We start from the raw sequence: 72,089 nt of genomic DNA, 5'->3' as shown, positions 1-72,089 counted from the left end.
AAAGAGCGATCGTTGGACAGCCCCTAAATACACAAACTTCTTCGATGGATCAACTGGGGGGAGTTTAACCCACCATTTACAGATAGCATGCATATTTGCCCTTCATCCCTTGCCTATAGAATGAGTTATAGGCACGACTTTTGCAACCATGTAAAGTGTTCTGGGAATCAGTCATTTGCATCTATAAACCGGGGCTGTTGGCTAAGTGGCTGCCAGATCATGCAGGTGTAACTGATCATTAGCCCCTGGGAGGGGCTCAGTCAATAATGCCCAGGGGTGATGAGACCTATTTTCCAGGTTTCCCCATAATTTGCATAAAGATCTGGCACCGTTCATCCCATCACTTTCCTCGGGGTGAATTAATGAGAAAACCGATCTGCCATGGAGACCCAGGACTCCTGGAGAGCATTGGACGTGGGCTGGATTTAATAATAACAGTAATAATGGAATTTGTTAAGCGCTTACATTGTTCCAGGCACTGTACTTAGCACTGAGCTGGATACAGGCAGATCGGGTTGGACAAAGTCCCTGTCCCAGGTGAGGCTCACAGTCTCAATCCCCATTTTACAGATAAGGGAACTGAGGCCCAGAGAAGTGAAGTGACTTGCCCAAGGTCACGCAGCAGACAAGTGGCAGAGCTGGGATTAGAACGCATGAACTTCTGACTCCCAGGCCCGTGCTCTATCCACTACTCCTTGCTGCCTCCCCTCTGCACCTAAATGACAAGATGGAAGGAACTCAGGAAGAACTAAGAACCCTTTGACTATAAATCATCTGAGCAGCGTGGAGACATTTAGTCCAGTCTCCATCAATGCAAGGATTCTGAAGAACCCCGGCTGACCCGAACGCTAACCAACCCAACCATCTCCACTAGGTCAATCCAGTCAGTTGTGTGTTGTCAGAACGTTCCCTGATTTCCCAATACCACTCTAAGCAAAACACACAGTGGCAACACAGGCATGGAAGAATTGGCTACGATGCTGGAATGCTTCAGATCAATCAATCCAGCAGTGGTATTTACTGAACTCTTACTAAGTGCAGGGCACTGTAGTAATTGCTTGGGAGAGTAGCACCCAATAGTTAACAGATACATTCCCTGCCCAAAAAGTGTTAAAGAATCTTTAATGTGTTCTTTATAGTCTGGGCTGAAACCGTTGGACCAACTCAACCGTATTTATTGAGCACTTACTGTCTGCAAAGCACTGTACTTAATGCATGGGAGAGTACAATGTAACAATAAACACATTCCCTGCCCGCTACGCGCTTACAGTCTAGAGGGGGAGACAGACATGAATATAAATAAATAAATTAGAGTTAGGTACGTAAGTGCTGTGGGGCTGGAGGCAAGGATGAATAAAAGGAGCAAGTCAGGATGATGCAAAAGGGAGTGGGAGAAGAGAAAAGGGGGGCTAAGTCGAGGTAGGAAAGGGAGTACAGTTCTGGCCTGCCCAGAACCTAGAGGAGACTGCCTCTTAATAAATGACTCACTGTGGGCAGGGAATGAGTCTGCTTATTGTTCTATTGTACTCTCCCAAGCGCTTAGTACAGTGCTCTGCACAGAGTAAGTGTTCAATAAATACGATTAAATGAAATCATTGCCAAACTGTCAAGTGACGTGACAGAGAAAAAGCAGCATTGCCTAGTGAGTTGAGTACGGGCCTAGGAATCAGAAGGAACTGGGTTCTAATCCTGGGTCCACCACTTATCTGATGAATGACCTCGGGCAAGTCACTTAACATCTCTGTGCCTCAGTCTCCTCCTCTGAAAAATGGAGATTCCTACCTATTCTTCTTTCCCCTTAGATTGTGAGCCCCTTGCGGGATGGACACTATGCCCAGCTTGACTATCTTGTATCTACCCCAGAACTGAGTACGGTGCTTGCAACATAGAAAGTGCTTAACAAGTACATGGCCTAGTGGAAAAAGCCTGGGCTTGGGAGTCACAGGTCCTGGAATCTAAACCCAGCTCTGCCTGCCGTGTGACCTTAGGCAAGACACTTAATGTTCCCAGTGACTCAGATCCCTCATCTCTAAAATGGGGATTAAGACTGTGCGCCCCCCCGTGGGACAGGGACTGTGTCCAAACTGATTACCTTGTATCTACCCCAGCGATTAGAACAGTGCTCGGCACATAGTAAGCGGTTAACAAGTGCCATAATTATGATTATAATTCAACCCAGCATTTGATTCGCCCACTGTGTAGGTTCACCCTTTCCAGGGGATTGCATGAAGCAAAACTGACAATTGAGGTTCACTATAGGTACTTTGAACACTTCCAAAGGCCTCAGACCAATTATGCTTCTCCACCAGTATAATGTCCTTACAGTGGTCCCTAAGGCTGCTTGATAGAACAATGCAGTCATGTTTGGGTTACTTCCATTCATAAGGTGATCAATCAGGGGTACTTACTGAGGATTTATTGTGTGCAGAACACTGTCCTAAGAGCATGGGAGAGTACAATATAATAGAGTTGGTAGATATGTTCCCTTGCCTCAAGGAGCTTACAGTGTATAGTATTTGTTAAGCACTTACTATGTGCCAGGCACTGGGATAGGTACAAGATAATCGGGTTGGACATAATCCCTGTCCCACATAGGGCTCAGTCTTAAACCCCGTTTTATAGACCAGGAAACTGAGGCACCAAGAGGTTACGTGACTTGTCCAAGGTCACAAAGAAGACAAATGGTGGAGCTGGGATTAGAAAAGAGGTCCTTCTGATTCCCAGGCCCAGGCTCTATCCCCTAGACTACACTGCTTCTCTGTGTAGAAGGTGGGGTATTCAAATGTCTCCCAGTTTTCCCTCCTTCCCTCATCAACTTACCCTAAATCTTTTTTTGGACCTATAGAGGTTTTCTGCAAGGGTCACTGGGCCCTTTCTGGGATTTTATTGCACGTTTCATGGTTCTTGAATTATATAACAAATCACATATTGATTTCCTTTGTATTTCCATTCTGTGCTCTTAGAGCACTCAAGGATAACCTCCTCCAGTTGGCTTTCCTTACGGTGGCTGTCACTAAATATGACTCCAGCATAAGAAGCCATAATGTCAGTATTGAATTATGACAAAACAAAGACCAAAGGAATCCTCCCATTATGGACTGGGGTCTCAATCCAGTTTCTGTTAGCCACACCCTGAGTTTCCAAGAAATCCTTCCCTCTCCATTTCCCAGCCATCTGGCTTGTCCTTTTTCAAGGAGAAGGAGGGCTGAATGACCACAGACTCTAGTGCCAAAAAGCAGAGATGAGATTTCCCAACACGATGAAGAGATCTTCTTTTCCCCTACAGTGCACCTGCATTTGAAAAGTACCCAGTGATTCATGGTTGTCAGCTGTCAAGTGGGATATCTGTATTTCACTTGGTATAATCTGCCTGAAAAATCTGGGAACAAATCAGCCTTGAAAGAAAACCAAAAGATCTTGTGCTCTTCCTTACGAAACAGTTGTCATCTCTCAGACTGTGATTTTTCACCTCAGTCAATCAGTGAGTGCTGACTGTGTTGCAGAATGATAGTGAGGGTTTTTGTTAAGCGCTTTCTATGTGCCAAGCACTGTTCTAAACACTGGGTAGATAAAAGCTGATTAGGTCGGACATAGTCCCTGTCCCACATAGTCTTCATTCCCATTTTACAGGTGAGGTAGCTGAGGAAAAGCGAAGTTAAGTGCCGTGCCCAAGGATGCATAGCAGACAAAGGGACAAAGCTGGGATTAGAATCCAGGTCCTTCTGACTCCCAGGTCGATGCTCTATCCTCTAGGCCATGCTCCATCCCCAAGGACACAAACGAGTCTCTAAGCGCTTGAGAGAGTACGATACAACAGAGTTGGTAGGCATGTTCCTTGCCCACAACATGCCTACAGTCTAGAGGAGAGACAGACGTTATTATAAATCAATAATTTACAGGTATATCCATTAGTGCTGTGGGGCTGAGGTTTGTGTGACTACCAAAAGCCCAAAGGTTAAATCACGTCACAGTTAATGACTGTCAAGGGGGATCTTCCCTTCCTTTAGTTAATTCGATAGCCCCTTTCATGGTGGTCACTTGGCCTCACCTGGCAGAGGAATGGAATTCAGGAAAATGGACATGAGATTTGCAGGGTCATCATCGTTATAATTAGCTAAAGAGCACCTATTTTAAGCAATAGGCCCTTGGTATAATACATGGTATGTCCCAATGATGCTGCCTTGGAAGTAGATTGGGTTCTCTATTGAGGCCACTCTCTCCTTACCCAGAGTAAGCTTCCTAATAATAATAGCAGTAATGATAACCATAGTATTTGTTAAACTCTATCTGTTAAAGCACTACGGGAGATTCAAGATCGTCACATCTGACTCAGTCCCTGACCCACATGGCGACCACAGTCTAAGGGAAAGGGAGAAGCATTGGGACTGAGTTTTAACAATCCGTTTCATTTATAGAACAATTACTATCCATTCATTTATTATGTATTTATTGAGCACTGTACAAAGATCCTGGGAGAGTACAATGAAACAGAGTTGGTTGATACATTCTCTGCCCACAACTTTAGTGAAGCAATATGGCATAATGGAAAGAGCATGGGACTGGGAGTCAGAGGGTCTGTGTTCTAATCCTAGCTTTGCCATGTGGCTACTGTGTGACATTAGGCAGGTCACTTAACTTCTCTGTGCCTCAATTAACTCACCTGTAAAGTGGTGATTAATTACTACTCCCTCGTATTTAGACGGTGAGCCTTGTGTGGGACAGGGGCTGTGTCCAACCTGATTAACCTCTATCTGCCCCAGCCCTTAGAAAGATGCTTGGCCCATAATAAGCACTTATCAAATATACTATTAGCATTGTTATTATTATTATTTTATTAAGGTCAATTAGTGGCATTTATTGAGCACTCACTATATGCAAATCACTGTAGTAAGTGCTTGAGAGGGTACAATACAACTTGATAGACACATTCCCTGACCACCAGGAGTTGATACTCTGGAGGACTGTAAGAGCCACAATATTGTATAGTCAAACAGTCAATCTTATTTCCTTGACACTCCACCACCATTGCGCTTCCCCATCCAGAGGCCGATGGGAGCTGAATCTGATTTCTTTAAATTGTCACTGTTGACAGTGAGAACACAAATGGCTTTTATTTCTGTGGAGCTGGCATCCTGAGGTTGTTGGAAAGATAACTGTCTGTATTTTAAAGTAAGGCCTATTGGCTACGGGAGTCATGGGAGAGAATAAATATGAGAAACCCTACAATAGCATTTACAGTAACTTTTCTGAACTCAACCACACTGTCTTGTCTGTGTGTGCAATTTATTTTTTGGACAAAACCCTTAAATCATTATTGCCAGAAACTCATCAGGGCAGGTCTTATCCCTCCTTTCCCACTGTAAACCGGAAGACGCAGAGAACCGCACATTGCACACTGAGGTGACCAAATTATGACACATCGACCACAAAGGGAGAGTTTAGATTTTCCTTCTGTGTCCACCCTATTCCTCTTCTCACTAGTGGAGTGTATTAGTTGTGATCTGAAAAAAAATCCATTTATTTGATACAGTATTTACTGGAAAATTTGGGTTGTTACTCTTGCAACAAATTTTTTCTAGCAGTACAGAAGTCTGCTCTTTCGTTTCCCCTTTTTTTTTTCTCCACCACTAGATAGTTCATCCCTTTGTCTAGCTCCTGTGAAAGGACAGTGAAATATGAGACACACTGCATTAAAGCCACCCTGGGTCCTGGATGTTTCTTTCTGGGCAGAGTTTTATTGGCTTACATGCTCAACAGTCGAAAAAAGAGTATCACAAATTTAGGTAAAATGTAAGTGGATTACAATTTTAGTTTTAATGGTACACAACAGAGGTCACATAAATATAAAGGTTTTTTGTTTTTGTTTAATTGAAGGAAAATGGAGAAAGGCAAAGCCTCCTAGGTTGTCTATAGAGTATACATCAAGACTGTAGCCTGTAAGCTTGTTGTGGGCAGAGAACATCTCTACCAGCTCTGTAATATTGTGCTCTCCCAAGTGCTTAATACAGAGTTGTGCACACAGTAAGCGCTCATTCAATATGATTGATAATGGCTCTCATAATATCCCTACTGGATGATTGTGTCAGCCTCCTCTCTGATCTCCCATCCTCCTGTCTCTCCCCACTCCAGTCTATTCTTCATTCCGCTGCCTGGATCATCTTTCTACAGAAACGCTGTGGGCATGTCACTCCCCTCCTCAAAAGCCTCCAGTGGTTGCCTATCAACCTTCGCATGAAACAAAAACTCCTCACTCTTGGCTTCAAAGCTTGCCCCTTGCCTTGCCCCCTCCTACCTCACCTCCCTTCTCTCCTTCTGTAGCCACCCCCTCTTACACTCTGCTCCTCTGCCGCTAACCTCCTCATGGTCCCTCATTCGCGACTGTCCCGCCGTGGACCCTTGGCCCATGTCCTACTGCTGACCTGGAATGTCCTCCATCCCCACATCCGCCAAACTATCTCTCTTCCCCTCTTCAAAGCCCTACTGAGAGCTCACCTCCTTCAGGAGGCCTTTCCAAAGTGAGCCCTCCCTTTCCCTCTGCTCCTCTTCCCCTCCCCATTCTCCCTTCTCCTGCCCTCTGCTCTTCCCCCTTTCCATCCCCACAGCACTCGTGCATATTTGTATGTATTATTTCTCTATTTTGTTGATGATGTCTATACATCTATGATTATCTTGAGGATACTGACACTAACCTACTTGATTCTATTTATCTTGAGGATACTGACACTAGCCTACTTGTTTTGTTTTGTTCCGTTTTATTTGGCTGTCTGTTTCCCCCGTTTAGACTGTGAGTCGGTTGTTGGGCAGGGATTGTCTCTGTTGCCAAATTGCACATTCCAAGTGCTTAGTACGGTGTTCTGCACGTAGTAAGCGCTCAATAAATATGATTGAATGAATGAATGATCGATTGATCAAGGTGAAAATAGAAAGTCTTAGAACTGAAACATCCCAAATCAGATAGCCTGGTTCTTCAAACCTTGGTCTTTCAATTAATGGTATTTATTGAGTTTTTTTTATGGTATTTGTTAAGCAAGTACTATGTGCCAAGCTCTGGGATAGATAGACGATAAGCAGAACCAACACAGTCCCTGTCCCACGTGGAGCTTGCAGTCTTATAGGGAGGGAGAATGGGGATTTAATCCATATTATGCAGATGAGGAAACGGGGGCACAAAGAAGTGATTCACTTTATCCAAAGTCTGTGCCTTAGGTACCCCCATCTGTAAAATGGGGTACAATATGTATTGTCCCTCTTGCTTAGACTGCGAGCCCCACCTGAGATTTCTAATCTGCTTATATTACATCTAACACTTGTTTTGATGTGTATATATAATTCTTATTTATTTATATTAATGCCTGTTTACTTGTGTTGATGTCTGTCTCCCCTTCTACACTGTAAGCCCAGTGTGAGATTGTCTCTATTGCTGAATTGTACTTTCCAAGTGCTTCGTACAGTGCTCTGCACACAGTAGGCGCTCAAAAAATACGATTGAATGAATGCTTGATACACAAAGTGCTCAACAAATACTACTATTATCATTATTAGGGCAAACAGAAGGTAACACCCTTTAGGGATACATACCAGACCCAAATCAATCAATGAATGATATTTATCGAATGCTTACTCTATGCAGACCACTGTACTGAAGCACTTGGGGAAGTATAATACAACAAAGTTGGTAGACAGGTTCCCTGCCCACAAGGACTTAATAGTCTAGAGGGAGTTTACAGTCACTAATCCAGGAATGCAAGAAACTCTGATTTGATCTCCTTGCCCCATGACAAGGTATTTTTCTTTATTCATTCATTCATTCATTCAATAGTATTTATTGAGCGCTTACTATGTGCAGAGCACTGTACTAAGCGCTTGGGATGAACAGGTCGGCAACAGATAGAGACAGTCCCTGCCGTTTGACGGGCTTACGGTCTGATCGGGGGAGACGGACAGACGAGAACAATGGCGATAAATAGAGTCGAGGGGAAGAACATCTCGTAAAAACCGATGGCAACTAAATAGAATCGAGGCGATGTACAATTCATTAACAAAATAAATAGGGTAATGAAAATATATACAGTTGAGCGGACGAGTACAGTGCTGTGGGGATGGGAAGGGAGAGGTGGAGGAGCAGAGGGAAAAGGGGAAAAAGAGGGTTAAGCTGCGGAGAGGTAAAGGGGGGATGGCAGAGGGAGTAGAGGGAGAAGAGGAGCTCAGTCTGGGAACGCCTCTTGGAGGAGGTGAGTTTTAAGTAGGGTTTTGAAGAGGGAAAGAGAATCAGTTTGGCGGAGGTGAGGAGGGAGGGCGTTCCGGGACCGCGGGAGGACGTGACCCGGGGGTCGACGGCGGGACGGGCGAGACCGAGGGACGGCGAGGAGGTGGGCGGCGGAGGAGCGGAGCGTGCGGGGTGGGTGGTAGAAAGAGAGAAGGGAGGAGAGGTAGGAAGGGCCAAGGTGATGGAGAGCCTCGAAGCCTAGAGTGAGGAGTTTTTGTTTGGAGCGGAGGTCGATAGGCAACCACTGGAGTTGTTTAAGAAGGGGAGTGACATGCCCAGATCGTTTCTGCGGGCAGATGAGCCGGGCAGCGGAGTGAAGAATAGACCGGAGCGGGGTGAGAGAGGAGGAAGGGAGGTCAGAGAGAAGGCTGACACAGTAGTCTAGCCGGGAAGTTCTAGGAGATGTTGAGTTCTAAGTCTGACGTATAAGGCTGGGGAACGTCAGTACACTGCTCCCAGAGATTGGAGCTGAGAGATGGAGGGGAAGGGAGTAGATGAATTAGGAGAGAGACGATGAACACTAACTAGCAGTTGAGGCCCCCCAGCTTCAAAGCCTTATTAAAGGCACATTTCCTCCAAGAGGGCTTCCCAGACAAAGTCCCATTTTTCCTCATCTCCCACTTCCTTCTGTGTTGCCCTGGCTTGTCCCTTTGCCCTTCCCCCCTCCCAGCCCCCAAACATGTCTATAATTTTTTTGACTTGTACTGATTTCTGTCTCCCCTCTAGATTGTGAGCTCATTGTGAGCAGAGAATGTCACTATTGATGAATTGTACTTTCCCAAGTGCTTAGTACAGTGCTCTGCACATAGTAAGCACTCAATAAGACTGAATGAATGGACAAACTAGCAGTTGAGTGGTGACCAGGGCACTGTGGCCCTGTAAAAATCCTCCTCTCACAACCTATCTTTTCCCACACCCCTCCACTTGACATTTATTGAGCACCTGTTGAGTGGGAATCACCTGTCTAGAGCAGAGGCGTCAAGTTTTCCTTTAGACCCTAGCAGTGAAATTGGGAGCTGAACTCTGGATGGGGAGGGGCTTTGGGGTGAGACTTCATTGGAGTTGGGGAGGAAATAGCAGAAGACCCAGGAGAGCCACCCCTTTCTCCACTGCCAACCCTCTGGAATCACTGGGGATTGGAGTGGGTTGCAAGAGACCCTCTTTGCCTCTGCCCCAGAACAGCCTGCTTGCTAACCTCACCCCCGCCTGCTCGCACACTCCAGGGAACCACAAAAATCCTGTTGTCATGGTAGCCACAGTTCCAGAATGAATAATAATAATTACGGTATTTGTTAAACACTATGTGCCAAGCGCTGAGGTAAGCTCAAGAGAATCAGGTCAGAAACAGTCCCTTTCTCACAAGGGGCTCTCAGTCTAACTAGGAGGGAGAACAAACAGGGATTGTCTCCTTCTGTGTATGGGGAAACTGAGGTACAGTAATTCAACGTGCCCAAGATCACATGACGGGGCGATAGCAGAGGAGTCAGATTAGGAGTCAGGTGGTCTGATTCCCAGACCACCGGTGCTCTTTCCTCTTGGCCTCGCTGCATCTTTAGAGTTCTGCTAATGACCCCTCATGCCCTGAGGGTCCTCGACCCATGCTCAGTGCAAAGATGCCAGCCTGGGCCCAGCCCATCCCCATCTTTCAGTTAGGTACCGGAGACCCCTCATCTAGTTTACACTGGGAGGAACCTAGTCTGAGCAGCACGGTAATGGTTCCAATCTGAGCCCCTCAGAGGCCCGCCCCAACCCTCGCCAAAGGGACCCCCACTCTCATTTACAGTGTAAACCTCCATTCCACATAGCACCCAGGAGGGAACCACATAGCCAAGAGGTTAGGATAAGAGCCTAGAAGTCATAAAAAGCTGGGGTTTAATCCCAGCTCTGCCTCTTCTCGGCTATGTCACCTTCGGGAAGTCATTTCACTTATCTGGGCCTCAGTCACCTCATCTGCTACAATGGGGATTAAGACTGTGAGCCTCGTGTGGGACATGGACTGTGTCCAACCTGATACAGTGCTTGGCACATAGTGAGCGCTAAACAAATACCATCATTATTACTAGCTTGTATCTACTCCAGAACTTAATACAGTACCTGACACTAGTAAGCGTTTAACAGATGTCACTGGAAAAAAAAAAAGGATTCCATCCCCAGCTGACAGGGGAAAGACATGGTGGAGTGGGCTAGTTATCCTACCCTTTCTGCAGGAAAACTGTGAAGGCATCGTTCATGATATCATCCCCACAGCGCTAAACCAACGATTTCCACTGTTATGTGTCTATGTTCCTAAGCCCAGTTTTAAGATCCCTACAGGCAGAAAGGTGTGATCAATAAGGATCTCAAACCTAAGAACCTCTAATCTTATCAAGTAGCAAGATCGCAGGTGTGTTGTATGTTCGCTTGGAGAAGAATCAAATGAGAAGCAGTGTGGCCTAATGGAAAAATCACTGACCTGGGCGGCCGAAGACTAATCCCAGCGCCACCACTTGTCTCCTGTGTGACCTTGGGAAATCCCTTCTCTTCTCTCTGCCTGTTAGGTCATTAGTAAAAAGGAGATTCCTCTCAGGGTCACACCTGCAGAGTTTCCAGTACTCTACCAGTCTCTTCTGGGAGGGACAGTCAGGCAGAGGCCTACCCATTCCATTCCTAGCTTGGGCAGTGGCAAGTGAGTGGAAGGCCATCTGCTACAAGTCAAAACTCACCTGTGCTGGGCAGCAGCAGCATGGGAGAAAGTCGACAGCAGAGACTCGTTTACTGCGAGGAAGGAGACAGTGGTAAACCACTCGTGTATTTTTACCAAGAAAACTCTATGGATACACTACCAGAACGATTGCAGATGGAAATGGGGCATTCCGGGAGAGATGAGTCTATGGCAACCCTATGGGTCGGACACAACTTGACAGCATAAGACAACAACAGCAACAAAAATGGAGATTAAGACTGTGAGCCCTATGTGGGCAGGAACTGTGCCCAACATGATTAGCTTGTATCTACCCCAGCACTTAGTATAATGCCTGGCACAGAAGGAAACACTTAACAAATACTATTGGAAAAAAAAGAAGACGACCTGAAACAGCTTCCGAGGGCAAATTGAAATAGGCGTTTTCAAACTGTTGCTTCTTTTTTGCATCATTAATTCACATTTCCATGGAGGTTGCTGTCAAACACCCAACAATTACCTTCACTTCCTCTTTGGTTCAGGAAAGAAGACCCAGAAAATGGACCTGGTTCTCAGGGAGATGAATCAGAACATCTGCCCAGCAGAATTCCCATTCCAAATTCTTAAAATCTTTTCCAAGACCTTGGAAATAGCCAACCCCATTTTTCCAAGATCTTTTTATCGATTAGCATTCAGAAAGATGGGAGAGGCCGATAACCGATCGGAAATTGGCTAATCGGCTGACATCAGGGGCTCTGCAAATAAACGGGCAGGCTTCCAAAATAGAATTAGAAGCTGCAAACGATGAGCATATTGGAAGTGAATTTTAAGCAAGAATATATTTTCTGAGTCTGAGGCACTTTAGCCCCCTGGAACCACGGTCTAGAGACGTCTTTCTTAGCTTTCCTCCTTCAATCGATTCCATTAAGGCCCTAAAAAAAAAAAAAAGATCCTGCTCATGGAGTTATAAAATATCAATTACATACATTTTCATTAGCTGAATGTAGTGATTAGGAGCTGATTCATTGGTTGTTTGTTTCTCATTGAGATAGTGCTGGCATCCTACCAGCTATAGGAATTTCACTGGGAAGAGCAGTCCAGCCCCGTGCAAAAGGGTAGAAGACTGAGGGAAGCAGTGGACAACGTGAAATGAGGGAACAGCCGTCCATTAGGAGCCTCTAACTGCATCAGCACTGCAATGAATTCACTGTGTAGCCTCGCAGGACACTGCTCTGCCCTCTGCCCACTCCTGTCCCAGAAAAATCCCACGCCAGGTATTTGTTTCCCCGGGGCCTATTCTGACGGGAAGGACAATTAATGACCTGGATTGGGAGGGCTCCCTAGGCCTGTCAAAGTTGAATTTTTTTTCTTCTGGTAGTGATGAGCCAAGGCAGTAGGCAGGCCTCAGCCCAAGCCTTGAGATAATTCAATCAATCTGTGGTATTTACTGAGCACTTAGTGGGTGTGGAGCTCGGTACTAAACACCTGGGAGCTCAACCCCCTCTTTTAGTGATTTCAATATTATTCATTTAGCTATCAAAACTCACCTGTGCTGGGCAGCAGTGGCATGGAATAGAGTTGAGGGTGGAGACTCAGGTTTACTGCATGAAAGAAGGCAATGGCAAACCACTTGCGTATTTTTACGAAGAAAACTTAACGAATATACTACCGGCATGATGGAAGATGGAGGTGGGCCTTCCTCCAAAGGCCTTCACTCATCCCGATCCGTCATTCACAGTTGGGCCTATTAAAATTCACTAAAAGAGGGGGTTGAGCCACCGGGGAAGTTCCATAAAAACAGAAACAGTAGTCAAATTTAAGTTGGGCAAGTGGTCTGTGATCATATTTGGGCTACTCCACATGTCACGACACTCTCGTTGAAGTGCGCAGTGGGCACAGTGGATAGACCAAGGGCCTGGGAGTCAGAAGGTCATGGGTTCTAATCCCAGCTCTGCCACTTGTCTGCTGTGTGAACTTGGGCAAGTCATTTCACTTCTCTGGGCCTCGATTACCTCATCTGTAAAATGGGGATTGAGATTATGAACCCCATGTGGGACAGGGACTGTGTCCAACCTGATATGCTTGGGTCCACCCCAATACTTAATACAGTGCCTGTTACATAATAAGCACTTAAATACCATAATTAATCAATTAATTGTCAAAGATCAGAGGATGGAGAGATCAGGGTTAGTTGTGGAAGCTGAGGAGAAGGAAAACCAGAGATACCCAATGGAAAGAGGTGCGGCAGAGAGAATCTCACATAATTTTGAATGATGCTAAGTGGCCAGTAAGAGTGATCAGGATCCCGTTTCAAGTCTTTGTTATGCTGAGCTTCCCTGTCCGCTGTGATGATGGAAACTCTACATAAAAATAAAGAGATTCTCAATATAAGCAGTAAGGCCTCATGGAAAGAGCACAGGCCTGGGAGTCAAAGGGCCTGTGTTCTAATCCTGACTCAGACCACGTACCTTCTGTGTGACCTTGGCAAGTCACTTAACTTCTTCGTACCTCAGTTTCCTCATCTGCAAAATGGTGATTCAATACCCGTTCTCCCTTCTACATAGACTGTGAGCATTGAGTGGGATCTGCTTATCCTGTATCTTCCGCAGTACTTACTACAGTGCTTAGCAAACAATAAGTGCTTAACAAATACTACAATTATTATTATAATACCACAGTTCTTCTTTTTCAGGCCAGGTGGGCTTCCGTCTTCATAAATGTAAATGGCACGGTCCTGGGAAGAAAAGCATATGGTTTGGTATTTTGGTATTACTATGACTTGGAAGGTAAAGGACCACCAGAAAAGGTGGTCTAATGACCTCTGAGTACATACTACGTAAGTTACCATTGATTTTCTCCCTTTGGAAAAAAAAAATACTGTCATTCTTCTCAACCTCGACTGCCGTTGATTGAAAAGGGAGAAAGGTACTTTAAAATTTAACTACATCTTTTTAGCAGAGTGGTTCACAGAGTGTTTTTATAGGTCACATGTTTTCATTAAAAGAAGAGGGAGTTAGCAGGGTTCTAGACCCAGCTCTGCCATTGCTCTGCTATGTGACACTGGGCAAGTCACTTATTCTCTCAGTCTTCAGTTTCTCTGTCTGTAAAATAGGGATAAGCTACCTGCTTGTCCTCCTTCAGACTGTGAGCCTTGTGTGAGGCAAGTACTGTGTCTCAACTGATTATCTCATCTATCTCATTGCTTTGGGCACATAGTAAGCACTTCATATAGTAATACCCAAATGATTGCTAATCCTATCAATTGTGCTAAAATCACACCCTAATAGTTAACTCTCAGTTGGGCGTTTGACAACCCGTTTGACAATAGATTGACACTTGATTGCCTGTATTGGGCCAAAAAATGTGTGGGGTGGTTGCTATTGCAAATGATAATAACTGGGACGTTTGCTAAGCACTTCCAATGTATCAAACACTGATCTAAGCACTGGGGTAAATACAAATTAATGAAGCCAGACACAGACCCTGTCCCCCATAAGGCTCACAGTCTATACTCCTGCATCTATTGATAGGAAAATATCCTATGAGCCGATATTAGAAACCAGGTACTCTGACTCCCAGGCCCAAGCATTTTCCCCTAGGCCATGTTGCTTCTAGCGCTTGGTTCCAAAGTACACTGGAACTGAGCCATGATGAGAGATCAACACTCTCTGGTTAACAAAGTCGAAGTCTGGTGTCTTATCCACTTAGCCAACAGCGACACTTTTGGCTCTGCTTCTTAAGGGCATATGCAGAGAAGATAAACAGGATCGTGGAGCCTGGGGTCAAACAATTCATTAGGAATAGCAATTACTGAGCACTCACTGGTTGGGATGCTATGTATTAAGAGCTTGGAAGGTTCAAAACAAATCAGTGACACATTGCCTGCCCACGACAAACTTGGATAAGTAATGGTTTGTCAAACAGGCATGATTCCATGTGAGATTCTTGAACTGAGAATTCATAGCACCAGTCCAGAAGGTGGGCCTTTGGATGCCTGTCATATGACCAGGAGATTTTTTAATTTGCCAAAATGAAAGTGCTTATGCCGTTGGCTGAAGTTTTTTAATTATATACTACTTTCTCATTCACATTCTTGTAAAAGACAACATTAAGGAAAACATTCATTCAGTCATATTTACTGAGTGTTTACTGTGTGCAGAGCACCATACTAAGCACTTGGGAGAATACAACTACAAGCAGACACATTTTCTGCTGTAGTGCATACACCACTGGAGCTACATATGCACAAGTACACGAATGTACTAACCGATTAATTAATCAATCAATGGTATTTATTGAGGACTTACTGTGTGTAGAGCTCTGTACGTAGAAGAGTACAGTGCAAAAGAGTTGGTAAATACATCTCTAGACTGCAAGCTCTGTGAGAAGAGGGAATGTGTCTGTCAACTATGTTGCACTACGCTCTTCCAAATGTTTAGTACAGCGCAAAGTACACTGTAAGCACTCGTAATACCATTGATGATGATTTCCTGCCCATAACAAGCTTACGGTCTAGAGGGGGAGACAGACATTAACATAAATAACTTACAGTATATATTTGTAGATATGTGTATAAGTGCATCATGCTGGATTCAAATAGGTTTATTTTGTTGGATGAACTTTTCCTAATTCCCTAACAGTGTTCGAGACCATAATGCAAATGTACGTTCTGGCAGAACTGTCCACAAGTGCATCATGCTGGATCCAAATAGATTTGTATTGTTGGGCAAACCTTCCCTAATTCACTAACAACGTTTGAGACCTTAGAGAAAACGTACGTTCCAGCAGAACTGAGTGGATCTTATCTAACTCTATTCTTTGTCAGTGTGTTCGTCTATCATGGTGGGGTTGGGTGTCGGGGAGAGAGGAAAGGAGGGGGATTAAGTTTCTGGTAAGGTCTAGCCAATTATCCATTCCATTCATTCATTCAATAGTATTTATTGAGCGCTTACTATGTGCAGAGCACTGTACTAAGCGCTTGGAATGTACAAATGGGTAACAGAGACAGTCCCTGCCCTTTGACGGGCTTACAGTCTAATCGGGGGAGACAGACAAGAACACTGGCAAAGCTAGGCTGCATGGACTAGTGGAAAGAGCATGGCGCAGGGAGTCAGAAGGACCTGGGTTCTAATTCCGGCTCCATCACTTGTCTGCTGTGTGACCGTGGGCAAGTCACTTCACTTCTCTGGACCTCGGTTACCTCATCTGTAAAATGGGAATGAAGACTGTGAGCCCTATGTGGGACGGGGACTGTGTCCGACCTAATAAGCAGGTATCTAACCAGCACATAGAACAGTGCTTGACGCATAGTAAGCCTTTAATAAATACCATCATTATTATCTCAGAATATCCGCTATAACTGATCTGGGAAGAGCAGACTTGGAGGAGGTGAGAGGTGGGCTGGAAAGGAAAGAAGGTGCTCCAGGAGTGACTTGTGATAGAGTAGAAGGCAATGGCCCTGGAGTAATCCGGCCAAACCTTTACAGGACTACCAATCAGTCACTCAACTGTACATACTGAGCACTTAGTGGGTGCAGAGCACTGTACTAAGCACTTGGGAGAGCACAATACAGCAGAATTAGCAGACAAGTTCCCTGCCCATAACGAGCTTTACAGTCTAGAGTTCTAGCATTCTGCATATTTCTGGGACAGTTGTGTCTAGACACGGGGGATGTAATAATAATAATGTTGGTATTTATTAAGCGCTTACTATGTGCAGAACACTGTTCTAAGCGCTGGGATATACAGGGTAATCAGGTTGTCCCACATGAGGCTCACAGTCTTAATCCCCATTTTACAGATGAGGTAACTGAGGCACAGAGAAGTGAAGTGACTTGCCCAAAGTCACACAGCTGACAAGTGGCAGAGCCGGGAACCGAACTCATGACCTCTGACTCCCAAGCCCGGGCTCTTTCCACTGAGCCACGCTGCTTCTCTGTGAGACTTGAACTGTACTTGCAACATGATCCTGGAGCCCTAGAACCAGCAATAAAATACTAACTACAAGAAGGGATAATAATAATAATAATAATAATAATAACGGTATTTGTTAAGCTCTTACTATGTGCCAAACACTGAACTAAGCTCTAAGGATAGAGACAAGGTCATCAGTTTGTCCCACGTGGGGACTACAGCCTTAATCCCCATTTTACAGATGAGATAACTGAGGCACAGAGAAATTAAGTGACTTACCCAAAGTCACACAGCTGACAAGTGGCAGAGCTGGGATTAGAACTCACGACCTCAGACTCCCAAGCTTGTGCTGTTTCCACTAAGCCTCGCTGGCTCTGAATTCCTTCTGTACATTCACCACTGTCAAGGTAGAGGAAAAGTATGGCCTACTGGAAAGAGCACAGGCCTGGAAGAGGACCTGGTCTGGCTCAGTGGAAAGAGCACGGGCTTTGGAGTCAGAGGTCATGACTTCAAATCCCAGCTCTGCCACTTGTCAGCTGTGTGACTGTGGGCAAGTCACTTCACTTCTCTGGGCCTCAGTTACCTCATCTGTAAAACGGGGATTAAGACTGTGAGCCCCACGTGGGACAACCCCATTCCCCTGTGTCTACCCCAGCGCTTAGAACGGTGCTCTGCACATAGTAAGCGCTTAACAAATACCAACATTATTAATCTCAGCTCTACCACTTCCCTGTTGTGTGACCTTGGGCAAGTCGCATCTCTTCTTTAATTATTCACTTCATTTACTTTTTTTTCCAGGCTCCTTCCCAGTCTGAAAGGTCCATGCGGGGTAGTTGTATTTATCCAAGTACCTTGTGCAGTGCTCTGCACATACTAAGTGCTCAATAAATATCACCGTTGGATTGATCGACTGGCCAAATTCAAAGTTCACGTGTCATCTTAAGGCTTCCACTACCAAACGGGGCCAGTCCATACTTCTCTCTGCTTCCTGGATCATTTGTCAACAAAACCAATCAGTCCACGCTTCCCCAATCCTCAAGAACATCCGATGGTCACCCGTCCACCTCCACAGCAAACAGAAAATCCTCCCCATCAGCTTTGAAGCACAGAATCACCTTGCCCCACAACCCACCTTACCGCCCTGATTGCCTACCACACCCCAGCCCGCACACGGCGCTCCTCTACCACCAACCTACTCCCTGTACCACCATCTCATCCGTCTCACCACCGACCTCTCTCCCACATTCTGCCTCTGGCCTGGAACTCCCTCCCTCCTCACATCAGACAATTACTTTCCACCCCTTCAAAGCCTTATTATAAGCAAATCTCCTCCAAGAGGCCTTTCCGACCTAAGCCCTCATTTCCTCTACTCCCACTCCTTTCTGCATCGCCCCTGCCCTTGGATTTGCATCCTTCATTCACCCATCTCTCAGCCTCACGGCACTTATTTATCCACCCATAATGTATTTATTTATATCAACATCCATCTCCTCCTCTAGACTGGTTCATCGTTGCCAGGAAACGTGTCTATCTACTCTGTCGCACTCTCCCAACCTCTTAGTACAGGGTTCTGCATACAGTAACTGCTCAACAAATACCACTGGCTGACAGGCTTTCCGAAGGGGAAGGATTTTAAGGAAATGGTGTCTGGGAGGGAACAGGCTGCCAATCAGTCGGTAGTATCTACTGGGCATTTACTATGTGTGCAGAGTCCCGGAAGCCACCAGTTGAGGTATTTTTCAGTCCCGATTGGGAAATTCGAAGATCTTGAAAGAGATCTCGAATGAGCCCATATTACTCTTCTATGGGAGTGGCCAGGAATGGCTACCTCCCTGTCTAGACTGTAAGCTCATTATGGGCAGCGATCCTGTCTGCTAATTCTGTTGTACTGTACTCTTCTGCACTTAGTAAGTGCTCAATAAATACCATGGTTGCCCACATACATATTTGAACAACATACTGATGGAAGTTCCAGATGACTATATAGAGCAAAATTATCTTCCCAGCCACAGGGAAGATCTGTGCCAGATTTTAACAGAATGACAATCATCTGGTGACCCTCGAGTTGGGGAACATTGCCAAAAGAGTGATGCAGCTGCGGACCTTGAGATTAGACAGCTTCCAAAGGATTTGGGCTAGGCAAAATTCCTGCCTTGTGTAGGCAGTAGGTGGGCTGACCCCAATCCCTGCCCTGAAGGAGCTACAGTTTAGCTTACAGATAAAAATGAATTAGAAATAGGGGAAGCAGGAAGTAAGGCAAGATATGTCCCTGCCTGGAGCGAGCCATCCGATTCTACTGGGTCCATTTTCAGGATTGACTTCTGTGGGTCTTAAGCCACCCAAGGCCTTCAGGAGCACTAAGCCTATCTCGAAGAGAAGCCATGTGGCCTGATGGAAAGAGCACGGGCCTGGGAGTCGGGGACCTGAGTTCTAATCCTGACCCTGCCACCTGTCTGCCATGTGACCTTGGGCAAGTCACTTCACTTCTCGAAGTCTCAGTTACCATATCTGTAAAATTGAAGATTAAGACTGTGAGCCCTATGTGGGACAGTGACAAAGTCGTTGTCCATCCCGGTTACCTTGTATCTATCCCAGAGTTTAGCACTGTCCTTGGCACATAGTAAGCACTTAAAAATTCTATTAAAAAAATGAAATGAAGACTGGGGAGCCGGGGTGCTAGACAGAGTTGCGTTTTCTCAGGATCTCAGTGGCTTGAGAGAACTGCTTCGAAAGATGAGATCGGCCAGAAGGAGGCTGACAATCTGCACTCTTCATCCATCAATCAATCAATAGCATTTGAGCACTTACTGTGTGACGAGCACTATACTAAGCTCAATATAACAGACACATTCCCTGCCCACAACACGCTTACAGTCTAGAGGGGGAGACAGACATTAATATAAATGAATACATTACTGATATCTACATAAGTAATGTGCCGCTGAATGTGGGTCAGTAAAGGGAGCAAATCAGAGTGACGCAAAAGGGAGTGGGAGAAAAGGAAATGAGGGCTCAATCAGGGAAGGCCTCTTGGAGAAGACGTACCTTCAATAAGGCTTTGAAGGTAGGGAGAGTACTTGTCTGGTGGATATGAAGAGAGAGGATGCTTCATGCTTCGTTCCTACTCTTCTTTTCCATTTCTAAACTTCTCACTGTTTGTACCTGTGGTCTTGTTCAGCCCAGACCTCAGCGGGCCTCTGCCCATTAATGTCAGCGGAAGCTCGTTCAGTGGATACCATATCCTTCCTGAATACACCCAGTATGAGAACACTGAAACCACATCACCTACTCTCTCGAAAATACTTAACACAGAAATGGGGTCAGCTCGGGGAAATGAGGCCCAAGCCAAAATCGACTCCAGAGAGGACACGCTCCTGAACAACAGCAGAAAAGAAGCAGGCGTTCCTCTCCCATTCCTTCCTCTGCCCTGACAGGTGGTCAGATTTACCCGTCCAACGTTCTACTCAATCCAACTCTGCATATCATCAGTCAGAGGGCTTAACCAATCACAAGAGTCAAAGCTATGGGTTTTGCCTTTTACTAAATGGCAAAACAAGGAAGGTTATTTTCCTCTTTACTCAGTCACTACTGAAAATTTCATAGAATTATACTCGATTCATTAGAGATACTTAAGCATGGATCACCAGGGGAAGGAAGAGCTGAAGCCCTAATTCTAAAATTTTCCAACTTCCCTGCCCTGAAAGGAAGCCCTTTCCATTTCATTCCATACTGATCAATAAAACCATTAGAATTTTCCTCTTCCCTTAATGTGTGGATCAGGAGGCAAGAGAAGGCTCCTCTCTTCTTTATTTCTCTCTGCTTTCTCTAATGTGCATCTTGATGGGAGAGAAGTCCAAGGAGACTCATTTCTGATTGTTTTGAGGGGGCTGTCCTGCAGCTCAGAGAAACTATTTTTTATGATAATTTTTAAGCACTCGCTATGTGTCGAACACTGTTCTAAGCACCGGAGGTAGATACAAGTTAATCAAGCTGGGTATAGGCCCTGTCCCATTCAATCATATTTACTGAGCACTTACTATGTGCAAAGTACAATACAAAAACAGACACATTCCCTGCCCACAATGAGCTCACAGTCTAGAGGGGGAGATGGACATTAATATACATAAATTACATTATATATATATATGTTGGGATGGGAGGGAAGATGAATGAAGAGAGCAAGCTGGGGCTACGCAGAAGAGAATGTGAAAAGAAGAGAGGCGGGTTTAGTCAGGGAAGGTTTCTTGGAGGAGATGTGACTTCAGTAAGGCTCTGAAGTGAGGGAGAGCAATTATCTGTCTGATATGAGGAGGGAGGGCATTCCAGGACAAAGGTAGGATGTGGGAGAAAGGTCAGTGGCAAGATAGACGAGCTCGAGGAATAGTGTCCCACGTGGGGCTCAAAATCTAAGTAGAAAGGAGAACAGGTACTGACTCCCCATTTTACAGTTTAGGAAAATGAGGCATAGAGAAGTAACTTGCCTAAGGTCATACAGCATGCAAGTGATGGAGCTAAGATTAGAACCCAGGTCCTTTTGCTCCCAGGCCCCTGGTCTTTCTACTAAGCAACACTGCTTCTCATGAAACCATAGACAAAATCCCGCTGATTTCCCTTGTAACATTGGAGGATTACACAGATACTCCTGTTCCTCCAATCAACTGTATGCTCCTTGTGGGTAGAAATCACTATCAACTCTTTTGTATTGCATTCCATCAAATAAACAGTACAGTGCTCCGCACACAGTAAGGGCTCAGTGAGTACCACTGAATGACTGACAGAGTGTCCCTGTTTTCCCTGACACCTCACAGTGCAGAACATTGAGTTCAGGGTGCCAGGTGAGAGAGTGTAGATGGCTCAGGGAAAACCAACAAAATTGCCACAAAAACAACTCAGAGTTATGTCCTGTTGGTGGTAGACCATAACTTCCTCTCATTTATTTACTTAATGTTGGTATCTGTTACGTGTTTATATTGTGCCAGGCACTGTACTAAATGCTGGGGTAGATACAAGAATATCAGGTTGGATACAGTCCATTTTGTTATGCTACTTATTAAGTGCTTGCTATGTGCCAAACCCTGTTCTAATCACCAGGTAGATACAAGTTCATCAGGTGGGATACAGTCCCTGTCCTACATGGGGCTCGCAGTCTAAGTAGGAGGAAGTAGGATTTAATCCCCATTTAATAAATGAGGCAACCGAAGCTCAGAGAAGGGACTTAAAAAAAGATGCACTTCTGGAGTTTCATAGCCACAGTCTGCAAGTGGGCAAACAATTCCCTCTCAAAGACCCTCACACTCATGTATGAAGATTCACCATTGACATTACACTCAATTAATCAATTAATAGTATGCTTTGAATGCCTAGGCAATGTAGAATTCTAAGCACCCAGGAGAGTGCAATAGATCAAGGAAGCATAACCTCTGCACACAAGGAGTTGATGGGTTTTTTCAAAATCCCCCTCTAGAATGTAAGCTCTCTGTGGGCCAGGAATGTGTCTGCCAACTCTATCATACTGAACTCTCCTAAGTGCTTAATACAGTGAGGCACATACAGTAAACGCGCCGTGAATACGATCGATTGAGTGATTGGTTGCAGGATATTCAAACTGAACGATTACTTCAATGCTTGAGTGAACTTTGGGTATCTATCCCTCTGGAAAGTAGAAGTGAAAACATTTCAGACATTCTGTGGCCAGAATATAGAGTTAACAATTCCCCATACACATGACCCAGGGTTTCAGCCTGAAGTAAAGGGGTTTTACCTTGGAGGGGAAGAGGAAGAACAGAGGGAGGGTGGAGGCTATTTCTGCCTTAATGGAGCCTAACCTCATGCTTAGTCTTAATGCTCTGCCATGGGCCGAAGAGAAGTCACCACTGGTGAACATCCATGATGACTCCCAACCACAACTCCAACTCCAGGTCTCTGACCTGAGACAGATCTTGGAGCACTCAGAAGTCATGGACCAGCCAAAGAGAGCCAAGAATTTAACCTGCAGGAGAGTAGAAAATGGATCCCATAAGATCAAAGATTTCAATCTGCTAGAAATCAACCAGATAAGCAGCAGATTCTACTGGCTTAGGGAGATGTCATCCTGGCTACTGAGAGACTTCGGACTGATAGTTAAATCTAACAGAAGGGCCTGATGGATCCTAGGGTAAAGTTTAAATTTTGCCTCATAGTTGGGGCCTGAGGAGGGGACACAAAGGAATCCCTTTGGTCTTCCCCCCGCCACAACCCCAGCCCCGCAGCACTTACGTATATATGTATATATCTACAGTTGTATTTATTTATATTGATGCCTGTTTTCTTGTTTTGATGTCTCTCTCCCCCTTTCTAGACTGTGAGCCCACTGTGAGCAGGGATTGTCTCTCTTGATTTGCTGCATTGTACTTTCTAAGTGTTTAGTACAGAGCTCTGCACCCAGTAAATGCTCAATAAACACCATTGAATGAATGATTGAATGAATGAATCCTGGGAATATTTGGGCTTTGTAGTTTGAGAGTTTTCTAAGCTTCCTTCTTGGGTTGATCTTGGGACATATTTTACATGAGCCTCTTGATCCAAGAGGTCTTTTTTTCTGCCAATCAGCAATAGTAGTAGTTGAAATAGTATGTATTAAGGGCTTTTGGTAAACAAAGCATTGTACTAAGCTTTGGGAAATAATTCAAAGGTGACAATTAGCCACAGTCCCTAGACCTCCAGGGTTCGATGATTTATGTATGCATTTAGTGAGTAGATTTCAGTATTTATTGGGCACTTACATGCAGAGCACTATATTCAGTGCTTGAGAAAGCTGAAATGAGGAAAGAAACACAAGTCCTGCCCCAATGGAGCATATAGTCTAAAAAGATAGACGCAAAATTATTTTTACCACTTTTTTAGAGTTAATAATAATAATAATTATTACGGCATTTGTTAATCTCTTACTGTAGGCTAAGTACTGTTCTAAACACTGGGGCAGATACAGCGCAATCAGGTTGTCCCAGGTGGGGTTGGCACTTTTAATCCCCATTGCACAGATGAGGCAACTGAGGCACAGAGAAGTTAAGTGATTTGCCCAAGGTCACACAGCAGATGAGTGGTGGAGCCGGAATTAGAACCCATGTCCTCTGACTCACAAGACCGAGCTCTTTCCACTAAACCACACCGCTTCTCTATTCACATATAGGAGGAAAAATAGGAAAGATGGTGGTGAATAAACTCATGCTTAAGTAGTAGTGTAAATATGTTGATATATACAAAAGTGCTGTGGGCTGCTGTGAATGCTGAAGGGCTGAGGTGATTTAGGTGTATATGACCTGGATACAAGAAAATTAACTGGGAAAACCTTCGAAGGATATGGAATCTCAGGGCCTTTGAAGATGGGCAGAGCTGTAGTCTAATGGATTTGAAAGGAAAGAGTTCCAGGAAAGAGAAAAGACATGAGCAATGAAGGTTTCTAACCAACTCTGTTATATCATACTCTCCCAAGAGCTTAGTACAGTGCTCTGCACTCAGTATGCATTCAATAAATATGAATGATTGATTGAATGAGACGGAGTGAGAAGATTAGCTTGGGAGGAATGGAGAGTGGAAGCTGATTTGCAGTAGGAAAAGAGAGTCAATAAGTAAAGGGTAAAGCACCGACCGAGTGCCTTAAAGTCAATGGTCGAGAGTTTCTGCTTGATGCATAGGGGAAGAACAACCAGAAGAGAGGATCCTGAGGGGAGGGGAGATGATCCCAGAATTACATTTTAGAAAAATGACCCTGGCAAAAGATGTAAGTATGAGCTGGAGAGGGGAGAGATTGAGCTCAGGGAGACCAATAAGGAGTCTGGAAACTGGAAGTTGTCATCAAACTGATGGTGGCTGCCATTAGGGAATCTCAATAAAAACTACTGGACAGGAAACCTCAGAAAACGTCTCCACATCAAAATGATCCAGAGGATGAGGTGAGGGGGAGGCGAATCAGTGGAGGCGGAGAGCAGAGTAAGGATCATGTGTCCATCAGGAATATTTGTCATGTGCCCACTTGTAGGCAGAGAGCATTGTTCTCTGCACAATGGGGATTATAGAGAAACACAGAGTGGCCATTGTACACTTTTTTACACTGACCAAGACTGCTCCTGAATCCACTCCCACCAATCCCTGCCAGGAGACTTTGTGGTGAGAAACTCCGGGGAGGTCAAATGACTCAAAGAACCCAACTCTGAGATCTCAGGTCCCTGCCTCAGGAACCAGTACTGAAGGGGATTGAAGATTTGCTTTATAGGGAGTTTCACCATCAGAGGGGCAGATTTGAGATTCCTGGGAGGACATTCCAGCCTGGATGTTGCCTAATAATAATGATGCCGTTTATTAAGTGCTCATTATATGCCGAAGCACTGGGCTAAGAGCTGGCTCTGTGCTAATCAGATCGGAGACAGTCCCTGTCCCTCATGGGGAAATAGAGAGAGCTGGTAGTTCATCTCCATTTTATAAATGAAGAAACTGTGGTATAGAGTGGTCCAGTGGCTCTCCCAAGGTCCAAGTAGGACAATTGCTGGAGCAGGGACTAGAACCCAGGTTTCCTGACTCCCATCCCGTGGTCCTTCTGCTACCAAATATTCTTCTGAGAGCAAGCTCAAATGCCTGAATCATCTCTCTAGACTTTGCCCAGTCGTTCCCACTGAGGTTGCCAGATGTCTGATTCCTTGTCTCCCTGATCTTCAGCATAAAGAAATGTGAATGCATTAGTGTTTGCAACATCACAGCCTCTCTGAAAGAAGACCGGAGATTATGAGATTCGATTGTATGCCTGATCTCAAGAAGGTGCCCTAGGTTGGGCCTTGGATATAGTGCATTGTGGGTGTAATTTACAAGCTCCATTTACATTTTTACTTAATGCTGCAAGGTAGATACCACTGGCCAGAATTTTCCTTTTTAATTAAATACATTTCAGCGTATTGAAAAGTGCCAGATTGGCAGCCTCCTAAAAAAGAAAAAAATCAACTATTTGTCCAAAGAACAAGTACAGAGAGATTATAGCCTCGTTGACAGTTCACACTCTCCAGAGGCATAGTATGATGGTATTTATGATAGTGTTTGTTAAATGCTTACTCCGTACCAAGCCCCGTCAAACCCTGGGGTAGATACAAGCAAATCAGTTTGGTCACAGTCTCAGTGACTGCGTGTTACTTGTGTTGTGTTGGTACTGATGGGTCTTTGGTGTTAAAGAGAATAATCCACTTCTGAAATCATTCCTTTCTCACCCTCTCCTGAGAACCAAGGAGATTGAGCCCTCCTTGTCTATTTCCTACACCCCTGACAAGCAAGAATTTATTCATTCAATCGCATTTATTGAGTGCTTACTGTGTGCCAAGCAGTGTACTAAGTGCTTGGAAGAGTACAAACAGGTGGCCTCAGTGCTCACATTTAAGATTTAGAGACCTTCAAGCTCTTTCGGCCACTGGCCTCACACAGTGATTTGGCAAGAAAGGAAGGGTTAGAGAAGAGAAGAAAAAAGAGGTGGCCGTTGTGAAATTTGGGAATTTTTAAAGAAAATGTCAGTTTACCACTGGGTCACATTTTGCCTGAAAATATTCCTGCTGCTCAAGCAATATATGTCCGGAATAAGGCCCAGCCCTGAGAGATGAGAAAATTAAGGTTTAATGGGCATCCCCTAAAGAGGCAGCCAACTATTTTTGCAGTTTAAGCCAAGAGCTGAACCATGACGGAGTACCTGGACGTGCCCAGTAAGAACTGTTCAATGGCCACCTGGCTCTTAGTGAGCATGTCCAAATTCTATCCCATAAAGCTCTGGGAGGTAAACCACCTTTTCTCTATTCTCTCCCATGTCTCCCCACCTGCTTTCTGGACACAAAACCAGGGCAGAAATTATTTCTCCAAGATGGGATACCTGGAAATGAACAATTTGCAAGATAGTCCCAGGAAATCTTGTCTTATGCTCTCCAGTCATCTCCGACCCATAGCGACTCCACGGACACATCCCTCCGAGAATGCCCCACCTCCATCTGCAATCATTCTGGTAGTGTATCCGCAGAATTTTCTTGGTAAAAATACACAAGTGGTTTACCTCCTTCCTCATGGTAAACCTGAGTCTCCGCCCTTGACTCTCTCCTGTGCCACTGCTGCCCAGCACAGGGGCAGTTCTGACCTGTAGCAGATTGCCTTTCATTTGTGAGCCATTGCCCAAGCTCAGAATGGAATGGATGAGCCTCTGCTCGACTCTCCCTCCCATAGTTGAGACTGGTAAAGTACTGGCAACTCTTTAGGTGTGACCCTGAGGGGGGATTATACATAGTATAGAGATCACTCTGAATCCCATGTGGGACAGAGGCTGTGACTGATCTACTTATATTGGATCAAGCCCAGTGCTTAGTGTGGTGCTTGGCACATAGTAAGTGCTTAAACACAATTATCGGTAGTAGCATTTGTACTAATAATATGAATAATAATGTGTTAAGTGCTTATTATATGCCAAGTATTGTACTAAGCACTGGGGTAAGATACACGCTAATCAGGTCCCACATGACAGAGCTCACAGTTTAAGGAGGAGAGAGGATAGGTATTGAATCCCCATTCTGCTGATGTGGGAACTGAAGCACAGAGAAGTAAAGTGGCTGGCCCAAGGTCACACAGTAGATAATTGGCAGAGACAGGATTACCATCCAGTTCCTTCTGACTCCCAAGTCTGTGCTCTATCCAACAGACCATGATGAGTCTCTAGTATTCTCTACTTCTTTAGTATTCACTGCCTCTCTAGCATGAGTATTTTATCCAAACTTTCTTGGAGTTACAGCTACAAACTTGAACAGGAGCTTTCCAATTTGCAGTTCCATATAGCTTTGCTAACTTGATATTGCTTCTCCTCCTCATGTTTGAGAGACCCAGACAGGACACAGGAGTCCCTGGACTCAGTGTCCAGCAAATGTGGCAGAGATACTTGGGTTATTTTGCTGGCAGCGGTGTTGGTACAGTACATTTTTTTAATGGTATTTGTCAAGTACTTACTCAGGGCCAGACATTGTACTGAGCGCTAGGCTAGATACAAGCTAATCAGGTAAGATACAGTCCATGTCTCATACGGGGCTTACAATCAATTCCGATTTTACAGATGAGGTAAATGAGGCCCAGAGAAGTTAAATGACTTTTACACAGCAAAGTGGCAGAGCAGAATTAGAACACAGGTCCCTCTGACTTCCAGACCCACCGTCTAGGCACTAGAGCATGCTGCCCTCTGGTAATAAAGCTGGAGGAAGAAAAGAACAGGGATTCCAAAAGATGTCTCAAGAGAAGAGTTTGGCTAACTAAGCAGTTTTGAAGTCTTATGATACTTTAAAAGTATCTGTACCATGTGGGACAGAGGCTGGTTCAATCTCATTATTTCATATCTTCCCCAGTGTTTAGGGCACTGCTTGGCACATAACATGTTCTTAGTTACAAAATTATAATCACCATTATTTTTGTTGTATTGTTATTATTACTCTTTGGTAACATCATCTGGGTGTAGGTTGGTTTAGGAGTGAGAAATCTTGAATTCTAATTCTGGCTCTGCCACTTGCCTTTGGGAAGTCACTTAGCTTCTCTGTGCTTCAATTTCTTCATCTGGAACTTGGAGGTTAAATACCCATTCTCCCTCTTTCTTAGACAGTGAGTCCCAGGTGGGAAAGGGACTGTGTTTTTCAACTGATTATCTTGTATCTTCCCCAGGGTTACTGTTAGTAAACATCATTGTGGTTATTATTATTATTATGTGTCTAAGAGGGTGAGTGGATCAAAAATGATGTACTGTTGAACATTTTTATGGCTGAGCTTATTTTTAATTTTAAAGAAAGAGAGGAATGTTGAGAGATAGTAACTTCAGATATTACCCAAATGAGTCAAAGAGGGCCAAGACAAACCCTTCTCTTTGGAAAAGAGAAAATATAAAAGGTGTAGGAAGACCAAATTTACCTTAAAAAATTTTGTATAATTCAGTTGAATGGGGAATAGGGAAAGGGGTTTAGAAATGGAGAGCAGAAGTAATCTATAGAAAGAGATTGTTTAAGCATAAAGTATGAACAGGCAGTGATTTTAAGGGACTCGAAAAAGGATTTAAAGTAATATTAAATACTTTTTTTATTCCTAATAAATTCTTGACACGTCTTATGGTTTGCACAGCATCAGAAGCTACTTGTCAAATTAACGCAAAACTCAGGAAGATACAGGACAAACCATGCCCCGGAGCAATGTGCAGGAACAATGAAGAGACGCGAGAACACTTAATTATAGATTACCTACTAGCTGAAGCATCTGGGATGCAACTGGCAGAAGAAGTTGAAAAGCCAGAAATCAGACAGCTACAGTACAAGGGCAGGTTGCTTGGAATATACAGGGTGGGGAATTGTGGTCAGCAAACGGATAAGTGCAGCAATTATTAAAGGAACGAGGGACTGTCAAAATTTCAAATGTTTTCAAGCCAAATTGAACTCATGAGTCGGTTTAAAAAAAAATAATTCGAAAACTAGGGAGAATGAATGGGGTTATTTGTTTACATCTAAAGAATTTTATTTGCTAAAAAGCAATGATGAAATAAATAAGTAGACTAATTTTCTGGGTTATCTGCTAATCTGTGAAATAGGTGATGAAAATGGTGGATGATGTTTATATTTACCATGGTGCTCCAGTGAACAGGTTTGGTTTTTTTTGCTTTGTATTGTTTTTACTGGATCAAAATATGAGGGCACATTTTCCAAAGCAATTAACTGAAGAAGATGCTGAAAATTACCTATTTACACATTTCTACAACCAAAGCAGGCAATTAAGCATAGGCCTGTTTGATAATCAATCCATCATATTTGCTGAGCATCTACTTAGTGCAGAGAACTGTGTTAAGTAGCAGTAGAGTGGAATTTATTGATCCAATAGTTTTTGGGATCCACTAGATTGAGTGTTTGGAAAATCCAGAATTAAAGAGTGACACATTCCCTACCCATAAGCAGGTTACACTCTAAAAAGGAGATAAGCATCAAATTATTTATAAATCGAGTAGTAAAAATGAATAATTTAATACACATATATACTTGAGTGTTAAGGATGGGGTAAGCAGAGTAACCTAGTGGTTAGAGTGCGGACCTGGGAGTCAGAGGGATGGGGATCTAATCCCCGCTCTGCCGCTTGTTAGCTGTGGGAACTTGGGCGAGTCCCTTGATACTAAAGTCTGCTCCCTCTCTCCACTGTAAGCTCACTGTGGGCAGGAAACACGTCTACCAACTCTCTTGTACAGCACTGGCCCAAGCTCTTAGTACCATGCTCTATTTGTTGTGGGCAAGGAATGTGTCTGTTGATTGTTACAGTGAACTCTCCCAAGTGCTTAGAACAGTGCTCTACACCCAGTAAGTGCTCAATAAATACGATCGAATGAATGAATACAGTAGGCCCTCAATAAATATAATTGACTGACAAAGAAGAAAAAGAGGAAGAAGTGAATAAATCATTCAACTCTCCCAGTCATGGCTCAGTGGAAAGAGCACAGAGCTGTGTGCTCACAGTTAATTCCCATTTGACAGATGAGGGAACTGAGGCCCAGAGAAGTTAAGTGACTTACCATTCCCAGTCAATAGTATTTATCGAGCGGTTACTGTGTGCAGGGCACTGTACTAAATGCTTGGGAGAGTACAATAGAACAAAATAACACTCTACATAGTAAGCATTTAACAAGCGCTTACTACAGTGCTCTGTACAGAGTAAGCGCTCAATAAATGCGATTGAATGAAGGAACAAATGCCATGATAAGCAGCATGGCTTGGTGAAAAGAGCCCGGGCTTGGGAGTCAGAGGTCATGGGTTCGAATCCTGACTCTGCCACTTGTTAGCTGTGTGACTGTGGGCAAGTCACTTAACTTCTCTGGGCCTCAGTTCCCTCATCTGTAAAATGGGAATTAACTGTGAGCCTCACGTGGGACAACCTGATTACCCTGTATCTACCCCAGTGCTTAGAACAGTGCTCTGCACATAGTAAGCGCTTAACAAATACCAACATTATTATTATTATTACCGACAAATCCTGCTGTATTTTGCAGCACATCATTTCCCAGGTGCATCCCTGCTTCTCCACCCGGACTGCTTACCCCTTTTGTACAAATTCTGGTCTTGCCTTGATCGGTCAGTCAGGCAATCATATTTATTGAGTGTTCACTGTACGCAGGGAGCGCCTGGAGAGCCTGGGATCGTACAACACTACAGTATAACAGGCACATTCCCTGCCCACAAAGAGCTTACAGTACAGAGGGAGACACAGACATTAATATGATAAAATTACAGATGGGTACCTAAGTGCTATGGGGCTAGGAGGGGGATGAATGAACGGAGCAAGTCAGGAGGGCCCAAAAGGGAGTGGAGGAAAAAGAAAAGAGAGCTCAGTAAGGGAAGGCCTCTTGGAGATGCAACTTGAATAAGGCTTTGAAGTTGGAGAAATTGGTTGCCTGGCGGATATTAAGAGGGAGGGTTTTCCAGGCCAAAGGTAGGACATGAGCAAGAGGCCAGTGGAGGTAGATGATAATAATAATAATGTTGGTATTTGTTAAGCACTTACTATGTGCAGAGCACTGTTCGAAGCGCTAGAGTAGATACAGGGTAATCAGGTTGTCCCATGTGAGGCTCACAGTCTTCATCCCCATTTTACAGATGAGGTAACTGAGGCCCAGAGAAGTGAAGTGACTTGCCCACAGTCACACAGCTGACAGGTGGCAGAGCTGGGATACAGGTGGGAGAGCTAGGATTTTTGAGACTGAGGTACAATGAGACGGTTAGCATTAGTAGAGCGAAGATCGCAGTCCGGGTTGTAATAGGAGAGTAGCAAGGTGAGATAGGAGGCGGCAAGGTGATTGAGTGCTTTGAAGCCTACGGTAAAAAGTTTGTGCTTGATGGGGAGGTGGATCAACAGCCACTGGAGATTCTTGAGGGCTGAGGAAACATGGGCTGAGTGATTTTGTGGAAAAATACTCTTAGGCTAGAATATTGCATTAGTTGGCTCACTGGCCACTCTATAATTTAATCTATACTCCAGGCTCCTTCCTGCTCAGATCACTTCCTTGAAACATTGCTTGATCCACATCACTCCTTTCCTTAAAATCTTCCCCTGACTCCCTGTGTCTCTGGATAAAATTAAAATTCTTCACCATCAGTTTGGGGGCTCTCAACCACTTGGTCCCATTTTAACTATCCGTTCTCTTCACCCACTCTTTTCCAACTTCCTTTTTGAGGTCAGGGATTATGTCTACTAACAGTATTGTTCTCTCCCAAGCACTTACTACATGTACTGCACAGAGTACTCAAATTCATTCATTCATTCAATTGTATTTATTATTTACTCTATGCAGAGCACTGTATTAATCGCTTGGAAAGTACAGTATCACTGATAGATTAAATTCAGTCCTCCATTTTTCCCAAGCCAACCTTCTAGCTGTGCCATGCTTGTTGTGGGCAGGGAATATGTTTAGTGTTACACTGTACTCTTCCAAGCACTTGGTACGGTGTTCTGCACACAGTAAGTGCTCAATAAATAGAATTGACTGACCATGCTCTTGACTCTCTTGCCTACGTCCCCTCGCTCAAAGCTTGGATTCCTCCTCCCTCCCCGTACTTCCACTATGTCAGACTGGTTTCCCCACTTTCAAATCCTTCCTAAAATCCCACCTCCTCCATACTTTCTCAACTTAATTCCCCAGCCCCCTGAGCCATATCATTCCTTCAGCCAACTGTAGCTCTTAGGAACTTATTTATACCCTCCTCACCATACAGGTGTCTGCTGATTTTTTTATTTTGAAGGTGTTGTGAATCTAATTATGTGTATCTTCCCCATTACAATGTAAGTTCCTTGTGGCTAGGGAGTTGATTGTTTTGTTTGTTGTGGTTTTTAAGTGGAATTTGTTAAGCATTCACTATGTGTCAAGCAATGCTCCAAGTGCAGGGCTAGATGAAAGTTCATCAATCCCTGTCCCACCTGGGGCTCATGGTCTAAGTAAGAGGGAGAAGAGTTATTGAACCTCCATTCTGCAGTTGAGTGCTAAGGATGATGCAAATAATTCTAGAATTGGATGAAGGGATTAGAACCCAGGTCCTCCAGCTCCAAGGCCTGTCCACTAGGCCACACTGCTTCCCAAATGTTTCACTCCAGCCCTCTACACCATGGCTGAGCAAGGCAACTGGTAACTGCGGCATGGAGTAGTGAATAGAGCACGGGCCTGGGAGTCAGAATGTCAGGGGTTCTAATCCCCGTTCTGCCACGTGTCTGCTGTGTGACCGTGGGCAAGTCAGTTCAAGTCTCTGGGCCTCAGTTACCTCATCTGTAAAATGGGGATTAAGACTGTGAGCCCTATGTGGGACAGGGACTGTATCCCACTTGACTACCTTGTATCTCTCCCAGCACTTAGAACGGTACTGGGCACATAGTAAAAGCTTAACAAGTACCCTTAACTGCCAACTCTCCTCTGCACCATTCAGGGCCCTGGCCCCGGACATGCTCTGTGTACACCAGGCCGCTGGAATTTACGCTGCTGCTGAGAGTCTTCATTGTCCCCTCACCAGACAGCTAATACCTCCCCAGGAATCGGTCCCATCTCTCCTCAATGTCATCAAAGAGCTCCTATCCCATTCTACCTTTCATCACCCCAGTGAGAAAAAGAAAAGCACCCATGGCATGAGGCTCCCACAAAACCTCAAGATGACTAGTGGATGCTGTAGCAGTTGCTGTGACAATGGGTGGGTCTTGAATTCTGAACCACAAGGAGCCTAGATTTCTTCTCCTCTAGCTACAGCAGATTTTTGCTTTTATTTTGCCTATCTATCCTTTTCTCGTATGTTGTTTTAGACTTTTATCGTTTCATTGCTCTTGATATCGTGACTCAGTGGAAAGAGCACGGGCTTTGGAGTCAGAGGTCCTGGGTTCGAATCCCGACTCTGCCACTTGTCAGCTGTGTGACTGTGGGCAAGTCCCTTAACTTCTCTGCGCCTCAGTTACCTCATCTGTAAAATGGGGATTAAGACCGTGAGCCCCACGTGGGACAACCTGATTCCCCTGTGTCTACCCCCAGAACAGTGCTCTGCACATAGTAAGCGCTTAACAAATACCAACATTATTATTATTATATGTCTGTCTCCAGTTCCCTCTCACTCCTTATATTCTTAGACTCTGAGCCCTTCGCAGGCCAAGTGCTGTGTCTAATTCCCACCTCTCTATTTTTCCTCAGTGCTTAGAACAATGCTTGGCACATTGTAAATGCTTCCACTTCTCCTACTTTGCTATTCTGAATTTCCAAGCCCCTAGAAGCAGCGTGGCTTAGTGGATAAAATATGGGACTGGGAGTCACAAGGACTTGGATTCTAATCCCGGCTTTGCCAATGGTCTGCTGTATGACCTGGGGAAAGTCACTTCATTTCTCTGGGCCTCAGTTAACTCATCTGTAAATTGGGGATTGAGAGCATGGGCCCCATGTGGGACAGGGACTGAGTCCAACCTGATTAACTTATCCACCCCTTAACACATACCACAATTATTATCATTAGTACAGTGCACTGCACCAAGTGGATGCTCAATAATGCTGCTATTATTACTAATAATAGAGTATATAAGTCTATATATAAATAAATGCTGTGGATAGCTATAAATACACAAATGCTAAGGTAGTTGTAGGGATGACATGACCTGCAGAAGTATTAATCAGATGATGTCTCCTAGAAAAGTTGGAATTCAGGAGGTCAGAAAAACTAACGTGAATTATGGAAAAAACACCAAATCATTAGCCAGCAACTCCCTGTTGGAGAATTGACAACAAGGTTTCAGGAAAGGAAAATCATGCCTGATGGAATTCTTTGAAGGGGTCAAGAAGTGTGGGCTTAGACCGGAAACATTGGGCAAAGTATATTTAGATTTTCAAATCATCTTTGAAGAGGTTCCATACCAAAGGATTTTAAAAATCTGACTAGTTATGGCATTGGAGAGGCTGTTTGGCTATGGAGAGAAAGTTGATGGAAATGAGACAAGCAGAGCGTAGGAATAAAGTAAAGCCACTTTTTGGAATAGAGGAGGGAAAAAAAAGAGTCCCCTTTCCCAGAAACTGTGTTAGGGTCAATTTTATTAATTGTTTTGGGAAGAGAGAATTCAGTGAAATCTCAACATTTCCAGGTTAAAAAACTCCTAGTTGACAGGAATAAACTGCAAAGAGATCTTAGAAAACTGAGTTAGAAGGCAGAAAAGTGATAAGTGAAATTTAAAGGGAACAAGAGTTTCAGGTGCAGTAAAAAATTAATGCAAACTATGGTAGCATCTTGGCAACACTAAGCTAACAGCCATGAAAGAGTTAATGAAGACAGTGTTAACTCTTCCTTTAAATAGTCAGTCCTACAAATGATAGAAGTCAAAAGGGCTGGCAAAGTACTGCAATCATAAGTGGGCGAGAGAAAACCAACCACAGTTCCAATTTTGCTGTTCAATATAACCATGGAATGTCCACGCCGCAGCTTCTGTGTGCAATTCTTATCGACATGCCTTAGAATAGGCAAAATATGAGTGGAAAAGATTCAGAGAACAAAACCAAAAATGATTCTATGAATGGAGAAGTGCCCAAATGAGGATAAACTGAGAGGACTTGAATTTTTCAGTGGGAAGAGACAAGGGTTGAGAGGGAGTATGATTTTAATATTTTAGCAGTCATAAGCTGTGCAGACAGGGCAAGCATGCTATTGTTGTCCACCAAACCCTAAAAGGTCAGTGTTGAAATCTGAAGGTAGAAAGTGCCCATTCATTCAGAAACTGGGAAATATAGAGAATTTGTTTCTACAGGAAGCTGCCCAATCTGGAGATAGTAGTAGATGCAAGAAGAGTTTGGCTACATTCACAGATTAAGGACTATAAGGACCTTATAGATATCGTTGTCAGGGTTAGAGGCAAAATGCTGGAAGGGATAAAACATTGGCCTGAACCGGTAAAGTCAATGCCTATGATCTTATGACCCGTGGGGAAAAAAGCTAAGATAATTGCTGTGTATAGGACTTGGAATTAATTCACTGATGGAAAAGCTGGAGAATGACATGGAAAAAGAAAAAAGGGAGAGAGCGGGAGTAGTAGCATGGAAGGGACCTAGGAAAGATGCAAAGCGTGGAAGAACCATCATCATTGTCATCATCATTAAAAATATCTGAGCCATATATCAAAGGAGAGCCAAGGTTATCCTTGGCCCACTTAAAATGGCTGAAGAGATGTACTTAATGCTAATTCTTCTGGGTAAGGTACTGAGCAGGTTGGGTTGTGGAGGGAGTTGTGGGTCAGGATAGATTAGGAAACCTGCCCAGATTGATTTGCCTGGGAGTGAAAAAGGTATTCATCTTTTCTGGAGCTCTAGCCACAAATGAGGTTCTAGTAGAAAAGGTTCCTTGGTCCAGTGTAAGGGTTTGGTAGAATCTGGACAGGTAACTTTACCTAGTGGATAGAGCATGGGCCTGGGAGTCAGAAGGAGCTGGGTTCTAAACCAAGTTCCACCATACATCAAGTCACTTCAGTTCTCTATGCCTCGCTGACTTCACCTGTAAAATGGGGATTAAGACTCAGAGCTCTATGTGGGGCAGGGACTGTGTCCAATCTGATTAGCTTCTATCTACCACAGCACATAGTACAATGCCTGGCATATAGTAAGCACTTAAATACCATTAAAAAAAATCAGGAGTCCCCCAAGGTCAAAGTTCACCCCTTCTCCAGAGCATATACCTTTTGCTCCCTAGTCTTCCTGGTGCCTTTCTGAGGAAAGCCTGGGGCTTTGGAGTTGGTAAGAGGAGAGTGGAGAAGTTGGGTTCAGAGAGTTCTGAGAGGATTAGACAGCATTTTTCAATCAAAATCCAGTTTGTCTACTAGGTAACAGGTTGTATGGTACATCTTCAGAATTAATGCTTCTGCTGTGGAAAACAGGGACCACCCCCCCCCCCCAAAATACCTATGGAAACCCAAGGATTGAAAAAAGGAATAATAATAATAATGATGGTATTTATTAAGCACTTACTTTGTGCCAAACACCATTCTAAGCACTGGGATAAATACAAGGTAATTAGGTTGTCCCTCATGGAGCTCACAATCTTAATCCCCATTTTCCAGATGAGGTAAAACTGAGGCACAGAGAAGTAAAGTGACTTGCCCAAAATGACCCAGCAGACAAGTGGCAGAGCCTGAATTAGAACCCACATCCTATGACTCCCAGGCCCGTACTCTTGCCATTAGGCCACACTGCTTCTGAAGGCAGGTTAAAGTGTAAGGGGCCAGAAGAAACTAGAGGCAAGGCAGAAAAATAGATGAGAGCTACTCCATTGATTGCTAGCTGGAATGCTGAAAGAGAGCAATTTTAAGCAGGGTGCTCAGTGTAAACATTGTAAAGATGCAGTGAAGCAAATCCTCACCACAGGAGACAGCAACAGATCACAGAAAAGCTGCTCTACAGCAATTAGAAATGGGGCCATTCTTTAAACAGAAGCTTGGAGATGACTGCGATACCTAGATGGAGAAATGAAAATGGTGCTAAGCATTTTGGCTAAGCAATGAAATAGTGCTGCAGTGGACAGTCTTGACCCACACATACTGCAAAAGGGCTTACATCAGTTGTATCGATTCCACATTACACACTGATTAAAAAAAAATCTCACCATCATTATCTTCATCTTCAAACATATACCCATCCACTCAATCACAAAATCCTACATATACTTTCTTTTTTTCCAGATGCAGACGAAAGCAAGTGAGGATTGAAATGCGAGGGTCCATGTGTGATGGCGTAAAGAGAGAGAAAGCAAGGTGGTGGAAAGAGTGATTTTCAAAGAACTCCTCCATTGAGTGTTGACCGGACCTATGGTCCATGATGGACTAGCAACCAATTAAAGGTGATAGTTTAAATCAGTACTAAGACCTCTGGGGCCTTGGAAAGAAGAAGGACTTGACAATTGTACTGCTGAAGGGAAGCAGACGTAATCTCAAGAAAAAAGCATTCCATACAAGAAAGAGTAAGATTGTAAGCTCCTTGAAGGCAGGGATACCGTCTGCCAACTCTATCTTGTATTGAGAAGCAGCATGGCTCAGTGGAAAGAGCCCGGGCTTGGGAGTCAGAGGTCATGGGTTCAAATCCCCACTCTGCCACTTGTCAGCTGTGTGACTGTGGGCAAGTCACTTCACTTCTCTGGGCCTCAGTTACGTCATCTGTAAAATGGGGATTACGACTGTGAACCCCACGTGGGACAACCTGATTCCCCTGTGTCTACCCCAGCGCTTAGAACAGTGCTCTGCACGTAATAAGCGCTTAGCAAATACCAACATTATTATTATTACTCACCCAAGCAATTAGTACAGTGCTCTGAACACAGTAAGAGCTCAGTAGATACCACTATTGATTTGGGAGACTTTTTCAGAAGTGTATGGTTTTCCTCATTCCTCTTTTTTTAAAAAAGGGTATTTGTTACAAGCTTACTATGTTCTGGGCAATGTACTAAGACCCAGGATAGGTACAAGTTAATCAGGTTGGACACAGTCCCTGCCCTATTTAGGGCTCACAGTCTTAATCCCCATTTTACAGATGAGGGAACTGAGGCACAGAGAAGTTAGGTGACTTGGCCGGGGGTCACATGCTGCTTCTCTTGTAACACGAAGGGGTTTCCTCCACATGGTAGATAAATCATCAGTATTGGGTTTCAGATGGGGAGTAAAGAAATATGATTAGCTGATGACTATATCTGTTTCTGCCAAGAAAAAAGAAAAACTGTCCTTCCTTCATATTAAGGAGGAGGAACACACATAAAAGACTAAGAAGAAGATTAATAAGGCAGCATCATGTATGGGGAGGAGCAAAGCTGATTGTCCAAATCATTTGGGAGGTAGATAGTCAAACAATGGCAAATTCAGATAAATGGGCAGAATAGGGTTTGGCTTTCTCAGCTAGGCACTCAGTTAATTTTGTTTATTTAAACTTTTTTTTTTGACTGTCGAAGTAGCCTCAGATCAGATAACAAGTCAGTCCAGATAACCAACGTTTGGATAATTGGCATTCCACTGTATTTAGATGTCAGAAGGCAAAATGAAAGATTTCTTACCTCCCCACACCACACAATGCAAGCCAGTGCCAGAGAATTAGCTTGCAGCACAGTCAGCCAATTGGGTGAGGTCTATTTACAAAGATGCACGGATGATATAGAAAGAAGGGAGGGAGATATTTCATATCACGTGATGTGGAGGGTGGTGAACTTCCCCAAGTCAGAGAAGAATGGACAGGAAGCCTTGTTTAGAACAGGGAGAGAGGTAACGGATGGGTAGTTTACTAATGAAGATGGAGATTTCCCCTTTTCACGGTGCCTGGGACTGTTGGGAGATACTGAGGATGACAGGAGGCAAGAAGTAAGAACGATGCGAGCCAGGTTTAAGGATTGGCTGGGGAGACTCTTGTTAGAAAATCCCCACCAGAAAAACGGGAAAGAAAAGTTACTGAAACAAATAGAGAGATTGAAGGACCAGTGAGAAAGTTATGACTAAAAGAGAGCTAAGTTACTGCAAGAGAGGGCAGGCAGAAAGGAAAGCTTTGCCTGGAATGTGCTAGAAATTGCTAGGTGGAGCTGGAGGATCAGTAACCACACCATTAATCAACCAATAATAATAATTATTAGTAATAATTGTTGTATTTGTTATGTTTGTTCTGTGTGCCAAACACTGTACTAAGCGCTGAGGTAGATACAGGTACAGGTTAGATACAGTCCCTGTCCCACAAAGGACTCACATTCTAAGTAGAAGGAGTAAGATTTAATGCCCATTTTACAGATGAAGAAAATGAGCCACAGCGACATCAAGTGATTTGCCCAAGGTCATACAGCAGACAAGTGGCAAATCTGGGATTAGAAACTAGTTCCTCTGACTTCCAGGCCCATGTTCTTCCCACAGGGTCATGTTGCTCCCCGTAATGTCCATTTTACAGATGAGCCAACTGAGGCATGGAAAAGTTGAATGAAATGTCCAAGGTCTTTCAGCAGAAAAGGGGCGGAACCAAAATTGGAACGTAGGCCCTCTGACCCCCAGGACCATGCTTTTTCCATAAGAGCCCCTTTTTTTTCTGGATCAGAACACTATTCTAAGCACTAAGGAGAATATCACAGAAGTGAAAAAACATAGCTCCAGCACCTAAGGGGTTTACAGCCTAAAGGACAAGAGTGAATAAGTCAAGACTGGCTAAATAAAGGCAGAAATGGGAGACTATTTCTTGGAATAAGTCAAAGAAAAGAGAGGCAGAAAGAAATGGAGGAAGATGAGATAATCCCCCCTAAATTATTGTCATCAGGAACAATTGAAAATGGTGTCAAAGAACCGGAAAGGTCGAGCCATTGGCTTAGATGTTTTCACTTGCAAAGACATACTTGGGCTGAACCAAGTGTTTCAGGCCACTGTTGGAGAGAGGGTCAATAGCCAAGTGCTGCAGTGGAGAGCAAAGTGGTTGAAAGGGACCAGAAAGAAGGGGAATAACGTAAATGGTCACATAACTAGTGTCCCCTGCTAGAGGAAAAGTTGAATACCTCCTCTTGAGATGCCTTCCTTTTTCAGCTCCACTTTATAATAATGATGGTATTTGTTAAACACTTCCTTTGTGCCAAGCACTATTGTAAGCTCTAGGGTATATGCGATAATAATAATAATAAAGATGGCATTTGTTAAGTGCTTACTGTGCGTGAAGCACTGTTCTAAGCACTGGGGGAATACAAGGTGATCGGGCTGTCCCACGTGGGGCTCACGGTCTTCATCCCCATTTTACAGATGAGGTAACTGAGGCCCAGAGAAGTTAAGTGACTTGCCCAAAGTCACACAGCTGACAAGTGGCAGAGCCGGGATTGGAACCCATGACCTCTGACTCCCAGCCCGTACTCTTTCCACTAAGCCACTCTGCTTCTCCATCAATTCAAGCAGTGTGGCCTAATGGATAGAGCAGCAGCATGGACTAGTGCCTAGAGCAGGACCTGGAAGTCAGAAAGACTTGGAGTCTAATCCCGGCTCCACCATCTGTCTGGTGTGTGACCTCGGGTAAATCACGTAACCCTTCTGTGCCTCAGTTACCTCATTTGTAAAATGGGGATTAAAACTCTGAGGTCCATGTGGGACAGGGGCTGTGTCAATCAACCAGTTGTACTCACTGAGCCCTTACTATGTGCAAAGCACTGTTGTAAGCCCTTGGTAGAGTACAGCATAACAGACTTGGTAGATACGTGTCTCTCCTGGTTAGCTTGTATCTATCCCAGTGCTTAATTCAGTACTTTTCCCTCTTTTTCCCCCTTTTCCCTCTGCTCCCTCCACCCCCCCCCCTTCACCTCTCTGCAGCTAAACCCTCTTCTCCCCCCTTTCCCTCTGCTCCTCCCCCTCTCCCGTCCCATCCCCTCAGTACTGTACTCGTCCGCTCAACTGTATATGTCTTCATCACCCTATTTATTTTGTTTAATGAGATGTACGTCACCCCGATTCTATTTATTTGCTATTGTTTTAATGAGATGTTCTTCCCCTTGACTCTATTCATTGCCATTGTTCTTATCTGTCCGTCTCCCCCGATTAGACTGGAAGCCCGTCAAAGGGCAGGGACTGTCTCTGTTGCCGATTTGTGCATTCCAAGCGCTTAGTACAGTGCCCTGCACATAGTAAGCGCTCAATAAATACTATTGAATGAATACAGTAGCCCTGAAATATGATTTAAAAAAAATCAAAACCAGAGCTGAAATTGCTCCTACCCACTGATAAAAATCTTGCTTGATATGTTGCTTTTTGTTTTTTTGCTTTTTTTAAAAAAAAAACCACAAGGGTTTTTGTTTTAAATCAAACGTTGAATGTTAATCACCCAGAAATTAGGTTGTTAAATGTGGGTGAGGTCTCACCGGCAGAAGTATGCTTGTGAGTGGGTGTGCCGTTGGCTCCGCAGCAGCGAGAGAGCGGACACAATCCTCTGTTGGATGACATCACGAGGAGCTGCTGCTCTGCCAAGGGGTTTACTCGGGAGCACTGCTACATAAGTGGAAGCAGTTGTCATTGCTGATCAACAGAAGCAGACGAGCCTCCTCTCCAAGCCCTCCACCAGGCGGAAGGGGAGAGGGATGGAGCAAGAGTTTTGGCGGCTGGGCCTCCGTGTGAAGTGAGATCCAGTCAGCCTTGAGTGCTGTGGTTCCGGAGGCTGGCGGAGGGGTTTCCTCAGAGAGGTCGTGCTGCCCTGACGTGCCCGAGGGCAGCGACAGTAGTCCCCACGTGGGCTGGAGCAGCCTGTGGAGACCGCAGCCCGCCCGGGCTACAGCAGGCCTGTGGAACCACAGCAGGCTGGGCTGGCATCGGGGCATCCCCACGCCTCCTCTCCCGGCCTCCTGCCAGGAACGGCGGTGGCCCATGTCCACCCGGCTGACCGCTTTGGACAGCGGGGTGCACCCCGACCGCCCGATTCTCCCACCTTCCTGGGCTGTAGCTCTAGAATGTAAGCTCGTCGAGGGCAGGGAACATATATACCAACTCTCTTGGGCAGTCTGTGTATCGAAGCCGATATTTTTGATTTTAGGGAAAGCAACGCTAGATGCTACAAGCTTGAAGCACAACACCACGACAAAGCAAAACCTATTTGTGCATGCCCGATGCTCCAAAAGCATTGGCCTTTTCAGCCATACATTCACTTATGGGTAAGGTTCATTCATTCGTTCAATCATATTTATTGAGTGTTTACTGCGTGCAGAGCACTGTACTAAGCATTTGAAAAATATTGTCAGCTCTGTGACTTTGGGTAAGTCACTTAACTTCTCTGTGCCTCTATAACCTCATCTGTAAAATGGGGATTAAGACTGTGAGCCCCACGTGGGACAACCTGATTATCTTGTATTTACCCCAGCGCTTAGAACAGTGCTTGGCAGATAGTAAGCACTCAACAAATACCATCATTATAATTTATTATTATTACCATTCACAAACAAATAGTGACATTCTCTTCCCAACAACGGGAAGTTCACTATCAGTGGTGTCTTTTTCAAGTACACACAGGACAGTGATATGTAGTTGCTGTGTATATAGAGATGTTTAAATACATATATGTCTGTATACATATATATATATATTTATATACACACACATAATAATGGAACTCAGTCCTCTGCATTGGGTTTTGACATTTTAAACCCGACACTACACTTTGTCCCATGGGATGGGCAGCACCGTCGAGCCACCACGAATTGCCCTAAAGTTTGCCTTTCCATCCCCCACTCTCCTCCACTGCAGGAGCAGCTTCACCATCCCTCTACTACTGGGCTCTCATCCATCTGGAATTGCATTTCAGGGAACAAAAGGAAACAGTGATATTGCATTCTCTTTGAAAGTAGAAGAAAGATGACACTAGAACATGAGTGCAACTTGATGGTCTCATTTAAACAACAAAATGGTAGCCCTTCAGCCCAGCTTTCCTCCATTGATCACAGGCTCCCGGAACAAGTTAAGCAGACACACTCGGTTTACAGTAGTTTCACCAGCAGCCTCGATCTAACTTATACATTTCAATACTTTTCTACTTTTTTCTATAATCAGAAACAAATGCTTTAACACAACTGGCTTTCCTTCTATTAAAAAGAGACATTTAACCACGGCATTTTTATTAGCTCCTTTTTTTTCTTGTTTTGCTTTACAAATGAGAAAATCCCTGCAGATTAAAGCCAGACATGTTTATATGATGCATTAAAAACTCCCAATGTTTATTATCATGTTTGTTTTTATTTATCCAGTCTCCTTTGCTCTCTGCCAGTGTTATGTTTCAAATCACTCTCAGTAATTTTAGAAACGAATAGATACTGGAGTGTGGTCCAATCTTAATTCCCCACCAAGTCAGGAAGACTAAAAGGCACTAAAAGCTTTCCCCATTTGGAAAAGAAAGGGAAAAAAAAGCTCTGTAATCCATTTCCATGTGCTTAATCAAATACAGTATACTGCACATATAATTAAGTCATAATATATGTCACGGCTGTGAAACTGGCACAATTTCATATCTCATTAAAATAAATGGTGTGGTTAAAACAATATAACGTACAAGTGTTCTTTTCCTCCGTATCGAAGCAGGGCTGGGCTTTCTCAGGCCCCACAGATTTTGCATAGCAAAGCCACAGAATCTAAGCACTCTGCGTTACAACACGCCATGAGGCCGATGCAGGATGAAAGATCATCTGGCCAGGAAGGAGAGCCTATTAACCTACGTTGTTGTCCAGACAAAACAGCCATGTCTATTTTTGCTCCATTCAGACATCAGGAAAAGAAAAATCAATACCTCTAAATGGAAAAGGACTAAATAAGTTGTGGAAAAAGGTTATTTCCATTTATATCCTCACTACTAAGTAGGTACTAATTCAAGCAGTAAAACAAAGAAGTGGCCTGAGCCCATGGTTTGGAAGTCAGGAATTTATGGCTCTATATTTGTGGGTCCTCAAAAAAAAAAAGCCCCCCCAAACCTCAATTTGCTTCTTAGGCTTCAGCCCCATTAATGCTTATTTATTTGGGATTTTTAAAATGGTGCCCTTTGTGATAACATCACCTCAGGTGCAAGTATAAAAGAGTAACAATCAAATGAATGAATAAGCGACTTGCATCCCAATGAATAGAGAGCCTTTTTAAAAGGAGGTGTCTTGCCCTAAATCTTGAAGGTCATGAGACTAGTGCTATGCTAGATTAGGTCAGGCACACAATTCTGTAAACCAGAGCCCTTCTTGAAAACAGCCCATAGTTTTCAGCTGTCTGCAGATGGAGCTTGGGCCTGCTAGGGAGAGCATCCTCAGTGGATTTTTACTGATTCTGATGAGGTCACAGGAGAAAAGCAAACTTTAAGGCCCCTAGTGATCAATCCGTTTAAAGCTTTAGGTTTGCCTTTATGGTGTTTGTTAACCAGTTGCTACACGCCAAGCAGTATTCTAAGATCTGAGGTAGACCCAAGACAAAAAGGTCAGACAATAGTCCCCATCCTATATAAGGCTCATAGTACTTTGACTCTAAAAAATCTGGGAATTGGGTGAAAATAGAATCAGAGGGACCAGAGCTGTTACTTTACTAGGAAAAATGTGAGTTTTTTAGTCTTGAAAGGCCAAGGTTTAGAGATGAGAAGATTGTGCTCTTTAAGCATATATAGATTCAAGAGTGTTTTGGATATGTTCCTAGATGATGATTTTGTAGTGGATTATTAGTGAAGCAGTGTGGCCTAATAGAAAAATCAGGGGCCTGGGAGTCAGATGACCTGAATTCTAATCTCGGCTTTCCCTATTGTGAGACCTTGGGCATGTCACTTTAACCTCTTTACACCTCAGTTCCCTCATCTGCAAAATGAGGAAATAAGGATTCAGTACCTGTTCTCACTTCTACTTACACCGTGAGCACCAGGTGGGACCTGATGATCTACTATCTATCCCAGAACTTAATACAGAGCTTGGCACATAGTAAGTGATAAGCAATTATTATAACTACTACTATAACTATTATTACTATGTTTCATTAGTATTATCATTATAAGTATTTGTCCATGAATCTTTCTTAACCCTATAGGAGCATGTGAATGTGTTAAGATTTGGATATGGGAGAGAAGAAGACTGGGGATACTTTCCCAAAGCACTTAGTACAGTGTCCTTCACACAGTAAGCATGCAAGAAATACAACAGATTGGAGATATCAGAAGGCCATCCTTAACCATGAGGTTAGAAGGCAGTTATACTAATAATGGATAAAAGATTTATCTAATCAAGAATTGCATGTGTTTCTCCTTAATCCTTCAGAAAGCTCCTCCCCTAGTATGTAAGCTCTCTGAGGACAGAGTTCACATCCACATCCACTTTATTGTACTGTACTTTCCCAAGACCTTAGTGCGGTAAGCATTCAGTCAATACAACTGATTGATTGCTTTGTGAAACATTTGCTTTTACAGAGAAGACCTGTGTTTCTCTTTAGGAAAGGCATATCAGTCCATTATATAGTAACCTTCTTCCCATCTAATGTTTTATTCCTTCTAGAATGTAGAAGATTAAACCTTAGTAATGGGTGGTTTCCCCTAGAAACGCGTGTCAATCTTCCAACGGGTCCAGCACCAAGACCGAGGGGCTTGACCCCCAAAGACTATTTATTTCACGATCTCCCTCATCTCTCTTCTTGATAGAAAATTGTGAATACTTATTATTAACATTTGTTTCATCATCGACCCTCATTTAGAAGAGGGAGTCCAGATATAGGGTAATAATTCCACTTATGGTCAGCATTTAAAATATTACTGACTTCTCTCAAAAATGTCCATTTCTACTGTATAATGAGTTGGATCCCAAAGTGAAACTTGACCTAGCCTCTTTCAAAGGAAATACGAGTGTAAAACTGAGGCTTTAAAGAGGAAATGGTGTGGGGCCAGCGCAAGTCACCTAACTTCTCTGTGCCTCAGTTTCCTCATCCCTAAAATGGAAGTAATACCAGTTGCCCCTTCACCTTAGACTGTGAGTCTGTTGAGGGAAAGGGACTTGTATCCCATGGAAACGCCTTTTATTTACCCCAGTGCTATGTACGGTGCTTGACACCTATTCAACGCTTAACAAATACCACTTTTATTATTATTATATTTGGTTCTTCCCTGGCTTCCCCTTACTGTTCCTAAGCCAGGAGTAACTACACACAGTAAATGCTTTTGATATTGATGACGATAACAACACTATGTTATTCAAGAGGATGACACCCTCTGTAAACCTTGTCAAATTCTTCCTATTCCCTTCCATAGAGAGATGGGAATCAGGTCTCAGGGTCTGATTTGGGCCAGGAGGACAGTACTGGGATGAGGTATGAGCCCTATGTGACAGGGGCTGTGTCCAACCCAATAACCTTGACTTTACCCCAGTGCCTGAAACATAGTAAGTGCTTAACAAATACCACAATTATTATTTTTATTAGGGAGGCCTGCCTACTCAGCCAATCAGACCTCTTTACAGGAGCTGGCTCAGGGACCTATGCCCACGTGGGATGGGTGGAATTGGGGTGGGAGGTGAAGGTAGGGAGGGTTCAGCAAGTAGCCACATGCAGCAGGTTCAGAGTGAGGCCATGAGGTTCCTGCCAACCGTCAATGGTGTTCATGCGTTAAGACTGGGGGACTTGGGGCAGACCAGACCACAAATAAATAAAAACAGTTCTATTTCGGTTGCACCTGACTCAGGGCCTGCTTACTGACATCATCAGACTCCCACAGAAATGAATATAAAGCAGGGTCATTCCACTTCTGAACGGATGTGGGATGATCTCAGAAGCTTGGCTGGTCAGTGGTAACTTCCCACACTTCCTTGCCAAATGAGGAGGCAGTCAAACTGGTCTCTCTGCCCCACTGAAAGGGGAGAGACGAGACACAGAAAGGGGGAATGATTTGCCCTCAGTGGCAAAGCTTAGCAATTAAAACTTAAGTTACACAAAATGAAGTATGACAAACATTTCACCAAGGATGTCAGGAGCATAAAATAAATGATATATTTTGCGTAAAGTGCATTTGAGAAATATTAGTCTCATTGTCCCTCCAATAATAGCTCTGATTTACTTAAATGGATAACAAAGAGTTTTAGTCAGTTTAGTTAGTATGTGAAGGCAGGAAAGAGAAGCAGTGTGTCCTAGTGGAAAGAGTCATAGGCCTGTCAAACAGAGGACCTAGATTCTAATTCCAACTCTGCCACTTTGCCTGCTGTGTGAGAGAAAGTCACTTTACTTTTCTCTGCCTTAGCTTCCTCATCTGGAAAATGGGGATTAAATACCTGTACTCCCTCCTGCTTGGACTGTGAACCTCATGGGATACAAGGACTGTGTCTGACCTGATTATCTTGTGTCTGCCCCAGTGCTTAGTAGAGTTCTTGGCATTTAGTAAGTGCTTAACATATACCACAATTATTATTAAGTCTTTCCTGAATATCTCATACATATTCACAGTTAAGCCTTGCAGTCACCCTGAGAATCCAATTCTTCGGTGGAAATTATGAACAAGTAACCCAGGTGAGGATTTGACCTTCTGGTACTATGATGGGGCCAAAACCGACAACTCGTGTGCCCAATCAATCATTATATTTATTGAGCACTTACTATGTGCAGAGCATATAATATTAAGTGGTTGGGAGAATACAATAGAATTAGTATACATGGTATTTGCACTTAAGGGGCTTACACTCTAGTGAAGGAGACAAACTAAAATAAATTACAGATAGGAGGAAGTAACAGAGTACAAAGATACGTACATAAGTATTACAGGAGTTAAGAGCTTCGGTGACATGGAAATGCTGAAGTGGTAAGTGGGAGCATATTTGAGAAGCAGAGATTAGAAATCAAATGGAAAAGTCCTCCTGGAAAAAGTGTGGTTTCAGGAGGACTCTGAAGACAGGGAGAAGAGTGGTAGACCAGATATGAAGAAGAGGTCATTTCAGGCAGAGGGGAGGGTGTAAGCCAGGGGTTGGTAGAGGGACACATGAGAATGAAGTATGGGAAATAGGTCAGCAGGAAAAGAACACAGATTGAGAACTGGGGTGTAGTGGGAAAGTGCAAAAGTTGGAGGGAAGGAGAGTGAGAGCAGATTGATTTATTTGAAGGAGTTCCTGCTTGATGTGGACAGGAAGGATCACCTATTGGAGGTTGTGGGAAAAGCAGGAAGACATGTACAGAAGATTTTAGAAAAATGATCCAGACAGCGGGATGAAGTAGATACTGGAAAGGAGAGAGAACTGGAAGCAGAGAGATCTATGAAGACATATGTGAGGAGATTGACGCAAAAGTCACTCTGGAACATGGCAAGTGTCTGGTGTTGTTGGTGACCTGTTGGATGGAGAGGAAGGGGCAGAACCTGGAAAGGTGGTGGAGGAAAAATTGCAGAATTTGCTGGCAGGCTGAATACAAGGGTTAAAATCAAAGAATGAATCAGGATAATGCCAAGGGTCTAGGCTTCGGAGACGTGGAGGATGGTGTTGATGGTGTTATCTGAGATGCTATAGTAAGGTGGAATAAAAAACTTAGCTTACCAAATGCTTAGTATAAAGTGCTTAAATATTTTTATGTTTTTCTTAAAGCACGTATTATGTGTCAAGCATTGTTCCAAGTGCTAGGGTAGATACAAGTTCTCCAATAGAGTACCCACACAGGCTTTCTTTACAACCTCGCATCTCACCCAAATGGTCACATGTTGTCAGCACAGTGTTGTTTAACTGCCTATCAGTGCTTTATCCAAAATGTGTTGTTAAACAAGTTCTGAGGAAAAACGGACTGTTCTTTCAACTATTTTGATAATTAACTTCCTCTCCTCCCAACAGGCACAAGGTTCTAGTTTTCTTGTAAAGTTTATGATCCCAATCCTATCTAGAAATCTGGAATGAATAGATCATAGTAGTCTAGGGTGGGAAAGAATCATTGAGGAAGGCAGAAGGGCTATGTTAGAATTAGATTCTCTCACCTCTGTAAATTCAGGTTAAACTCTCTTTATACAGGATATAATGTGAAGCAAGTGTGATGGTTCTTCTGTTCCTCTGTGTGATATTTGTCCACATCATAAAACCATAGGATAGGGCATGAAAATGGCTCGACATTAAATGATATAATCCAGTCTAATGATATTATAATAAATCCCAAGTGAAATAACCATCATTCGGCATCCATTTCAAAGTGTTACAGAAATAGCTTTTACAGAATAGAGTGATGTGTTTGTCAAGCAATGGTCAGATGCTGAAGAGGGCTTAGCTCAGACATATCCACACATCTCGTGGCTTTTTCTTGGCTGAAAAACTTTTTTTCCCCTAAAATCTATTTCCTTTTATAAAAAAAAATAAATCAAAGTTTTGTTACTTTTTATATTAAGGATGAAATCCTCAGGGCAATAAAATGTACCCCAGGGTGGAGTTTTCTTTTTCTTCAAATCAGCTATTTATGAACTTGTTGCTTAGTGAAAACAAGTGACTAGTCTAAGACTTCATCTCATCTTTGGTATCCATATATGTCTCACCACTTTCTCTCCCTTTCGAGGACTGTGGAGTATTTCTTTATGTGTTTTTTTGGCGAAGAGCTCTGTAGGTTCATTCCTGGTGATGTTATAAAATCTGATCTCACTGGCATGGGAGTAGTTTTGACCCTGGATTTGTTTGAACACTTTCCAAGTGAATCTTTCAGCACATTCATTCCCCAAAGACAAAAGAAACACAGAAAAACATGAGTAACTAGAGTGGGTGATTTCATCTTTGATTAGCCCTGGTTTCGGAGTATCTGGTGGTTCCTGCAGGAATACTACCTCTGCCTAGCACTTCAGAAATTTCCCAGGATGCTGCTCACTAAATGGGACACTGGGGGCTGGAGGGTAGGCGGAAGGCCTTTGAGGATTGGTGAGGTCATAATGAAGGAGGTTAGGGGTGAGGCTTGAGGGTCAGTCGCTTCTTCTCCTTTCCTCCTTTCTCCAGAAAGGTTTGAGTGATTTGGTGGACCACCAGGAAACATCTGCCCTGAAGGAGTGGATCAATCCACTTTCTGGTATGAAAATGTCAATCACCCCCACAGGTTCAGAGTTGTCCTCTTCCTTGCATTCATAGAATCGACTGGACATTCTGGAATAAATGCCGTGTTCGATAAACCGAGCTCAATTATTTTTATGGTATTTGTTAAGTATTTACTATGTGCCAGGCACTGTACTAAGCTCTAGGGTATATATAAGATAATCAGGTTGGATACAGTCCATGTCCTACATGGGCTCCCAGTCTTCATCCCCATTTTACAGATGATGTAACTGAGGCACAGAGAAGTTAAATGACTTTTCCGAGGTCACACAGCCAACAGGTGGCAGAAATGGGTTTAAAACCCAGTCATTCTGACTCCCAGATCTATGCTCTCTCCATAAGGCCCTGCCGCTTCTCTAGATATATAATGATCAGGTTGGATACAGTCCCTGTCCCACATAGGGCTCAACAGTTAAAATCCCCATTTTACAGATAAAGTAAAAGTCACAGAGAAGTGACTTGCCCAAGTTCACACAGAAGACAACAGAGCTAGGATTAGAATCCAGGTCCTCTGACTCCCAGGCCTGTGCTCTTTCCACTAGGCCCATTTACTTCTTCCGGAGAGGGAAAGAGTGGTTTGTCACCGCATAATGACACCTTACTTCAAAACTCACGTTTCTCCAATAAGAGAAGTGGCATGGCCTAGAGGGTAGAGCATGGGCCTCATCATTCAGAAGGTCGTGGATTCTAATTCCAGCTCCACCACTTGTATGCTGTGTGACCTCAAGCAAGTCATTTAAATTACCAGTACTTCAGTTACCTCATCTGCAAAATGGGGATTTTAACTGTGAGTACTACATGGGACAAGGACTAAGTTGTGCAACTACCCCTGCACTTAGTACAGAGCCTGGCATATAGTAAGCACTTAAATATCACAAAAAACTCCATATCAACATCCTGGCTCCTCCTCCCCTGTCTCATGGGGAAGTGATGGAGTTTCCTAAGCAGTGATATTGGCCTTCTCTTGCAGAGTTTATTTTATCAAAACATATTTAACCCATCACTGAAAAAGAATTATCCCTTCTACAGAATTCATTGAAAGCATCCTCTCTGAACACATTTGAAGGAGGAAATTCATCCTATGCATATGGGGAAAAGTGTTTTATGCTGCTAGGAGTGATAGGGGACTGATGATGAAAATGGGGGAGGGAGAATCGCAAAAGTAAATTTCTGTTGAGATTTGCAAACTGACTGGGAGCCCTGAGGGATTAGAGCTGAGAGAGTCTAACAGTACTCTGGGCCTCATTGTGAAAATGGAGAAACTCAGTTGGGGAAAAAAATCAGTCAGAATCATTGTGTTTCATTTAACCTCATCGGCTCTTTGCTTATACAGGAAGTCATGCTTGGCGTCCAGCTAGAAAATATAGACTCTGTGAGGTCTGCAATCTTTGGTTAGTTCCTAACAGCTAGAAAATACTGGTACTCATGTGAAAGCTGGGGCTGGTAATACAACTTCAGACTTTACCCGGGATAGAGTACAGCCAAGGTAATTTTTGCCCCCAACTGATTATCTCATTAAAAACGAGTCGAAAGCCATAACGATTTGGAAAAGAATTTTTTTAGGTGTTTCATTCATGTCAGGGATAAACCAGGTTCTCAGCAGCTTATAGAAACTAAGGTCGAGGTTTAGGCCACTGTCATGGCTAAGAGATTCTTGGCAGAGCTGATGTTGGCAGTGGGGTAGTGGCCAAAGCAGCCATTGTTAACATGGTCAAATCAGCTCTTCTGGTTTGGTTGTGGCTGAGGAATGGGCACTGACTTCCAACCCTGCCTGTCACAGCCACCTGATACCCCAGCCTGGGCAGAACAGCTGGAGATTCAGCTAACCCTCTTCACCTTTCCCTTCCTCTCCTTTCTTCCCCTACTCTTCTATCATCCTCATCCCATCTCTGCCCCTCATCCCTTTCTCCCCCTTCTTTCCTTTCCCCCTATTTCCAGCCCTTCCCACCCTTTTTTGAGGTCTGCCTTTACCCCGCCTTGGACTTGAGAAAAATCAGGTCATTTTAGCCTCACCCCAAAGACCTACCCACACGTATTCACATGTTATTGCATTCACAAGAGGATATTGGTTAGGAAGGTTCCAATTGCATTTAAGATGTCTTAGGAAAGAAGATGAGGAGGAGAGAAGGAAATCAAAGAGGAAGGAAACAAGCAAGGGAGGAGAAATGCTAAAAGTCAGGGAAACATTAAAGAATCTGACCCAGTGGTGAAATCCATCCATTTCCCTTTGAGCCGGCCCAGAGAAAGTGAGTTTTGGATCTTCTCGGGTCAGGGGCATAATGATAAATATACTTTAAATAATAGTTATATAAATATAAAAAAATATAATCTATGTCTGTTAATTTCTGCTTCCCCCCTCTAGACTGTAAACTCATTGTGGGGAGGGAGCATGTCTACTAACTCAGTTGTATTGTACTCTCCCATGAGCTTAATACAGTGCTCTGCACACAGCAGTGTTCAATGACTACCACTGCTTGATTGATTGACTGGCCATCCATCATGAACTAGAGGAAGCGTTAAAATGTGGTTGCCCCAGGCCTCATTCTGGGCCAGTGAGTGTTTCCCCACAAACTCCCACCTACTCTTCTCCATCAGCACCAGATCGCCGGCCCCAGCTACTCTCACTAGCCGAGCTCTGTAGAACAGGAGCGGGGCACCGGACAGAATCGGGGCACTCCTCAAAGCCATTTCTCTTCTGACCCGGCAGAGAGGTGCGTCAGGTAACCAGCGGCTCAGGGGGCTTCAAAGGATTCCCACGATTCCCTGGGCCATTGTTCCATGGACAAAACTCACCACCCGGGCCTTCCGATCAGAAAAAAAACTCCCGTCTTCCCTTCGTGCACACTCCTCTGCCAAGCCGTTTTGTGATGACAGGTCTGCGATGCCCTAGAATTGGTGAACTTTGGCCCCTGCTATAGATTGATCTTGGGCCTGACTGTATGTGACATGTGAACCAAATCAAACCACTTGTGATGTTTCCTAAGCCCAGAAGTCTCCTTGGAGTATAACGGCGCCGATGAAACAGTCGGAACAGCGAGCGAACAGTGTTGTCCCAGTCCTCTGTGATCTCTGTGCAGCTGCTGGGCTCCAGAGGACCCTCCAGATTTTCCACAGAGATGGTGCGACTCTTTTGTTTGCTGAATTCTAAGTCAATGTGTATTAACGCCGGTAGATTTAACATTTCTCTTTAACAATATCTGGAGGAAAGCCTCAGGCGATCACAGTCCTTACAGCTGTGGTACGCCGGGGAACGTGAAGCCGTTGAATAGGCTGCGCAACTAAACTCGCGCTCTGGCTGGAAAACTTCCCGAGTTGTTGCTGTTGCCTCGGATTTGATGATGTGTGTGGTGCTCATTTATGGGGCTGACATCTCCCTAGGACAGATATCCGAAGGAGAACAAAAGAGCTCAGATCTCATGTGGCCTTGAGAGTGTATCCACCTTCTCGCCGACCTTCACATTGTATCGATGCTTTCATAATGGACATCCAAGCTTACGGAATCAAAGAGAATATGAGAGCATTATTGGTTCCAACTAGTCAAGCTTATCCAGGCTTTTAACTTTAAAAGCCTTAGAGAAATGGCTTCTGTTTTGTTTTACATTTCACCCAATAGTACATGACATGGAAACCAATTAGCATTTCATGATGGCATGAAATAACACGCAAGCTGAAGTCATGCTCCCTTCATTTCTCCATAACACATGTTCAGTCTGACTGCCCAAGGATCATATTAGGGTTTATGTTACTACTTACAGAACCCCTGTAACTTTCAATACAAATTACAGTGGGTCAGAAACAGAGCATACGTCCTCTATTAACACTGGAGAAGAGAAGTAAATACTCAGCCCGTCACAATATTTATTTCTCTTTTTATTACCTTTTAATGTTTCAAATTACTTTTGGTCATAGATGTTGATGTCTATGATATAACAAGGCATATCCTGCATAAGTAAAACATTATGAAGGCTCTTGAGCTACATTGTGGCCTGAAGGGCAGAGACTGCTACTTAGTAAGTTGGGACTGAGTGGTAGGTAATAGTATTTCTTACATGCTTACTGGGTGCACAGCACTATTCTAAGTCCTGAATAATAACGATGATATTTAAAGTGCTTACTATATGCCAAACACTGTTCTAAGCACTGAACACTGTTCTAAGCACTGAACACTGTTCTAAGCACTGAACACTGTTCTAAGCACTGAACACTGTTCTAAGCACTGAACACTGTTCTAAGCACTGAACACTGTTCTACCTTTGAAGCTGGATGCTTTGGGCTGGTCTTTTCCCCTCCAACTTGTTCATCCCTCTCAGTAGCTCTCTAAACGGATCCTCTTAGTCTCAGGGAAAAGGAAGATTTCTAAGTAATCAGCTTGCAGCATAGTCTAAATAAATTCACTAGCTCATCAGGAACTTCTTCATTTCCCCTAAAACCCGGCAGATGACGGCTTCGAAATACTCAGAAAGAGCAGCCTAGTTGCCCTAAGGGACCCTGTTGCCTTATCCAGCTATCTCTGTCCAGTTGAATATTTCTTATCAATATTGTTAATGTTATATTTTTAAGCACTTATAATGTGCCAAACACTGTTCTAAATGCTGGGATAGATACCCGTTAATCAGGTCGGTCACAGTCCTTGCCCCATACCGAGCTCACCATCTTACTAGAAGGAGAACAGGTTTTGAATCCCCAATTTACAGTTGAGGAAACTGAGACCCAAAGAAGTTAAGTGACTTGCCCAAAGGTCACACTGCAGGCCAGTGGCAGAGCCAGGATTACAACTCTGAGGCCCATGCTTTTTTCCACCGGGCCACACTGCTTCAATAGTTGAGTTACATCATTTAGAAACACACAAGCCAGACTATCCCACAGGCAAGATGCCTCTTTACACAGTTGTATAAAGAATCTGTTTTGAGGAACTTTATTTGGAGGGGGTGGAGGGGAAGGGGTTCCTCAAACCTGGTTTTACAACAGGGCCAGTCACTCTTTGGACTTATTTTTCCTGCGCTCGAGTGCTCTTCACCAAGTCACCGCTCCATCACTGGCACAAGATAAATTGATCTCCAAGGTCCAACTTACTCAATACTATTTACTGAGCCCTTACTCTATGTGGAACACTATATTAAGCACTTAGGAGAGTAGAACACTGTATTAAGCACTCGGGAGAGTACCGTAGAATTACTAGACATGACCCTTCCCCTCAAGGAGCTTGCAACCTAGGGGAGTTTTTACTAATTTAATCCAGGAAGAAACTTGTTCTGGGGTTAGGAAGGGTATCCCCAGAGTCCAGTCATATTTATTGAGCAGTTACTGGGTGCCCAGCACTTTACTAAGCACTTGGAAGAATATAACAAAATGAGTAGACATGTTCCCTGACCAGAGTCCAAAGAAATAGCAATCAGTGGAAATCATTTTTTTTTAATGGTATTTGTTGCATACTATGTGCCGGGCACTATACTAACTGATGGGGTAGATACAAGTTAATCAGGTTTGATATGGTCTTAACCTCCATTTTACAGATGAGGTAACTGAGGCTCAGAAAAGTGAAGTGACTTGCTCATAGTCACACAACAGAAAAGTGGTAGAGCCAGCTTTAGAATCTAGGTCCTTCTGACTCCCAGGCCCATCCTCTATCCACTAAATCAAACTGCTTCCTTTATCGAGAGTTTACTGTGTGAGGAATGCTGTACTAAGCATTTGGGAGAGCACAGTAGAAGAGAATTAGTAGACACTATCTCGGCCCACATGGGCCTTAAAGTCTAGAGACACAGACGTTAAAATAAATTGCATCCTTGCCACCTAAAGAAACTGGCATTTCTGGCTTTCTCTCCAGCTCCATCTTCATCCCCTGACAGCACACTCCTTACACTCACTACCCAACTCCTCAGATCTTTCCATGAACATAATTGGCTGACCAAACACAAAGAGCCCCTTGCTGACAAGAGATAAGACCAAAATAGACAAATGCTGTTTACATTGGTGTCAAAATCCCTCTACTTCCTTCTCGGCTTCAAATGAATTGTAAATGTGGCAGGAAACTCTGCCCACTCTTCCTGCATCCTAGAAAGAAGAAATAAAGAAAAAGTAGCTTCTTACCAGCATTTCCCCAGGAATGTGTTGCTACTCCTCTACTCCCTACCTCTTAGGCGATTGATTCTTTATCCACTACCTAGCCACCAACCGCCTAATGCATTCCACAAGGCTCTTATCCAATCCCAAGGGAACCATGATCAGAGGCACCTGGAATGCATCATCATTGCTGCTGCAGGTGAGCAAAGAGGCAGGAATTCAAATTTAGGAGTACAGGTAAAGGAGTGGGACTAAAAGAGGGAAAGGATCTCTCCTTTAGGTGTGTGACTGATTCAGTGGCTGGAAAACAGGGTTATGCTGGAAAAGTTGGGTGAGAAAGATCAACTGGTGATAGGTTAACAGCTGATTTCTAACATGTAGCATCCCCTCCAATATATATTCTCCATGTTTTGTAGCTCCTATATAAATCCACTGGTTATACTCTAGACTGTAAGCTCGTTGTGGTTGAGAAATATATCTACCAGCTCTGTTATATTGTACTCTTCCAAGTACTCAGTACAGTGCTCTGCACATACTCAGCACTCAATAAATACCACCGATTTGTCCATTGGTTTTAGGATGTCTTTTTCTATCATTGTTTTCAGTGACGGTTGTTACTTCAGTTAACTCTCCTGTGAGAAATGCTCTCACTGATTCTTCCTTCTCTCTCTCCCTTTAAGACATCGGTTTCTGTTCCACTTTCTGAACATAGCTCCAAAGGAAGCCTGTAGTTGAGCTGAAGCTTCTCTTTATTTTTTGCTCCAGCAGGAGAATACATTTTCCCTTCTAAAATAAGAGCTTCCAGTACAGTCCCAGATTGCCTCTCCCTAAGTTGGGACCTCAGCTGGTATTCTCAGCTTCTCCTTGAGGAGACCCAGCTCCAACTCCCCAAACCTGTCTTCAGTCAGACTAGAAGAGGGTCTCCTTGTTCTTTTCAATTGCTTGCTGAGCTAGTCACCTCAGGGAGCAGGGTCCCTTGAATGAAGCAGTTTTTAGAGAACTGATGAGGATGCCCCAGGTCTTCAAATGATCTCTAAATTTGAAGGTAATGGTAGAAGCTAATTCAAGAGACCTGATTGCAATAATTAGGGAGGCAACATGGCCTGGTGGAAAGAATAGGAGATTGGGAATCAGGAAGCCTGTGTACTAATCTCAGCTCTGCCACTGGCCTGCTAAGTGGCCTTAGGTAAATCGATTAAACTCTCTGGGCCTTATTCCCCTCATCCTGCCCTCCCAACCTTATAGACTGTGACCCTCTTGTGGGACAGGGCCTGTGCTTGATCTGATTATCTTATCTATACCAGTCTTTGGTGCAGAGTGAGTGCTTAATAAATGTCATGACTAACTAAAACCTTTCACCAGAAGGAGGAGCACAATCTGCTCGTCACCCTGAACAATCCTCAGATCCAATAAATCTACAGCTGCATTGTCCCTGTTTCAGAATATTTTACAACCTTGGACAATTTTAGGGAACTCTATTTTGCGGACCCCATTGAAAACGTTTCAAGCGATTTACGACTTGGACCATTCTCACTGCTATTAAGTTGGATTTTTTGATCACCCACCTGCATTGAGTAATACACTAGGCATTCTACAGACCAAGGAAACAACCCTGGGTCTGGCCTTCTTCCTCTTGAATGTCAAACCCATGTGGTAACAGTAGTTGGCTGGGGCACCGAGTTTCCTCATATACCACAGGGAGCAGAATGATTCACGATGTCCTTTGGGTTAAGCCACAAGTACAGAACCAGGACTGTATAGCTGTCCCCCGAGGTCTATTCTCCTCCAGAGGCCCATAGCTAATCTTAAGCCGAGACCGTCGCTTTAAGGAACTCAGTGGTTGGAAGAGCAAGGAAGTCAGATTTTCGGTCCAACCGATAGGCGAGGGAGGAGGAAGCTGACCTACTCTTAGAACCACAATGTTTGTCTCCTACCCATCTGCCACTTTCTCACATTGGCGAAAGTTAGAGTTGCCCTGTTCTGTGAAAGAAGAATGGTTGGTCCAATTTCAATTAACGGCTATGGGATCATCCTGGGTCAAACCTTTAATCCTCATTATTAACCCCAGAGAGAAGGAAGATTTCAGGCCTCAAGTAAAGGTGAAAAAAAAAAATTCCTAAGAAGGTTGGTGAGAGTATTAACGTTTCACCACATCCAAATGTGAGAAAGTGGTCCCGTCTCTGTTGGGCAGTCAGCCAAGGATGTGGATATTAGGAAATAAGAACTAGTATTTAGAGGGAAAATAAAAATGTAAATGCAAGATTATATGACAACTTATGCAGTTTTATGGGGTAGTCACCAAAGTATCATTTGAGTCATAGCAAACACCAATTCTCCAAGAGTTAGGGTAGCCTTAACAGTGCTCAGTGCTTAGAATAGTACTTGGTACATAGTATGTGCTTAAATACTATTATTATTATTATTATTAACTAGGCAAATGCCTTGTCCAAATCTCCCTGCCCAAGATTCATTCAACTGTATTTACTGAGTCCTTGTGTGCAGAGCACCACACTAAGTGCTTGGGAGAGTACGATAAACAGTCACATCTCATGTCTACAACAAGCTTCCAGTCTAGAGATGAATTTGCCATTTCAAAGGGGTTTTAATTAAGGGATTTTTGAAGGAGTGAATTTTGAGATGACGATTCCATACTTGCAGCCACAGAAATATAAAACTCCGCCTATTGAAAAATCCCTCCAGCAACAACAAAATTCCCCCTCACTGCTGGTATGTCTCAGACAACTCCCAGTTGCAGAGAAAATAGAGGGGAAAAAAGCAGTTTTCACATAATAGTCGTTCTATAGACCTCCACTGTGTTTTTATATAGTGCTTCGCATGCCGGTGTTATGCACACAAACCCCCTGAGAAGTCTTATTCCCGGGATATAGGAGTAACGGAGGTCTGCCGTAGGCCACACAGAGAGAATTACAAAGCCAGGATTCCCACGTGCCATTTGCAATTCCTCTCGCTGGGCTCCATTTACTAGTGAGTGCTAGCCGCTAGTCACGGTTATGTGCTCGTTAGCGTCACCGGAGACTGGCCTGAGGAGAACTTTGCCAGGGTCACCTGGGACCTGGCCAGGAAGTTGGCTGAAAGCTCCAATTTACTCCAACTCCATCAGCCTCCAAACCGGGAAGCAGGATTTTGGAATGCTTCTGCTTATTGGTTTCAGACACTGATTGAAAGGGATAGGAATCTGTGTCTAGTCTCCTGGTCCCCAGCCTCCATAAATTTCACTTGAAGTCCCAGGCCCACGTATCTCCATTTTTCCTAACGTCTCTGCTGGTCTATTCTATGGAACACGCAATGCTCCGGGGTTCCTGAATCTGCAAACCACAGATCGGGTTAGGAGTCGTTCCTGAAGCTGCGTTCTTTGCGGTGGCTCCTTCTTCCTTCCAAAACAAGTTTGCTTGGGCACTGTTTGCTTTGCTTCCTTTCCTATGGGAATGTGCCCAAGAGATGCTATTGAACATCTCTTCTGCAAAGACGTTGCCACACCATAACCCAACACGCATAAATCCGATCCTCCTCCAGGAGCCAAAACAGCAAAGCCAGACCTCCTTGCTAGCCCTGTGGTTAAGCTACCCACTTCCTTCCTCCCTCCGAGGAGACAAGGCCACATGTTTTTCAAGGATCTTTTTAGCTGACTTGGGAGTGGCATCATGGGAGCAAGCAAGACAGTAGTGTCCCTTAAAGGTTTGGAGGAACAGGGGAAGGTCACCTCCAAACTGGGCTGCTGAGGAGCTGGATAAATCCACTGATTCATTCAATCTTTCATTCAGTCGTATTTATTGAGTACTGACCGTGTACTAAGTGCTTGGAAAGTACAGTTCAGCAATAAAGAGAGACAATCCCTGCCCACAACAGGATCTCTTCTTGCCCCTTCACGCAGGGTTTCTTCTAGATCGTAAACTCACTGTGGGCAGGTAATGTGTCTAACCGCTCAGTTATACGGTTATATTATATTATACTCCCCCAAGAGCTTAGGACAGGGCTCTGCATATGAATCATATGAATATGATTGATTAAGGTGTCCTCCTGGACCATATGGGGGAGACAAGACTCCTTCCAGCCCCTTTGATAATAACAACAGCAATAATATCATTTAAGTGTTTACTTTGTGCCAAGCACTGTGCTAAGCAGTAAGGTAGGTACAGTGCAGTTAGGTCACAGTCCATGTCTCACTTGGGATTCCCAGGCCTTGATATGCTGCTCCCCTCTAGACCGTAAGCATGTAGTGGGGAGGGAGCGTGTCTACCAACTCTATTACATTGTATTCTCCCAAAAGCTTTTTTAATCAATCCATCAATCCCATTTATTAAGCGAATACTCTGTTCAGAGCACTGTAGTAAGCGCTTGGGAAAATGCAGTATAACAGAGTTGGTCGACACGATCCCTACTCACAACGAGCTTACGTTCCAGAGGAACTTATTTCAGTGCTCTGCACACAGTAAGTGCTCAATAAATACAATTGCCTGATTGATTGATATCCACCATGGTTAAGGTGGAGAGTTGATGACTGCCCTGGATTAACTCTCCCCACTGCCATGCTTCAGGTGGACGCATCGTTAGATATCATTAGGGCCAATACCTGCCCTCCTGCACGAGATGGCCAACAAGCAAGTCCTGGGGATTGCTGGGACAGGATTGGGCTTGCCCTAGCGCCAGGCCCTGCTACCTTCTGGGACTACCTTAGCCTACTGGAAAGGGCACGGGCCTGAGAGGAAAGGGGCTCGGTTTTTATCCTGGCTCTGCCACTTACTTGCTGTGTGACTTTGGACAAGTGACAACTTCTCTGTGCCTCAGTTTCCTCATCTGTAAAAATGGGGATAACTGTTCTCCCTTAGACTATGAGCCCCCTGTGGGACAGGCCCTGTGTCTGACATGATTATCTTGGATCTACCGCAGTGCTTGGAACTAGCACTTAACAAATATCCCGATTAACGTTACCAAGTTGACAAAAATGACCAGAGGTAAGTTTAGGATTGCAATAGACAATCAATCCATGTGCTTAACAAAATCCTCATAATTCCAAACAACCGATCATCAAGCAATGAGTTTCTGTGGGTTGTTTCTTGGAAACAATCATGGTCCTCAGGTCAAAACCTAATTTACAGATCCATAATTAAAATCTCCAGGAAATCCCATCCCACAATCTCCAACCTCCATTAGTTTATGGGAAGCTTGGGGCTATGACATCGGCCCTCCAGGATCCCGAGATGTTTGGCAGGAGGGTTGATCGATGATCTGTGCTCTGACCGAAGAGCCCTAGGGGCATTCAGCAGGGGCCACATTTTCAGAGGATAGAATGCAGGTGCAGATTTTTAAGAAATCTCATGCGGAGATTTTCTGTCCCATTGAAGTTCTCCAGCGTGCAAGTAGTTTCACTCCAACTCCCAAGTCTTCAGAGTAGACCTACCTATAGAAGCAGCATGGCCTGCCGGAAAGAGCACAGTCATTCATCAATCGAGCAATTACTGTGTGCTGAGCACTGTACTAAGCGCTTGGGACAGTGCAACATAACAGAGATTAATAGACAGTCTAGAGAGGGAGACAGACATTAATATAAATAAATTATGACTATGGACATTAGTGTTATGAGGCCGAGGTTAAAAAAAAGGGAGCAAATATAAGGGCAAGGATAATGCAGAAAGGAGTGGGAGAAGAGGAAATGAGGGCACAGCCCTGGGAGCCAGAGGTAATAATAATGTTGGTATTTGTTAAGCGCTTACTATGTGCCGAGCACTGTTCTAAGCGCTGGGGTAGATACAGGGTAATCAGGTTGTCCCACGTGAGGCTCACGGTTAATCCCCATTTTACAGATGAGGTAACTGAGGCACAGAGAAGTTAAGTACTGGATTCTCATACCACCTCTACCAACTGCCTTCTGTGTAACCTTGGACAAGTCATTTAACTTTTCTATCACCTTAATTTTCTCATCTGTAAAATGGGGATTCAATACTTGTACTTCCTCCTAATTAGGCTGGGAGACACATATGGAACAGAGACTGTGTCCAACCTGATTCTGTTGTATCTACCCCATTGTTTAGATCAATGCATCACTCATAGCAAGCACAATATTATTATGGTTATTATCATTTTTGCAACAGAGTCCTGTTCTCCTTGGCATCTGTAGGTCACTTCTCCAATCTGAGAGCTCCCAGCCTGTGTCAGAGACAAAAAGACCTCCAAAAACTGGAGCGGTATGAAAACCTGGAGTCATTCAATCAATCCTAATTATTGAGAGCTTCCTGTGAGCAAAGTACAGTACTAAAAACTTGGGAGAGTGCAATAATAAAAGAGTTGGGAGACATGTTCCCTGACCATAATGAGCTTACAGTCTAGAGGGAAGGGGGTACTTGAAAGGTTCTTGCAAGGGAGTTATTCGAATTTGTATTTATTAGTATTTGAACCCCTTAAGCACTTTGACAGTCACCCCACCATCAATCCCAAAGCTCTTATGTGCATATTCCTGTACTCTGACACTTCCCTTATCAGCAATTTATTTTAATGTCTGCCTCCCCCGATACTCTGCCAGAGAGTACATTTGGGCAGCTGATCATTCCACCAGTCACAACACTACAAATGCATGCCAACTTCATGTTCACGTTGTGGTAGTTTTATTGCAACAGTGTCATCATTAGAGAGGCACCACAGCCTAGTGGAAAGAGCACAGGACTGGGAGTCAGAAGACCTATGTTCCCCCACTAGGTTATAAACTACTTGAGCCGGGGAGAGTGTCTACCAACTCTATTGTATTGTACTCTCCCATGCACTTAGTTCAGCGTTCTGCACACAGTAAGCACTCAATCAGTACTATTGCTTGATTGAAGATTTATGTGGACTATCTGAGAATGCTGATGAGAGAGTAACAGAGCATTTACATATGCCTGCTTGGCCTTTATTCTTGTCTTGTGCCGTGGAGTCATCACCGACCCAGAACGACACCACGGACACATATCTCCCACAGTGCCCCACCCTACATCTGCAATCGTTTGGGTAGTGTATCCATTGAATTTTCTTGGTAAAAATACATAAGCGGCTTACCATTGCCTCCTTCTGCCTAGTAAACGTGAGTCTCCACCCTCGACTCTCTCCTGCGCCGCTGCTGCACAGCACAGGTGAGTTTTGACTTGTAGCAGATTGCCTTCCACTCACTAACCACTGCCCAAGCTACGAATGGAATGGGTAGGCCTCTGCTTGATTCTCCCTTCCATAGTTGAGACTGGTAGAGTACTAGAAACCCTCCAGCTGTGACCCTGGGAAGAATATGGTCTCTTTAGGGCTGGTTTAATAAATCAATGTGGTCTAGTAGATAGAAAATGGACTCAGGAGTCAGAGGACCTAGGTTCTAATGTTGGCTGTGTGACCTGAGGCGAGTCACTTAACTCCTCTGTGCCTCAGTTCCCTGAGCTGTAAAATGTGGATTAAAATTGTGAGCCCCATGTGGTACATGGACAACGTACAAGCTGATTAACTTGTATCTATCCCAGCGCTTAGAACAGTGCCTGGAACATAGTAAGTGCTTAACAAATGTCATTAAAAAAAAATCACAAAAACCATTTACCACTGGTCAACAAGAAGTATAAATTCAGTGACTTTGTGTGAAGCGTGTTGTCTTTCATGATCTGTGACTGACCAAAGTCTACTCGTTCATTTGCAGGGTCATTTGGGGAAGCGAGGAAAAACAAAGCAAATGTATTCTCGGTGGTTATTGATATGCCTGACCCCTGATGTTCTGTAAAATATTTTGCAAATTATTTGTGAGTTATGGGTAATTGGAAACTATCAATGTGAAATCTTTACTGTAAATAAATATAATATTAACTTATTAACTCAATAAGAGGCACAGTGTCAGGGGTTAATACTGGCCTGCTTTATTAACCCCTTGCCCACAGTTGACTACCTCAACTTTACTGCTCTGTTGGAATGTACAATTCTTAGCTTGCCTACCCCAGAAACCAGTATGTAAGAGCCTAAAAAGTGGCAATTCTTGGCTCGTTCCAATGGCACATGATGATGGTGGTATATGTTAACTACTTACTAAGTGCCAAGCACTGTATTAAGAACTGGGGTAGATACAGGATCATCGGGTCAGGCAGACCCTGGTCCACATGGAGTTCACAGTCTAAGTAGGAGGGAAAACAGGTATTTAGTCCTTTTTCCAAATGAGGAAACAGAGGCACAGAGAGTTAAGTGTTTTGCCTGTGGTCATGCAGTTGGTTAGTGGCACCGCCACGATTAGATTTCATCCATCAAGAAATCAGTGGCATTTATCGAGCCCTTACTGTGTACAGAGCACTGAACCAAAGTGCTTGGTACAATACAATAGAGTTGTGAGCCAATTCCTTCACTGAGGTAGTTTATAAACTAATGGGGGAAACTCAGATCTTCTGACTCCCGGGTCTGTGCTCTTTCCTTCAGTGACGAGACTGTCGCAAAAAAATAGGATTTCTGCACCATACCCATGAAGTCGGTTCGCATTTATCGTGTTAGGATTGGTGGAATGATCAGCTGTCTAAATGGGCTCATTGGCAGAGGCAACATGTTGCGACTAGAAACCATGTTCTGGTTGTCCTCTTGATATCCAGATTAGGGGTAAAAGAATGAGCCACTTTACTTTCCTTCTAGGAGCCTATTATGGTCCTTTCATCCACATATTTACTCAAACCCTCTGTAAACCTATTGTGACATTCAGCCTTTACAACTTCCGGGGATAAATGACATTCAGCCTTTACAACTTCCGGGGATAAAGGAATTCCATATGCTTACTTCGAATCGCATGAGAAAGTGTTGTTTGTTTAGTTTTAGTTTTGTTTGGTTTCTCTTCTGTCTTTTTATGTAGTCATTAAACACTTACTATTTGTCAAGCACCATACTAAACATCTAATACAAGATAGTCAGGGTGGGCACAGGGGGGTTGGATTTAGTCCCTATCCCACACATCAGGCTCACAGTCTTAATCCCCATTTTATAGATGAGGTAACTGAGGCACAGAGAAATTAAGTGGCGTGCCCAAGGTCACTTAGCAGACAAGTGGCAGCGCGGAGAGTAGAACCCAGGCCTGTGCCCTAGCCGCTAAGGGACTATTTTCAAGCTTCAAAGGATATCCCCTTATCTTCATCATCAGTGGTTTGACTGAGCACTTATTGTGTGTACAGCACTCTACTAAAGCAGTAGGGAGAGTACAACAGAATTGGTTGACAGTTCCTACTCCCATCAAATTCCCCCTTATTCTGGCAGTGTAAGATCTGTTGAACCAAATTTCATGCTCCTCTTGTCCCCATTCATTAATCAGGTCCTCTTTTAACCTTTGTCTTTCCACACGGAAGACCCCTAACCCTTTTGCTTTCTTCATATCTGGAAACTGGTCCATTAGCTCTTCGATGTGTGTTCCGAGTGGAAACCAGAATGCCTGATGTTTCAGGTGCTGTTCCTAACGACTTTTTTTCAGAAATCATGCTTTGCCTAGATTTCATGAGGGGAAAACTGATATTCAGTACATAACTTCCACATGTGGGATCTGAACTGGGAAGATACAACTGCACAGCTGGGGGTTCACCAGCTGTGAACCTCATTTCCAAGATGCCCCGGAGGGTTGTCCTCAGCAGGTTGTCTTGACTACAAGTCTGTTGTATTGTACTCTCCCAAGCACTTAGTACAGCTTTCTGCATACGGTAAGCACTCGATAAATAGGATTGATTCATTGATGGTTAGGCCACCTGACCATCACTCCCCTCTCTGTCTCACCATCTTGCCTCCGGCCTGGATTGTGCAGGACAATCTTAGGGCAATCCTCAGATTCTGAGCAGCAGGATGAAAAAAGGGGTAAAGAGGCAGAGAGGCCAGCAGCCTTTAGCGTTCGATGTAAACTGTGCTGACTCTGGGGCCAATGAGGAGGCAAGCTCCACAGCTATGCACTTTGGACCTGTCGCCTTATCTCCGCGAGCCCAACTTAACCAGTTAAAGCAACCTGACATGAATTATAATAAAAAAAATCACCAGTTACTAGCTCTCTTTTTTCCCCTGAAAATTTAGCTGGGGTGTAAGAGCCCGTAGAAAAGAGGGTACATCTGCTCAGATTTATTTCTATTGTTTTTTAAGTTGTTGAGCCATTCATCAATCAGAGATGTCTTGAATGGTATTGCTCGGTGGGAAAATAATGATAATAATGGCAATAACAATCGTATGTGTTAAGTGCTTTCTATGTATCAGGCACTGTACTAAGCGCTGGGGTGGATACAAATAAAATGAGTTGTACATAGTCGCGATCCCATGTGGGGCACACAATCTCAATACCCATTTTACAGATGAGGTAACTGAGTTACAGAGAAGGGAAGTGGCTTGCTCAAGGTCACACAGCAGACAAGTGGTGGAGTCAGGATTAGAACTCATGACCTTTTAATACCCAGGTGCATGCTCTTTCCATTAGGCCATGCTGCTTCCCATTTTCTCCACTGAGAAAATGCCCAGTGACTATGGAATCTAGTCAGGCAGTCAATCGTATTTATTGAGTGCTTACTGCATGCAGAGCTCTGTACTAAGCACTTGGAAGAGTACGGTATAACATTATAACAGATACCGTCCCTGACCACAATGAGCTAACAGTCTAGTCCAATCCCCCAAATCTTAGAACTAGGCCACACACTTGAAGATGGCTTTAAACAAACATATTCTGGGTTAGGGATTATAAAGGCTGGTTAATGAAAGACCACCAGGCCCTCACCTGTGATATCATGCAGGGATAGGATGGCTTAGAGAAGAAGATGTAATAAAAGAGTGATGGGTGCTGAGACGTGTTTTATATACCTCTCCTTCCCCTCTGAGAGGAGTGATTTTGGCCAAGTCACTTTGCCTACTCTGGTTCAGGATGCCCATCTGAAAACTTATTTCTTTCTGGAGATGGCTGATAAGGTGTGATGACTTCATATAGTATTGTTACAAAGTATTAAGAGATCTTCGGAGAGAAAAGATCACACGTAACCAGAATTAGTTGGAGCAATCCTGGATTTCTCTAGGCAGTTCCGAGGTACTTGAGGAAAATATACCAATATCACACAATTGAAACTCACCTAGAAAAATGAGTCTGCCTATTTTGCACCTTTCCAACCCCATTCCCTGCCCCAGGTTGATCTTTTTTCTTTTAAATGCTTGTCTCAGGTCTTGCTCAGTTTAAGATCTGAGGCATTCTGGGATTTGTGACAAAGTTCCATAATGCTAGCCAGATTTAGCCTCAGAGTTCCCTCATCTCCTACAGTCATGGTTGCCTAAGGCCCCTTCTAAATTGAAAGCCTTACTGAAAGCCCACCTCCTCCAGCATACCTTCCATGATTAACACCCAGCATCCCAAGTCATATAAACCCACCATCCAACTCTAGCTCTTAGATTCTTAATTACATCCACCCTTAACTAGCGTGCATCCACGTTTATCTACACGTGCAATTCAATTTATTTTGATTACTTTGTTCATATTTTTACAACTGCCTTCCCTCCGGTTAGAGATTAAGATCCCTGTGGTCAGGGAATGTGTTGCTTGTTTCTTACTTTCCATGCACTTAATGCAATGCATTGCTCCCAGTGGATATAGAAGATAAGCAACTATTAGTACAATTAAAGGGGCAGGGAACTCTAAAGTCGCCAAAGAGAAGTTATCTAAGGTGCAAATGATAAATTGATTTTCTTTTCTAGTTCAAAAGAACCTGCCATCCTCAGCCCACCCACTCACAGGACTTAATCAGAAACTCAGTCTCTCTGTCTTTAACTATCCTCTTTTGATATAGAGTCCCAGGCAACAAAGTCCTTATACTTTTCAACTTAGAAATAACAAAACCAACTTGTGTTAAGTTGTGCAACATTTTCTAGTCTGAAGAGGGAAAGGGAACACCAGATGAGAAAGATGCCAAGTGTCAGTCAGATCCCTGGGTCAATTATGTAAGGCAAGAACCTCATTGAATACGGTGATATAAACCAATTTAGCCCCACTGAGGACCCCTTCCCCGTTCTGGAATGACTTTTATATGGTATTTGTTAAGCTTCTACTATGTGCAAGTACTGTTCTAAGCAGGAGTGGGTGGATATAAGCTAATCAGATCCTTTCAGTGCAGGCTAGAGTGACCAATAATAAACAATGGAAAAGAGAAGTTCTGAGATGAATAATCCAATAACCTTGCCACGGTTAGGCGGAGTCCAAATGAAGGGGGAGAATTTTGAATCCTGTTGAGGAATTGCACACTTAAGACATCTGAACTAGCTAGCGATGTCATGATCCCTTGCATATTGATCTCTGGACTTGCAGAAGAAATGTTTCCCATTTTCCCCCCAAATAATTAAAGTATAATGTTTTATGGCCTGATAAAATTTACAGGGGCCCTTGGTACGTAATTATAGTGCTTCTTTAAAAGAGACCCCATAAAAGATGCATGATTAGAAAGTTAAGGATCTGGATAGAATTACAACGACGTGGCAAATAATTTACAAGCGATAAACTATGCTAGGGAAAAAAAAATTAAAATAGCTGGTGATGATGAAGTCCAACAATTAAAATAATAAATTCCCCCAAGTACCAGGGGATGGTTTTCTTGTTGTCTGTTTCCTGGGGGATTGGTTTGGGAAGGAAGCATCTTTTTCTGAGACTGCTTGAAGCTGACATTTCCACTCGTCATGGCTTGGCAGTTCAGACTCCCTGCATTGCTTCTCGTCAAATTTTATAAATTGCAAAAGATAAATATTCTGTAGGAGTGATCCCTAACTGTATCCTGTTAACAATACAGGGCAGTAGCTTAAAGGATTTTATCTGCCACCAGACGTTGGTTAAACTTTATCGAATCTGTTGATTAGACCTCCCCCGGCACCCCCCACCCCACACACCCATCATCCAAATTAAAGTGTGAATAATCTCAGAAAGAATGGGTGAAAAGTTACTATTTCTTATGAAGACAAATGGCATATAGGGGGTCTCATCTCTAAAATAATTTAACCCTAATATATTATGGTGCAAATGATAGCAGTGCATTCACTGGGGCTGGGAAGAAGGTTTGCACAAGTTAAATGTCTGTCCAGAACATAACCTGAAATGAGAGTGGATGCCTGAAACAGAATTTAAAAAGGTAATTATGTAAATAGAGATGCTATGTACTGGCATCTCTAACTACTGTCTTTCATCTCAAGTTCTCTGCATATTAGACTGCCATCAACCTTCTGAGAAGCCTGAATGGCGAGGTAGGGTGGATCCGGCATCAAAGTAAAAAGAATCCAACCTCAGAGCTCTGAAGTCTCCCTTCTGAGGAACGAGGTTGATGATAACACATTAGTCTGGCTTTAGGAAATTCTGGCATCCTGCGGCAAGCTCCCAGGGGTCAGGACTACCTATACTCTAAGCCCCCAAATTGTTTCTTTATGATGCCTAGGATAGTTCCATGCGCCTGGGTGGGACACACTATAATGATCATAATGAGTGTAGGCACACAGTAATGACTCTAGACTGTAAGCTCGTTGTGAGCAGAGACTGTATCTGTTAATATTGGTATATTGTACTCTCCCAATATACAGAGCTCTACACGCAGTAAGTGCTCAATAAATACGATCGACTGACGTTCGACTCATAAGTAATGGAGTCTGCTCATCACCTGTGAGTGAAAAAGTAGGCCAGTGTAGCTCTGTAAAGGAATCCAGTGGGTGTAGCCTCTGTTGGAGCAAAAACAGGCATCCCTAAGTACCAGAAAAATGTTCTTCAGCTCTGGGGCTTGCTCATGCATGACAGTGCTTTGAAGGGGTCGTTTGACTCTGAGCTTGAGGACTTTGACTACTGCAGCATGGCTCAGTGGAAAGAGCCCGGGCTTGGGAGTCAGAGGTCTTGGGTTGGAATCCCAGCTCTGCCACTTGTCAGCTGTGTGACTGTGGGCAAGTCACTTAACTTCTCTGTGCCTCAGTTCCTTCATCTGTAAAATGGGGATGAAGACTGTGAGCCTCACATGGGACAATCTGATTACCCTGTATCTACCCCAGTGCTTAGGACAGTGCTCTGCACATAGTAGGCGCTTAACAAATACCAACATTATTATTATTCATCTGGGAGTTGCCAAAGGGGAGCCACTGGAAACTTCTTGGCGTAAAGATAAGGCTTTGGGATAAGCAAAGATTTTTAAGAAGAACTGTGGAAAAAGTGCTTCTTAGAAATGTGAGTGGGTCGAACATAAGGAGGGCAAAGTATGTGTTCAGGGGATCTCGGGTGTGACTCTAAAGTCTTTCAGGACCTAATAATTAATAATGATAATTATGGTTCTTGTTAAGTGTTTACTATGTGCCAAGCACTGTTCTAAACACTGGGATAGATACAAGTTAATTAGGTTGGACACAGTTCCCACGTGGCGCTCACAGGCTTCATCTTCATTTTACAGATGAAGTAACTGAGGCCCAGAGAACTGAAGTGACTTGCCCAAGGTCACACAGCAGACACGTGGTGGAGCCAGGACTAGAACCCAAGTTCTTCCTACTCCCAGGCCCACGGTCAATCCTCTAAGCCACACTGCTTCTGTGTATCCTGGCCTGGGAACCTGTTGTCTTTCCAATGCTCAGCCCGGGAGAATCATTCTTGAGTCCGATAACTCATCTTTCAGCCCATTCGATAATTCTGCCTTAAGTATACTAGGGAGATTTTTTTTTTTAATTTACTCAAAGTAACAGTGGATCAATGCAGAAACATAATTTGAATTTCTGTGAATATATTACAATAGTCTGCTCTCTTTCTCTGGCGCAGGCAAAACTCTATAGGCTTAACACCTCCTAAAGATGAACCTTGGGAATGATTTAAAGGTTTTTCTTGTCACTTGCAATATCAATCAGAGCTGCCTCCCCCATGTCTTGGCTCAATAGAAGATGACAATCAGGACAGGGACCAGAGAAAAGGAGACATGAGCGAAGAGCAAATATTTCCCACAGAAATGTCCTTCTGCCACTTACACTTTAGCCTGAGGACTTAGATGAAACTCTGAAGCAGTCTTCTTGTGGTTTGTTCAGTGGAAAATTCACATGGTGTTCTGAGCAGCTGTTCTACCGGATCTTCAGTCCTCAAGGCAGGGAAAGATCTGTAGGATCTGTACACATCTGAGGTGTACTGACTTCGAGCCTATGCTAAGTCACTGTGCGGGAGGAGTCTTCTACTGAAACGGCATGACCTAGTGAAAGGAACACGGGCCTGGGTGTGAAGGGAGCTGGATTCTAATCTTGGCTCTGCCACCTGCCAGCTGTGTGACTTTGGACAAATCACTTAACTTCTCTGTGCCTCAGTTTCCTCATCTGTAAATGGAATTATATACTTTTTCTCCCTCCCCCTTAGACTGTGAGTCCCATGTTGGACAGGGACTGTGTCTGATCGGATTATCAGCACATAGTACAAGGCTTGTCGCATAGTAAACACTTACCCTATATTGTTGTTATTCTTATTATGCCAGATTGATACTTTACCATCATGATAATCATTTTCAAGCGAGTCTCAGGAACACTCCTAAGTGATTGGTTATACAGATCTCCATCAATGAATTCACTGCCGGATGTCAGTAATGACTTCCTGGAGCTGGAAAATCTCTCAATGGCAAGCTTTGATTCTTCCCATTCGTATTTCTTATAGCACAGAAACTCATACGGCCCCTACTGATGT

The 72,089-nt window shown here is 43.8% G+C and overlaps 1 long non-coding RNA gene across 1 annotated transcript; it reads right to left on the bottom strand.

The window, feature by feature from the left end:
- Positions 1-61,408: 61,408 nt before the first annotated feature.
- LOC120638579 lies at positions 61,409-71,581 on the bottom strand. The gene is made up of 2 exons (XR_005660300.1): positions 71,393-71,581; positions 61,409-61,871 (listed from the first exon to the last, which is right to left on the bottom strand). It is a non-coding gene; the product is annotated as an uncharacterized LOC120638579 (long non-coding RNA).
- Between the last annotated feature and the right edge of the window lie 508 nt (positions 71,582-72,089).

This window comes from Ornithorhynchus anatinus, chromosome 8, assembly GCF_004115215.2.
Source record: "Ornithorhynchus anatinus isolate Pmale09 chromosome 8, mOrnAna1.pri.v4, whole genome shotgun sequence".
Taxonomy (NCBI): domain Eukaryota; kingdom Metazoa; phylum Chordata; class Mammalia; order Monotremata; family Ornithorhynchidae; genus Ornithorhynchus; species Ornithorhynchus anatinus.
This window is presented reverse-complemented; position numbering and strand designations above follow the sequence as displayed.